The 72089-nt window shown below is 42.1% G+C and overlaps 1 protein-coding gene across 1 annotated transcript; it reads right to left on the bottom strand.

Annotated features, from left to right (window-relative positions):
• Window positions 1-3065: 3065 nt before the first annotated feature.
• LOC143036406 (CAAX prenyl protease 1 homolog) lies at window positions 3066-50226 on the bottom strand. Its single transcript, XM_076203736.1, has 8 exons — window positions 50026-50226; window positions 46518-46664; window positions 22064-22267; window positions 21831-21926; window positions 20248-20446; window positions 14026-14411; window positions 4689-4832; window positions 3066-4576 (listed from the first exon to the last, which is right to left on the bottom strand). The coding sequence occupies exons 1-8, from the start codon at window positions 50137-50139 to the stop codon at window positions 4349-4351; spliced, it is 1518 nt and encodes a 505-aa protein (XP_076059851.1). The 5' UTR covers window positions 50140-50226; the 3' UTR covers window positions 3066-4348.
• Between the last annotated feature and the right edge of the window lie 21863 nt (window positions 50227-72089).

Here is a 72089-nt window from a genome sequence, read left to right on the forward strand (position 1 = left end):
AGACTAAGAGGGGGCTTGACACTAGAATCAGGGAGCATAAGGCCGACCTCCGTTACCATAGACTCACCAACGCAATGGTGGTGCATGTTGACGAATCTGGGCACCTCCCACAATGGAACCGAGCCGAGATTCTACACGAAGGTATGGTTAAGAAGACCAGAAAATCTATAGAAGCTGCTTACATCACCACTCGTCCGAATATCAACAATAATGCTGGGAGCTTCACCTGGGCCAAATCCTCAGCGAGTATAGCGCTTCGTGATTGGCGGTCTCAGCGGGCCAATCAGAACACAGCGTTATACGCTTGCATACCCCCTTGAGCCATAAGGCGTGTATATAAACTCTGTATGTATCTAGTATGCTCATTCCTTTGAGAAAGTCGATAGACGAAACGTCAGGAATAAAAGCTTCACCTCCAGTCCATGTTTCCTTTACCGTGTCTATACAACTTGTTCACATGGATTTTCATGGGCAGAATATTTTAGGGAGTTGCTAAATGTGAAGGAGGATAGGGAGGGAAAGATAGCTGCAGTGGGAAGTGCCAAGAAAATGACCGTGATGAGTGAGGAAAATGGAGGAGAAATAAGGAAGGATGAAGTGAAGGCAGTTAAGATGATGAAAGCAGGTAAGGCACCTGGTCTGGATGGATGCCATGCAGAATGTCTAAAAAAAGGAGGTACAGTGATGTTGGACTGGCTGGTGAGGTTATTTAATGTTTGCTGGAGAGAGGGTAGTGCCGGAGGACTGCCTGTATAGTTCCACTTTACAAGGGAAAAGGGGACAAGAGTGAATGTAGTAGTTTCAGAGGGATTAGCTTGTTAAGTGTAGTTGGGAAGGCTTATGGGAGGATCTTGATTGAGAGGATTAGGAGAGGAACAGAGGGAGTAATTGGTGAGGAACAGTGTGGATTTAGGATGGGTAGAGGTTGTGTAGATCAGATTTCTGTGGTAAGACATATATAAGAAAGCTATAGGAAAGGGGAAGTGGTTTTTTTGGGCTTTTATGGATCTGGAAAAGGCTTACGATAGGGTAGACAGAAAGGCACTGTGGGGGGTTATGGATCTGGAAAAGGCTTACGATAGGGTAGACAGAAAGGCACTGTGGGAGGTTATGCAGATATATGGGATAGGAGGAAAGCTTCTGGGAGCTGTCAAGAGTTTTTATGATAGTAGAGCTTGTGTCAGGATTAGAAATGGAGAGAGTGAGTGGTTCAAGGTAAAGGTGGGACTTTGTCAAGGATGCGTTTTGTCACCCTGGCTGTTCAACTTATACATGGATGGGGTAGTGCGAAAGGTAAATGCAAGGGTGGTGGGTCAGGGATTGGAGATGGTTAAAGAAAATGGAGAAAAGTGGGAGGTGAGCCAGCTGTTGTTTGTGGACGACACAGCGCTTGTGGCAGGATCAGAGGAGGGATTGAGGAAGTTGGTGACCGAGTTTGGGAGAGTATGTGATAGAAGAAAGCTAAAGATAAATGTGGGTAAAAGTAAGGTGATGAGATGTACAAGGGGTGAAAGTGGCAGTAGACTGGAAGTGAGCATTAAGGGAGAGCGACTGGAGAAGTGGATAGTTTTAGATACTTGGGTGCAAATGTGGCAGGAAAAGGTGGAGTGAAGAGCAAGTAAATGCCTTGGATTAAAAAGTGTAATGAGGAATACACATTTGGGAATGGATGCGAAGAGGAGACTGTATGAAGGAGTGATTGTGCCAACAGCACTGTATGGGGCAGAAACATGGAACATAAGAGAGGAAGAGAGAAGGAGTTTGAATGTGTTTGAGATGAGGTGTCTGAGAAGTATGATGGGGGTTAGTAGGCTGGATAGAGTGAGAAATGAGGAGGTGAGGAGAACAGGGGTGGAAAGGGAGTTGGGAGATAGGGTTGATGAAAGAGTATTGGGATGGTTTGGACACATGGAAAGAATGAGTGAAGAAAGACTAGTAAAAGAGGTATGGAAGGCAGATGTGGAGGGAGTGAACATGAGGGGACGTCCTAGGATGAGGTGGATGGATGGGGTGAATGGGGCTTTGGGGAAGAGTGGAATGTCTGTTGAGTAAGGATGGGAGAGGACAGAAGACAGGGGTGAATATAGAATGGTTGTATATGGATGATGTTGTGATGCGTGAGGTGGAATGGGCGGTGAGGTAGTATGTGTGAGCAAAATTTGATGCAGCCCGAAGGGATTTCTCCCCGTCTTCTCCTTTTATGCATGGGGGGACGGAGAGGGGGGTCACTGGTTTAATAAAGCAGCCTTGCTGTGGATGTGCTGTGTCTTGCGACACTGCTTCTGACCCAGGGCAGTGGACAAGGTGCAGGGATAACCTGTCATCCAGGAGGTGCTAAGATAAGAGGGAAGAGGGAGGGTGGAGGGGTGTGGAGTTTATTCAGGGATGGAATGGGTGGGAATGATTTTATGCCTTTTCCTTTTTGGCTACCTCCCTTGTAAGGGGAAAAAAGCCTTGGTATATGTATGTTGTGTTCTAGTTAACAAAGTGTACCGAGTGGAAAATATTGGAGTGTGGATATGTTAATGCAACCCAAAGGGATTTAACCCCATCTTCTCTATTTTCCGTACAATGGGGTGAGAAAGAAGGGTCACTGTGTAAATGAAGCGACCATGCTGTGATTGTACTGTGCCTTGCTACAATACTTTTGACCCAGGCAATGGGCAGGACACAGGGATGACCCTTCATCCATGAAGAGCTAAGATGAGGAAAATAATAGGTAATGAATGGGAGTGGACTGGATGGGGGGTGTGCCTTGTTCAGCTTCCTGAAGTGTCTAGTAACTTATTTTCTAATTATAATCTATATTTGTTGCACACTCTTACAGTGGTATGACCCGTCATCCAGGAGGTGCTAAGATGGGAGGGAGGGTGGAGGGGAGTGGAGTGTATTTAGGGATGGAATGGGTGGGAATGATTTTTGGCTACCTCCCTTGTGAGGGGGAAAAAGCCTTGGTGTATGTATAACCTATATCATTTAATCCCTTCACTACAATAAGATCCTTTATTTAATCAATTCAAGTGAGCAAACAATTTTATTGAAAGGGTTAAGGTTGTTTCAATCCATTCATTGGAGTACTGTCCTTTACAGATTTCGCTCAGGCCAATACCAAATTTATTCATTGGGATAGCATACAAAATGAGAGTTCAAGAGTACAGTTTCCTGTGGGCCTGATGAAAGGTCCTTGCTTGTGGTAGACCTGCAAGACGGACAGCAGATCTGCCCATTTTCATTAACCCCTTCACCTCCATCAAGAGATGCAGACCTGATGGACTGACACTGTCTGTGGACAGGTCTCAAGATCACCCTCTATCAAATTAATTTTTTGAATCTTTTCACATATGCAGAGATGAAAATTGGCAACTGCTCCCCTCCTCCAACTACTTTCAGCTGGTGACAAAAACAATTCCATATTAATACAACACAGACAATCCAAAGTTTCTTCCAAAGAGTGATCTGTGGGAGGACCCAAGACTGTTGCCAGCTACTGTGAGGTTGCAGGTTCCCAGTCAGTGAAACTCAAGACAACAATTACAATTTCCTGTGTAAAGGAATAATCTCTTGATAATGATACTACAGTTAATTTCTTTGTGATAAATGATTTCAAAATTTACACATGATTCACATAGATATCACACAATCAACATTCTCAAAACAAGACAAATGTCTAGTTGTCCTATTCAATTAAACTAGAAATTGCTAATCCCAAAACTAGTTTCAAGCACTAACCTATCAGGAATGATCATCTAGTCAACTTGTGGCTACAAGATTGCCCTGAGAGAATCACATGCTCATTGTGCTAAATGAAGTGATGATTCACAAAAATCAAATTGTGTGAAGGATGGTTACACCTCAAAAAATTGTATGAAAAGTGAAATGTAAACACGCTTCTTGCGAAGATACCACTCACAATTTTATTCATTCTGAATCCATTCTCCCTCCTTATATGAAAAGTCCATTACACTATTCATGAAAGCAAGCCAATCATAATTACATGGCAAATTATTTGTAATAATGAAATCACATCTTACAACTCACACATATAAAAATACTATGAGAGTAGTTCTACAAAGAAAGTTATAGAAACCATGTGGATCTATTCAACTTTACATAGATGCACACTTAACCCTTTCCATACGAGGTGTCACTTGTCTTTATATTCTGACTGCTGGCAGGTAATTCAGCATCTCCATGGTAAACTTTCAGTAGCAAAGAAACTAAACATACTTTGGTTCATATCTATAATATCCTTTTATTTTTTGGCTGCTGCCACCAGATTATTTCCTTTAGCTCTATGGTACACCTTATGGCAAAGGGAATAAAGGATGCAAAGGCTTTCAAGTTCAACTTAGTCCTCCTTGACTTTCTCTTGCAAGGCCCTGATTCGCTCCAAGATGGGGGGATGGGAGTGATGCCAAGCCGAGAATAACCAATCATATACTGGGAATCCCAGATTATCATTGTTAAGTTTGACTAGAGCAGACTGCAGCTGTTCAGAGTATCCAAGTTTTCTTGCAAACTCGTCTGCTTGGAACTCGCTGTATCTGCTGAACATGGTTATAAGCACACCAAGCAGCTGCAAAACAATTATATAATGACAATAAAATTATATAATGACAATAAAAAAGAAAATAAGATACTATGTGCCAATTATCCACAATTAATATGAAATATATATGTAACATTACCTCATTGTAGGGAGCAAAAACATATTGTGTGACCAAAATTAATCCAATGAAAGCTGGCTTGCTGTTATGGAAACCAAATGCATGGTACAAAGGTGTGTAGCCATACAAAGAACCAAATACTGAAAATATCAGGAACAAGTTCACCTGTTCAAGAGAGAAAAAATATATATATAATAATTTTACAATAAAATACTATCTATCTACACAGCAAGGGCTTTTTTCCTTTATAAGGAAGGTAGCCTAGTCAAAAGGTATGTACACCCTCTCACCCATTTCACTCACATCCACCACCCTTTCCTCTGTCTCATCTTAGCTTCTTGGGGATTAAAGGGTCATCCCTGTCTTTTGTCCATTGCCCTGGGTCAGAAGCAATGCAGCATGACACAGTACATCCACAGCAAGGCTGCTTCACTTAGGTGACCTTCTCCATCTATGTCCTCTCATGCAGAAAACAGAGAAGACAGGGAGAAATCCCTTTGGGTTGCATCAAAATATTATTCACACATAACCACCCCCTACTCCCACCACTCCCTTCCTTCCAGTATCATCTATACACAGCCATTCTCCACTCACCTGTACCTCCTGCCTTCTCCCTTCCTTGCTCAACAGACATTCCTCTATTGCTCAAAGCCCTTTTCACCCCATCTATCCATATCCTCAGATGTTCCCTCAAGTTCACTCCATCCACCTCTGTCTTCCATATCTCTTTCATTAATCTTTCTTCACTCATTCCTTCCATGTGTCCAAACCATCCCTATACTCTTTCATCACCCCTATCTGCCATCTCCTTTCCCATCCCTGCTCTCCTCCTCTCTCTAAACTTTTAACCCCTACCATACTGCTGACATTTCATCTCAGACACATTTAAACTTTTCCTCCCTGCCTCTCTTAAATTCCAAGTCTCCACCCCATTCATTATCATCAGCATAATCACCCCTTCATATAATCTCCTCTGTGCATCCATTCTAAGGTGACTATTTCTCATGAAACTTACTAATACCTCAAGGCATTTACTTGCTTCTCTCAGTCTACAATTGAACTACTTACTTCCAACTCTCTGCCATCCCTTATACATCTCATCGCCTTACTTTTACCCACGTTTACCTTGAACCTTCTCTTATTGCATACCTTCCCAAACTCCATTACTAACTGCCTTAATCCCCATACTGACCCTGCCACAAGCACAATATCATTGGCAAACAACAACTGGCTCACCTCCTACTTTTCTCCATTTGCTTTAACCATCTTCAATCTCCTGCCCATTACCCTCGCATTTACCTTCCACACCAACCCATCCATGTGCATACTGAACAACCATGGTGACATGAAGCAACCCCGATGTAGCTCCACCTTTAACTCAAACCACTTGCCCTCTCCACTTCCAATTCTAACACAGGCTTTACTGCTCTTGTAAAAAATCTTGACTGCCCTTAACAGCTTTAGCCCAGTCCATATTTGCAATACCTCCTACAGTACCTTCCTATCTACCTTGTCATAAACATTTTCCAAATCCCTGTGGTGGGGGAAAAGAATGCTGCCACCAAGTATTTCCACTTGGATCATAAGAGGCGAGAAGAAAGGGATGGGGAGTGGGACTAGGCATCCTTCTCCTTGTAGCCCCACAGGGAACATTCCTAAATGAAAAAGTAAAGGCATAAGAGGGTCTGGGAGTTTTCCGACCAGCACCCTAAGGTTTGGGTCTTTTAATGTGCATGGATGTGGTACAGACGAGAGTAAAAGGGAAGAGATAGGTAGTATGTTTGTGAGAAGAAAGATGGATGTGTTGGCTTTGAGTGAAACTAAGTTGAAAGGGAAGGGTGAGTGTAAGTGGGAGGTTATCAGGAGTGAAAAGAGGGCGAGGGAGGGAAGGGGTGGCTATTCTAGTAAGTGAAGAGATAGGTAAATGGGTAGTGGAGTGGAAGGAGGTTTCCTCAAGGATAATGTGGATGAAGATGAGACTGGGAAAGGAGATGTGGGTCTTTGTAAGTGCATATGGGCCTGGCAGTGAGAAGAGTGCAGAAGAAAGGGAGGCCTTTTGGATAGATTTAAATGAGTGCATAGAGGATTTAGGGAGAAATGTCAATGTAATAGTACTGGGAGACCTTAATGCTAGGGTAGGAAATGGTCCAATTGATGGAGTGGTTGGGAAATGTGGAGTTCCAGGAAAGAATTGTAGTGGAGAGTTGATGGTGGAAATGTGTCTAGAGAGAGAGTTGATGATAGCAAATACAGTGTTTCGGAAGAAAGTCAAGCATATATACACATGGGAGAGGGTGGTGGAGGGAAGGGTGGTAGATAGAGCGTTAATGGATTATGTAGTGGTAAATAGGACTATAATAGGAAGAGTTAAGGATGTACATGTGCTAAGGGGAGAGGGTGGGGGAATATCAGATCATTTTTTGGTGGAAGGTAAGTTGAGAGTGGAGGATAGATGGAGAAAGAGGAAAGGGACAAAAGGTAGGGAGGTGCTTAGAGTGAACTCTTTAAATGAAAAGGAAAAGGAGAAGGAGCACAAGAAGCTGAAGGAGGAGTGGGAGGGAGTGAAGGATAGAGTAGAGCTAGGTGTGGAGGAGGAATGGGGATGGTTCAAGGAGAGAGTCACAAAGTGTGCAAGGATGGTGTGTGGAACAAGAAGGACAGGAGGAAATAGAAGGAAGGGTAGTGAATGGTGGGATGAAGAAACAAAGAAGGTTGTAGAAGAGAAGAAGCGAGCTTTCTCAGATTGGTTACAAAATAGGACGGGGGAGTCATATGATAGGTACAAAGAAAAAAGAGAAGTAAAGCAAAAGGTAAAGGAGGCAAGGAGGAGAGCAGATGTGAAGTGGGGTAAGAGTATGACAGAAAATTTTGGAAGTAATAAAAAGATGTTTTGGAAAGAAATTAAGAGAGGAAGAGGAGGCAAATCAAGTAGAGAAGAAAAGGTAAAAGGTGCAGATGGAGAGATGATAATGGAAGAGAAGGCAGTAAGGGGAAGATGGGCAGAATATTTTAGGGAGTTGCTAAAAGTGAAGGAGGATAGGGAGGGAAAGATAGCTGCAGTGGGAAGTGCTAAGAAAATGACCGTGATGAGTGAGGAAAATGGAGGAGAAATAAGGAAGGATGAAGTGAAGGCAGTTGTTAAGATGATGAAAGCAGGTAAGGCACCTGGTCTGGATGGATGCCATGCAGAATGTCTAAAGAAAGGAGGTACAGTGATGGTGGACTGGCTGGTGAGGTTATTTAATGTTTGCTGGAGAGAGGGTAGAGTGCCGAAGGACTGGAGGAGTGCCTGTATAGTTCCACTTTACAAGGGAGAAGGGGACAAGTGTGAATGTAGTAGTTTCAGAGGGATTAGCTTGTTAACCACTTCCATACGGTGACGCCTACGTAGGCGTCATGAGGAGCAAGTGGGTACGTGATGATGCCGATGTTGGCGTCTTGATTATATTTATTGTAGTCATACCTACGTAACCTCCATTCTCTCTAAACTGGCTTCATCATATTTTCTATGGTTATCAAAATTCACGGGTGAAAGAGAACGAACGATTGAGCACTGACTTTATTTCTTATAATGCGATTACTATGACGAAACATCGCACGTTGGGCAGCTAATGCTGCCAGACGTGCAATGTGCCCCGGCGTGAAGAGGTTAAGTGTAGTTGGGAAGGCTTATGGGAGGATCTTGATTGAGAGGATTAGGAGAGGAACAGTGTGGATTTGGGATGGGTAGAGGTTGTGTAGATCAGATCTTTGTGGTAAGACAAATATGTGAGAAAGCTATAGGAAAGGGGAAGGATGTTTTTTGGGCTTTTATGGATCTGGAAAAGGCTTATGATAGGGTAGACAGAAAGGCACTGTGGGAGGTTATGCAGATATATGGGATAGGAGGAAAGCTTCTAGGAGCTGTCAAGAGTTTTTATGAGAGTAGAGCTTGTGTCAGGATTGGAAATGGAGAGAGTGAGTGGTTCGAGGTAAAGGTGGGACTTCGTCAGGGATGCATTATGTCGCCCTGGCTGTTCAACTACATGGATGGGTTAGTGCGAGAGGTAAATGCAAGGGTAGTGGGTCAGGGATTGAAGATGGTTAAAGAAAATAGAGAAAAGTGGGAGGTGAGCCAGCTGTTGTTTGCTGAAGACACTGCACTTGTGGCAGGATTGGAGGAGGGATTGAGGAAGTTGGTGACCGAGTTTGGGAGAGTATGTGATAGAAGAAAGCTAAAGATAAATGTGGGTAAAAGTAAGTTGATGAGATGTACAAGGGGTGAAAGTGGCAGTAGACTGGAAGTGAGCATTAACCTCTTCAGTACAGGCCAAAATCTCATGGGCAGCATTAGCTGCCAGACGTACGAAGTGTCGTAATAATACTCACATCATAAAATATAGTCACCGCTTATATCGATCGTTCTCTCTTTCACCCGTGAATTTTGATAACCATAGAAAATGTGATAAAGACAGTTTAGAGAATATGTCATTACGCAGGGGCAACTAAAATAAATATAATCAAGACGCCGATATGGCAGCCTCGCGTATCCACTTGCTCCTCATGCCGCCTACGTATGCGGCACCGTATGGAAGGGGTTAAGGGAGAGCGACTGGAGGAAAGGGATAGTTTTAGATATTTGGGTGCAAATGTGGCAGGAAAAGGTGGAGTGAAGGTGGAGGTAGAATGTAGATTGAGAGAAGCGAGTAAATGCCTTGGTGGATTAAAGAGTGTAATGAGGAATAGACATTTGGGAATGGATGCGAAGAGGAGACTGTATGAAGGAGTGATTGTGCCAACAGCATTGTATGGGGCAGAAACATGGAACATAAGAGAGGAAGAGAGAAGGAGTTTGAATGTGTTTGAGATGAGGTGTCTGAGAAGTATGATGGGGGTTACTAGGCTAGATAGAGTGAGAAATGAGGAGGTGAGGAGAAGAACTGGGGTGGAAAGGGAGTTGGGAGATAGGGTTGATGAAAGAGTATTAGGATGGTTTGGACACATGGAAAGAATGAGTGAAGAAAGACTAGTAAAAGAGGTATGGAAGGCAGATGTGGAGGGAGTGAACATGAGGGGACGTCCTAGGATGAGGTGGATGGATGGGGTGAAGGGGGCTTTGGGGAAGAGGGGAATGTCTGTTGAGGAAGGACGGGAGAGGACAGAAGACACAGGGGTGAATGGAGAATGGTTGTATATGGATGATGTTGTGATGCATGAGGTGGAATGGGTGGGGGGATGGGGGGTGAGGTAGTGTGTGTGAGCAAAATTTGACGCAGCCCGAAGGGATTTCTCCCCGTCTTCTCCTTTTATGCATGGGGGGACGGAGAGGGGGGGTCGCCAATTTAATGAAGCGGCCTTGCTGTGGATGTGCTGTGTCTTGCGACACTGCTTCTGACCCAGGGCAGTGGACAAGGTGCAGGGATGACCCGTCATCCAGGAGGTGCTAAGATAAGAGGGAGGGTGGAGGGGTGTGGAGTGTATTCAGGGATGGAATGGGTGGGAATGATTCTATGACTTTTCCTTTTTGGCTACCTTCCTTGTAAGAGGGAAAAAGCCTTGGTATATGTATGAAAAAAAAAAAAATCTTTTGCTAGAACTTTCTCACAGATATGCCTAACCATAAAAATCTGAACCATACAACCCCTTTTTCTCACCCTCCTCCTATTACACCTGATAGGTCTGTCAGTTGCCACGTCTTGTTAGTTCTCTCCATTGTTGACGTTCCTCGTATTTTCTATCCCTCTCAACCTCCTCCAATGAAGTTCCCCTTTTGTGCAGGGCCTGCTGGATATTTGTTCTCCATCTCATTCTTGGGCGTCCCACAGGTCTTCTTCCTTCTGGTTTCCAGAAGTAGTACTTCTTTGGATATCTTTACTCTTCCATCTGCATAACATGTCCATACCATCTCAGCTGTCCTCTCCCCACATAGTCCAGTACATTCTCAACCCCTAATGCTTCTCTTATAACTTGATTCTTTATTCAGTCCACCCTTGTACATCTGTAGATAACCCTTAGTGCTCTCATTTCTGCGGCCTGTATTTTACTCATCCTACTGGTTAATTTCCAGGTCTCACATCCGTAACAGAGTACTGGTCTTAATATAGTTATATAGATAGTTTTCTTCACTTTCCTTGGTATCGCAGGATCCTCAAGAAGTGGGTATACAACCCCTACCTTAAGAAGTGGGTATACAACCCCTACCTTTCCTAAACCAACTCTGATTCTCCCCAATTACTCTGTTCCTCTCCTAATCCTCTCAGTTAAAAACCTCCCATAAGAGTTCCCAACTAAACACAACAAAGTGGTCCCTCTAAAACTACTATAATCATAATTGTCCCCTTTTCCCTTGTAAAGTGGAACTATACAGGCACTCTACCTTCCCTTGGACAAATATTAAACAACCTCACCAGCCAGTCCACTATTACTGTACCCTTCTTCTTCAGGCACTCCAAATGACACCCACCCAACCCAGATACCTCAGCTGTTCTCAATTTTCTAAACTACTTGTACCATCTTTTCTTATTTCTCATCCATTTTCCTCTCTCTCAACAGGAAGAAAATGGGTGTGGAAAGGGAGTTAGGAGATAGGGTTAATGAAAAAGCATTGGGATGGTTTGAACACATGGAAAGAATGCATGAAGAAAGATTAGTAAAAAGGGTATGGAAGGCAGAGGCAGAGGGAGTGAACATGAGAGGGCAACCAAGGATGAGATGGAGGTAAAAGGGGTATTGGGAAAGGGGAATGTCCATTGAGGAAGAAAGGGAGAAGACAGAGGATAGGGGTGAGTGGAGAATGGTTGTGTATGGATGCTGCTGCGATGCATAGAAGGGAGTGGGTGGGGGATGGGGGATGTGAGGGGTGTGAATATTTTGACTCGACCCAAAGGGATTTCTCCCCATCTCTTTTTCTGCAGAAGGGGATGGAGAGGGGGGGTTGTCAATTAAATGAAACAGCCTTGCTAGGGATGTACTGTGTCTTGCTGCACTGCTTCTGACCAAGGGCAGTGGGCAAGGTGCAGGAATGACCAGTTATCCAGGAGCCAAGAAAAGAGGTAGGGAGGGGTGGTGAATAGGAGTGGCGTGTGTTGGGATGAAATGGGTGGGAGTGGATTTATGCCTTTGACTTTGGTTAGCTCCCTTGTATGGGGGGAAAAAGCCCTTGGTATATGTATGTTCATATATATCAAAGTTTTTAATTCCTCTGACTGCTACCACCAATTCCTCCCTATCCTCCACTTTCATCAGCTCTAAAATACTCTGCCCATTTTCCTCTTGTTGCTTCCTCTTCTATCAACATCTGTCATTTGCCTTTTCATCTTTACTCAACTCACCTCCCCTTCCTCCCAAAACATCTTTTTATTACTTCTAAAATTTTGTCATACTCTTCCCCATTTTACATCTGCTCTCCTTTTCACCTCCTTTATCTTATGTTTTGCTTCTCTTCTTTTTTAGTGCCTCTCATATGTTTCTCTCGTCCTACTTTGCAACTAATCCTTGAATGCTCGCTTCCTCTTTTCTACTACCTTCTTCACTTTATCATCCCATCAGCCACCACACTTCCTTCTATTCCTTCCTATCCTCCTTGTTCCACATACCATCTTTGCACATCTTGTCACTCCCTCCTTGAAACAAACCCATTCCTCTTCCACTCCTACCTCTACTCTATCCTTCACCAACTTCCACACTTATTTTGGTTTTTACTTGTACTCCTGCTCCTTTTCCTTCTCATTTGAAGTTAATTCTAAGCACCTCACTACCTTCTACCCTCTTCCTCTTTCTTCACTTTACCTCCACTCTTAACTTTCCTTCCACCAAAATATTATCTGATATTCCCTCTCACCCTTAAGAACAGACATCCTGAACTCTTCCTACTCTTCTTTTGGATACCATTATGTAGTCCTACTCTTCTTTTGGATACCATTATGTAGTCCTACTCTTCTTTTGGATACCATTATGTAGTCCTACTCTTCTTTTGGATACCATTATGTAGTCTATTAATTAGATTGAGAAATGAGGAGGTGAGGAGGAGAACAGGGGTGGAAAGGGAGTTGTTGTTGTTGTTGTTGTTGTCGTTCCCTAGACTGTCTGTCCGAGCAGTCTCGTCTCCCCAAGGAATGCCACAGCCGAAACTGGGTTTTCCCACAAATCCTTTATAGAGTGTATGTTGTGTTGTTTGCGTGCATGATTGTGTATAATGCAGTCTTCCATTATGTGTTGTATGGTATGGGGTGAAGTGTTACATCATGGGCAGCTGTTCACAATGCGGTCATCCAGCCACTTCTAGTAGCTAAGAAGTGCTGGGTGGTGGCCGCACCGTAGTCTGGCCAGGTGGACTCTGTCCTTTCATGGGAGAGAGGATTCAGAAGGGTGGATATCAGGGGGTCTGGTCCTGGAGCCGCAGTGTCTAAGTCGTGGGACCACCCCCCAACCCCAAGAGTTGGGGGCCAAACAGCGGCAACCAGCCCTGGCCACCGGCTCTACGCAGGTGGAAAGGGAGTTGGGAGATACGGTTGATGAAAGAGTATTAGGATGGTTTGGACACATGGAAAGAATGAGTAAAGAAAGACTAGTAAAAGAGGTATGGAAGGCAGATGTGGAGGGAGTGAACATGAGGAGGCGACCTAGGATGAGATGGATGGATGGAGTGAATGGGGCTTTGCAGAAGAGGGGAATGTCTGTTGAGGAAGGACGGGAGAGGACAGAAGACTGGGGTGAATGGAGAATGGTTGTATATGGATGATGTTGTGATGCATGAGGTGGAATGGGTGGGGGGATGGGGGGTGAGGTAGTACGTGTGTGAGCAAAATTTGACACAGCCCGAAGGGATTTCTCCCTGTCTTCTCCTTTAATGCATCGGGGGATGGAGAGGGGGGGCCGCCGATTTAATGAAGCGGCCTTGCTGTGGATGTGCTGTGTCTTGCGACACTGCCTCTGACCCAGGGCAGTGGACAAGGTGCAGGGCCGACCCGTCATCCAGGAGGTGCTAAGATGGGAGGGAGGGTAGAGGGGAGTGGAGGGTATTTAGGGATGGAATGGGTGGGAATGATTTTATGCCTTTTTCTTTTTGGCTACCTCCCTTGAAAGGGGGAAAAAGCCTTGGTATATGTATGTAAGTATTAATGCCATCCTCCAACCTCTCCCATATGTACATATGCTGGACTTTATTTTTTAAACACTGTGTCAGCTATCATCAACTCTACTTCTAAACACATCTCTAACATCAGCTCTCCACTATGATTTTTGCCTGGCACTCCAACATTCCCAACCACTCCATCTATTGATTCATCCCCTACTGAGATTTCCAAATACCACTACATTTACAACAAAATACGAATATAGATATAATTTCTTACCCAGCAAATACAAAAAGGCTACTAACCTGAGAGATGACAATGTTCTTCAGCACATGATTCAGCTTCCAATGACCCAATTCATGTCCCAAGACTGCCAAGACCTCATTTGTTTTGCAGCCAGACTTTTTTCTTTTTCCATCCTCTGCATCATCTTTGTCTGTAGCCTCTTCTTCCTCCTCCTCTTTTGTATCTTTTTCTTCTGTATGGTCTTCTGCTGTATCATCTTTTGCATCTATTGCATTTTCCTTCTTTTCTTCTGAGCCTGCTTCCTTTTCCTTTTCTTCTTCTTTTGTGTCCTCTATAGTTTTGTTAATGGGAGTGTACTCTTCAAGAAGGGTATCATACAATACAATGCGTTTGTTCTTAAAGAAGCCATAGAAGTAAGCATTGCTATGAGCAGACCGCTTGGATCCTAAAACACAAAAAATAAAATAATAATAAAAATAACAAATAAATGATAAATAAATTAATAGTAATAACAATAACTGTTGCCTTGAGTTTCATTGATTGGAAACCCACAGCCTCACAGCAGATAGCAATGGTCCTTGAGCCCTCCCACAGAATTGTCAAGGAAGAAATTATGGATTAATGGCTACATTGTATGTGGGACCATTTCTACCTCACCAACTGCTTGTAGTAGGTACAGGAGCACTTGCCAATTGTCAGCTTTCATTATGTGAAAAGGGGGAGGAAATATGGCCAAAATTGAACGAGTGACCTTGGTAACAGTCCAAAAACTGAATGTTTGCCCCTCAAGACTGCATATCTAGATGAAGGCGAGAAGTTTGATGTGTTTTTGAAGATGGGCAGCATAGATACAATTCCAACATTCATCCTGCAGGACCACCTTGTGTAGGTACCCAATCTAAATCACTATTATGAGCTTCAATCAATTACATACATATACCAAGGGTCCCTTCCCTCTTACAAGGGAGGTAGGAAGAGTTAGAAGGCATAATTCCACTCCCACCCATTTCATCATCACCCATTCCACTCTCATTCACCACCCCTCCCTCTCATCTTGGCTCCTCCTGGATGACAGGTCATCCCTGCATCTCACCCATTGCCTTGGGTCAGAAGAAATGCAGCAAGACACAGTACATCCACAGAAAGGCTGCTTCATTTAATCAGTGACCCTCCCCACCCTCTGTCCCCTCATGCAGAAATACTGAAAACAGGGAGATATCCCTTCAGGCAGCATCAAAATATTATTCATGTTTTACCATGTATTATTCATGTATATCAGCATGTCCCAAATGAAGGCAGACTATGTTCTCAAGGCGATTCCCGAGGATGTGTTCCCACTTATCTCCCAATGGCTTGATCAACTCGACAGTATGACATTCTGAAACAGTATCTGCTTCAGGAATTCACGCCGCCAGCAGCCTCCAGAGCTGCAAAAATCCTCCAACTCTCCCAACAGCCACTGGGGAACATTAAACCAAGTACAGCATACCTCGAGATGATGTCAATTGCCTGCCTCCCACCCACAGCCAACGGAACCAACAGGAATGTCGATATGCTCTATCAATTGTGGCTCATGCACCTCCAAGCACCCATCCAATCTGCCCTTGGCAACACCGAGGAAATGACCATGCCGCCGCAGCAAGGAGTCAGGATGTCTGTGCTACTGACGGCGTCATGGATGAAATCTTCGCTACAGCAGCATCGCCAGCCAACAGGCACCAATAACACCAGGAAAGGCAGCGACACTGGATCACCGCCCCTCTGCACCTATGCTACTACCACACATGAAATGCCAACCAGGATGTACCTGGACAAAAAATGCCTAAAAGGACCACTGTCCATCACAGTGGCCTCTACATCAACAACAAGGCCTCTAAATGTCATTTCCTTGTTGACACTGGTGTTTGCAGGTCCATATTTCCTGCATCTGCTGCAGAACACCGGGTCCCCAAGGACATTGGTGTTAGGCTCATCACCACTAATGGCACTACCATAGCCACCTATGGGTGGAAACACCTGCACCTCACCTTTGGGAGTCGCCACTACTCCTAGAACTTCATCCTGGCAGACATCAAGACACCCCTCCTCGGTGCTGACTTCCTCGCTCATTACAAGTTACTGGTTGACATCGCCAACAGCCGCCTAGTCTGCGCAACCACATCTGCCTCAGTGCCCCTGCAAATTGCATCACAGCCAACCACGCTAGAATGCCCTACGCCCACCTGCTCATGGAATACCCCGACATCTTTAAGCCTGAACTGCAACAGACACCACAGACACCAGCTAAACACGTGCATCACAACATCAAGGCATCTGGGCCCCCTGTATTTGCCAAATACCATCACCTACAGCCCGAGAAACTCGCCATCACCAAAAAAACCTTCCTAGAGATGGAGAGACTAGGTCTCTGCCATCACCACCCCCTTTGGGATGAACACCTTTAATTACTCCTGTTTCGGCTTCCAAAACGCAGGTGCGACCTTCCAGCACCTAATGGACGACATCCACAGCATCCTTGGCGACCTCGACTTCTGCATTGCTACATTGATGATATTCTGGTCATCTCCAACTCACCTGACCAGCATCTCCAACACCTGCGGACCATCCTCAAACATCTCCAGGACAACGGCCTCATTGTCCGCTTTGACAAATGCACCTTCGGGAAAAAGTCTGTCCCATTTTTGGGACACCTCATCTCTCCTGACGGTGTTCGTCCCCTACAGGATAAAGTCGCCACAGTCGACAAATTTCCCAAACCTACTACCATCAAAGCCCTACAGGAATTTATTGGGATGGTCAACTTCTACCACCATTTCCTCCCTAACATTGCTCAAACACTGCACCAACTCTGTAACACCCTTCATGAAAAACCGAAGGACCTCCTGTGGAACCCCGCCATGGAAGCTGCCTTCGTCAACGCCAAAAAAGCCCTTACTCTTGTCACCACCCTCTCCTTCCCTGCACCAGGTGCCCAGCTACAACTGTCAATAGTTGCCAGCAATGTCGCCATAGGGGGTGTGCTCGAACAAATCCTTCATGGCAGACCTACAACCCTCGGTTTCTTCAGCAGGAAACACTCCAAGGCTGAACTCGACTACAGCCTTTCTCAGTGGATGGATCGCCAGATTTGGCCTCCCGGAACACATCACCTCTGGCCAAGGAACTTGCTTCACGTTGCAGCTGTGACACTCTCCCACTGAATTCCTGGGTACTGCAGTCCACCACACTACCTCCTACAACCCTACAGCCAATGGCATGGTTGAGCGAGCCCACCACTCACTCAAAGCATTTCTTATGGTACACTGCAACAACAGCTCCTGGCTACCCCAACTACCTTGGCCTTCAGACAGCCATCAAGGATGACCTCAATGTGTCTCCAGCAGAGATAGTCCTCAGCCAAACCCTCGTCGTGCCTGCAGAATTCTTCCCTCCACAGGATTCTCCTGAGAGCCTGCAGCAACTGCGACGCACTGTCAGCAAATTTGCCCCATGTGTGCCAACACATCACCAGGAGGTGAAGGAATACCTCCCAAAACACCTCCACACCTCAACATACGTTTTCCTGAGAATGGACGCTCACACCCCACCACTAACCCATCCCTACACTAGCCCCCATCTTGTCCTTGAGCGTAAGGACAAGACCTTCTGCATTTCCATCTCTGACAAGGCAGAATGGGTCTCCATAGACAGCCTAAAACTGGCACACCTCGACACTCCACCCACCAAATTCTCACGTGCAGGACGCCTTCTGAAGCCAAGGCAATTTTGAGAGCGGAATATTGTACACACCGTGATGATCACGTGGCATGGAACGCGCGTCATGTCACCCACGACCTGATGCTTCTCTGACAGTGTGACCCTGCTTGACCCGACCTAACCTAACCCAGTGCAATTATGTAATTACACACCACAGTTGACTACCCACACAGTATATATATATCAGCTCCCACCACATGTAAAATCAGTTCACTCATACCTTACAATAAAGGAGACAAAGGATTACAAAGGCGGAGCATGCCGACAGGAGACCTTTTGATCCATATCTAGGTCGGATGCGAAAAAAAAAATCATATTAACAATAAAATAATAAATAAAAACTATAATAATGTAAATAACAAATAAAATACATAAATAAATGCATTAGTTAAATAATAAACAAACAGGTAAATAGTAAATAATGATAAATTGACATATAACTAATAATAAATGAAAATCACCAAAACCCCTTTCTCTTCACCAAAGAAGCATTGCTACAAAACCAAACAATATTCCATACAAACTGGAAAAAAAAGTAGAAATAAATAATATTACTACCTTTGAGATGAGGTTCCTGAGAAGTATGGTAGGGGTTACAAGGCTGGATAATGAGAGGATTGAGGTGAGGAGGAGAATGGGGGTGAAAAGGGAGTTGGGAGATAGGGTTGGTGAAAGAGTATTGGGATGGTTTGGACACATGGAAAGAATATGTGAAGATTAGTAAAACAGTTGAGGAAGGCAGAGATAGAGGGAGTGAACATGAGGGGGACCAAGGATGATATGAATGGATGGGGTAAAAGGGGCATTGAGAATGAGGGGAATGTCTGTTGAGGAAGGACAGGAGAAGACAGAAGATAGGGGTGAATGGAGAATGGTTGTGTATGGATGATGCTGTGACACATGAAAGGAAGTGGGTGGGGAATGAAGGTGAGAGAGTATGCATGAAAAATAAATTGATGCAGCCTGAAGGGATTTCTCCCCATCTTCTCCATTTCTGCAAGATGGGACAGAAAGGTTGTTTTTTTTTTTTTTTTTTTTTTTTTTTGCTGATTTAATGATGGGGCCTTGCTGTGGATGTGCTGTGTATTACAACACTGCTTCTGACTTCTGACCCAGGGGTGCAGTGGGTAAGATACAGGGATGACCCATCATCCAGGAGGAGCCAAGATAAGAGGGAGAGAGTGGGGTGGATGGAAGTGGAGTACGTAAGGATGGAATGGGTGGGAGTGGATTTTATGCCTTTGTTTTCTGGCTATTTCCTTTGTATGGGGGAAAATGCCTTTCATATTATGTACAGTATGTATATACTTTTACCCCATTTTACATCCACTCTCATTTTGCCTTCTTTACCTTGTGCTTTACTTATCTTCTCTTCTCTTCGTACCTCTCATATGACTCCCTCGTCCTATTCTGTAACCAATCTGTGCATGCTCCTTTCTTCTCTTCTGCAACCTTCTTTGTTTCATCATCCCACCACTAACTACCCTTCCTTCTATCTCCTCCCATCCTCCTTGTTCCACACACCAACTTTGCACACCTGATTCCCTCCTTGAACCATCCCCATTCCTCCTCCACTCCTAGTTCTAATTTATCCTTCACTCCCTCTCACTCCTTTCTCAGCTTTTTCTTGTACTCCTTCTTTTCTTTCTCATTTAAGCAGTTTACTCTAAGCACCTCCCTACCTTATGTCCTCTTTTTCCATCTATCCTCCAATTTCATCTTAACTTCCACCAAAAAACTCTTCCTACACTTCTGGTTATGACTATTGTGTCCATTAAAGCATGCGGCTGATACTTTAGGGATTATACGAGGAGGATGTTTGAATAATATTCTGATGTAGCCCGAGGGATCTCTCAGTCTTCTCTTTTTCTGCATGAGAGGATGGAGACGAGGGGTCACTGATTAAATAAAGTGGCCTTGATATGGATGTGCTGTGTCTTTCTACAATGGTTCTGACCTAGGGCAGTGGGCGAGATGCAGGGATGACCCATCATCCAGAAGGAGCCAAGATGAGTGGGAGGGAGGAGGGTGAATGGGAGGAGTATGTGGGGATGGAATGGGTGGGAGTGGATTTTATGCCTTTGATTTTTGGTTACCTCCCTTGTAAAGGGGAAAAAGCTGCTGGTATATGTATGTACATTCCTTCACCGAATTCTCACGTTTTTTATCTATCTATATACCATGAGCTTTTCCCCCTTATAAGGGAGGTAGCCAAGTCAAAGGCACATACATACTCTCACCGATTCCACTTCCCTCCACCACCATATCCTCCTCTCATCTTAGCTCCTCATGGATGATGGGTCATCCCGATATCCCACTCACTGCCCTGGATTAGAAGCAATGTAGCAAGACACAGTACATCCACAGCAAGGCCACTTCACTTAATCAGCAACATCCCCCCTGTCCCCTCATGCAGAAAAAGAGAAGACAGGGAAAAATCTTTTTGGGCTGTGTCAAAATATCATTCACATGTAGGCACCCCTACATATCCCCTACTAAACAAAATTATACATTACAATACCAACCTTCAACAACATAAAGCTTTGTCAAGGGGAAGGAAATCCGAGCTGCAAGTTCTTCAATCTTGGTCCTCAGCTCCCCATCCGGTAGAGGTTCATATTTGTCAAAGAGTGGTGCTATGTAGTCTGGGTAGATGGTCATAAGAAGAAAACCAGTGATGGTGGTGAAACCCCAAAGGTACCAGAAGAAATAGTCTCCACCAGCCTGAATTGAAAATAAAAAAAAAATCACAAATAAGTAATTACATACATATAGGTACAGATAGACATATCTACACACAAAAAGGCTTCTGCCTCCTTATAAGGGATATGCCCATCCCAAACCCATTTGTTTTTCCTTTTATCTTAGCTCCTTGAAGATGAAAAGCCATCCCTTTCCCCTGCCCACTGCCAGGATCATGTGCTGTGTGTGCTGGTGCATTGTCCTGCAAAAAGAGGACACCACAGCTCAGCTTTCCATGGTGTTTCTGCTTCAAAGCTTCATGCAATTCATCCAACATAGATATGTAGTATTCTGCATTGATGGTGTGACCCTTTGGCAGGTATTTTATGAGGAGCACTCTTTGTCCCAGAACACTGAAGCCAGTACCTTTCCAGCGACTTCTGGGTCCAAAACTTCTTGCTGCTTGGTCAGGGGATCATAGTGATGAAGCCAAGTTTCATCCACATGACTAAACGAGCCATAAAATCGGCCATCCCCACTGCAAACCAGTCCAAAAACGCCTTTGATGTTGTCACTCTGATGCGTTTCTGATCTGCGTTCAGGAATTTCGGCACCCATTTTGTGGAAAGATTTCTCATGTCCAGAATGTTGTGGATGATGTGGCCAACTCTTTTGCAGGAAATCCCAAGTTTCAGCTAAGACTTTGGCTGAAATCCAGTGGTCCTCGAGAATCATGACATGCACAGCATCAGCTTTCTCCTCTGTGGTTGTGGAATTGGCCGTCCTGACCAGGGTTCATCTGTAACCTCGAAATGACCGATCCAAAACCTTGACACCCACATTTTCGTGCTTTTTTTGCCCATCTTCTCCAATATAGTTGTCCTACCTCCCCTGTAAAAGTAACAGCTCTACCCTTTCACAATACCCTTAAAGCCAGGAACTTTTCAGCACCCCCTAGTACAGCAGAGATGCAATCATCACATGGAAAATACAGAACACCTTATGCTTTACACTGACAATAATATCTGGGAGTCATAGGTCCCCTATGAAAGATCTAGAGTAACAGATTAATGAAATGACCACTAGTAGTACAAACTCATCATCCTTCTATAAGTATCAAGTATCAAAGACAATATTTTGGAATTCTTTCTTCCATGCACATCATTCAATGGCCTCAAAGTGAAGGCAAATAAAAACTGAACACACTTAGAACAGCAGCAGGAACAGGATTTGGAGAGAGGACATAAGAATGACAGGATTCTTGAATGATTTAGAAGAAATAATTGGAGTGAAAAGGATGAGGATGTTCTTTCATGTTTGACTATCATATTTTGAAAGTAATGGCTGGCTGGATTGGTGGGGGCATATATATATATTTTTTTGGGGGGAGGGGTTACTTTTCTCAAACAAGTCATAGGAAACCAACCTTAATGATGTAAACAACACCAGCTACAAGTGGAGCTGAAATCACTTGGGATACAACAATCTTTTTAATCTTGTCCTTTATATAAAATCCTGGAGTCTGGAAGAAAAATATAAATTGAATAACAGGTCAACATGCACTATATTCAATGTATTACAATAACAATTCAGATTCTATGAGCAACTTAATAGAAATGTACACTTACTGTAAGAAAATTTGAATGATTAAGTAGATACCTGTTTATTGAATCCATGTTTCTGTTCAATTTTGAATGTAAAATAAACTGACCAGGGTAGATTAATAATTCTACTGATTATTGACCCAACAGATACAAAGACTATTGAGTGTGCAATTTCATTAGAAGCAGAAAACCCAAGCCACTGCGACAGACTGCCCGAGACGTTCCAAAGAGCTGGAAGGCCCCCATACAGCATAATACCCTGGAAAAAAAGTCAATTATGATTACATGAACAATCAGTAATGATCCAGTGTCCAAGCAATTTATTTTTCTCTCAAGTGCAGCTAACAGGTAGTTTGGTGAAATTAAGGCCTGAGTAATGCATTACCTGGTTTTTGAAAATGGGAAAAGGGAGGAAAGGAGGGGTAAAAAAGGGGAGGAAATGAGGGGGGGAAGGGAGGAAATGAGGGGGGGAAGGGAGGAAAAAGGGAGGAAAGGAGGAAAGGTGGGGGGAAGACTAGAATGTGAATGAGAAATACAAAGTGAAAGGGAATTAGAGGGAGAGAGAGATAGGGAGAGGGAGAGAGAGAGAGAGAGAGAGAGAGAGAGAGAGAGAGAGAGAGAGAGAGAGAGAGAGAGAGAGAGAGAGAGAGAGAGAGAGAGGGGGAGAGGGAGAGAGGGAGGGAGAGAGGGGGGAAGGAGGGAGGGAGGGGGAGGGAGAGAGAGAGGGGGGGAGGGAGGGGGAGGGAGAGGGGAGAGAGAGAGAGAGCAGAGGGAGGGAGGGAGGGAGTGAGAGAGAGAGGGGAGGGAGTGAGAGAGAAGGGAGGGAGGGAGGGAGAGAGAAGGGAGGGAGAGAGAGAGAGAGGGGAGGGAGGGAGAGAGAGAGAGAGGGGAAGGAGGGAGAGAGAAGGGAGGGAGGGAGAGAAGGGAGGGAGGGAGAGAGAAGGGAGGGAGGGAGAGAGAAGGGAGGGAGGGAGAGAGAAGGGAGGGAGGGAGAGAGAGGGGAGGGAGGGAGAGAGAGGGAGGGAGGGAGAGAGAGGGGAGGGAGGGAGAGAGAGGGGAGGGAGGGAGAGAGAAGGAAGGGAGGGATAGAGAGGGAAGGGAGGGAGAGAGAGGGGAGGGAGGGAGAGAGAGGGGAGGGAGGGAGAGAGAGGGGAGGGAGGGAGAGAGAGGGGAGGGAGGGAGAGAGAAGGGAGGGAGGGAGAGAGAGGGGAGGGATGGAGAGTGAGAGAGAGGGAGAGAGAGAGAGAGAGAGAGAGAGGGGAAGGAAGGAGAGAGAGAGAGGGGAAGGAAGGAGAGAGAGAGAGGGGAAGGAAGGAGAGAGAGGGGAAGGAAGGAGAAAGAGAGAGAGAGGGGAAGGAAGGAGAGAGAGAGAGGGGTCCAGGTCATATGGCCCCCCCTCACTGGGTAAATATTTATAAACGAGATCAAGACATACATCTCGCACTTGACATCACTCACACCAATGCTCTCCAAGAACACAACTGGTTTGTAAATACTGCCATAAACCAGGACACCTCACAAACATGTGTTACCACAGAAACCCTTCACAATCAAACTGACACTGCAATTATCAAGGTACATGTTTCCACATGAGTGATCATTGCCATGTGCTATTAGCATGGAGGCAACGCAGACCAAAATCCCCAGATCACTCTCCTGCAAGGTATTCACATAACACATTTCCTGCAAGGCATTCACATAACATCTTTATGACTACAGAATACCAAGACTCAGGGCACACCAAGGACAATTACTCCACACCCAGAAATTCACTCAACTCTACCTGTAAATACCCTGAATATCCCAGACTTGTCTTCACATTCCTTAACATTCAATGCTATGTCTAGCAACACCAAAGTGACAATCTTTCATGACACAGGTTCCCCAGTTAACCCCTTCCATACGGTGCCGCACACGTAGGCGTCATGGGGAGCGAGTGTATTCGCGAGGCTGCCATATCGGCGTCTTGATTATATTTATTGTAGTCGCCCCTCCATAATGACATTCTTTCTAATTCTTTTGTAATCGCATTTTCTATGGTTATCAAAATTCACGGGTGAAGAGAGAACGATCGATATAAGCGGTGACTATATTTTATGATGCGAGTATTATTACGACACGTCGTACGGCTGGCATTGGCTGCTGCCACCGAGATCCAAGTCCATGATGCCTACGTGTGCGGCACCGTATGGAAGGGGTTAACATAATATCAACAGTTTCCATAAATTCCACACAGCAACAAAATGTGTCACCATTCTGGAACCCTCCCAACATCAACCTTTGCAATGTAGATGGTGTACCATTCCTGATCATTGGTAAATTCTCTCTAGACATTAGCTTCAAAGATGAGTGCCCATTCATTCCAGTTAACACCTACATAGCTGATATTCACTTTCCTGCTGATATCCTCATAAGTTTAATATTGATGAAGCAACATGACCGTCATTTACCCTGCTCAAAATGGTATCATATATGCAAATAATTTCCTCCCTGCATTGCCATCAGCAACTTCTCACAAAGTAAACAACATTCACATGACCTAGCAAGCAGAACAAGACTTTGCATCAGCTGACTCTACTCCCTTCATTCAAATTCACTCCACTTCATATGTGGATGCACCAGCTGCTAGCACAAATTGCTCCACCACCTTCATACAAAAGTTCCCAGTATTCAACCACCCACACCCCTCCCCAGGACTAACTCTTCTACTTAAAGCATTTTTTAGAATTTTCTTAATTAGAAGAAAATTGCAAAAAATGCTTCGTGTTACCAGGTCCAGGTGATGTAACATCATGTGACCAAATGTCCTTAAAAATAAACACTTCTCAACCTGGTTATGAAGCATCTTGTGTGTCCTTCCCATGTTTCCTAGCTTGTCTACTACTTTATGTATATATATATCCACCTATGTCTCTGTAACTGTGTATTCCTTGATGTCTTAAATAGACAAAAAGGTTAGGACTAAGTTTCTTATTTCCCAGTCATCCCTCGTTATTCGCGGGGGATACATTCTCAAAACCCCTGTGAATGGTTAAAACCGGGAATACTCTTTTTGAGAAAAATATTGAAAATCTACAGAATATCACCGCCAAAAATTGCACTCTCGTGCTTCATTCTAGCCACACTTCTCTACTAGCAGTTGAAACATGCTTTAAATGTCTTCCACTTAAAATAAATTCACTTCTCATATATCAGCAGTTAACAAGTATAATTTAATAACACTTAATAAACTAAGAATAATTCAATATGGCCCATAATAGGGCCATTCACTCACCGACTTCATATCTTGTATTTCTTACCCTCCTTCATTGCTAAAATCCAACTTTTAACCCCTTCCATACGGTGCTGCATACGTAGGAGGCATGAGGAGCAAGTGGATATGTGAGGCTGCCATATCGGCGTCTTGATTATATTTATTGCAGTTGCCCCTGTGTAATGACATACTCTCTAAACTGTCTTCATCACATTTTCTATAGTTATCAAAATTCACGGGTGAAAGAGAGAACGACCGATATAAGCAGTGACTATACTTTATGATGCAAGTATTATTACGACACATCTGCTGCCCGCGAGATTTTGGCCCGTACTGGCATGGCATAAAAGGAAATACTTCAAAAGCAAATATCAACAACTGAGTGGCGGGTCATGCTGCCCGTGGCCCATGCGGGCAGCATGAGCCACGGGATGCATTAGTGGCTTTCCAATAGGTCAAAATTTATTTTTTCTTTCATTTTTTTTTTCAATTGAAATCTGTGAATAGTCAAAACCACAGATAAAAAACCTGCAAATAATGAGGGATGACTGTGATTCCGACAGTTGTCCCCGGACTCGAACCCAGGACTTATACGTTAGATAGTCTATGCTTCTACCAACCACACTATTGAGGCTATAAAATTCTTCAACCTTGGGGTTAATCTACACCCACAGGATTCGAGTCAACTGCTAACTGCTGTCCTAATCTCAATTCTACAAAGAACCAAGCCCACCTATAGGTAGTGGTGAAGCAGGCCGGTATGCATCCTTGATGGACTTTCGTTGTTGTAATACCTGAATAGAATCGCCAATGACAACGATGTCAATCACATAATTCTGGCAGTTGTCCCCGGATGTTAAGATGATGAGATCAGGTAAGGCACCTGGTCTGGATGGATGCCATGCAGAATGTCTGAAGAAAGGAGGTGCGGTTATGGTGGACTGGTTGGTGAGGTTATTTAATGTTTGTTTAAGAGAGGGTAGAGTGTTAAAGTACTGGAGGAGTGCCTGTATAGTTTCGCTTCACAAGGGAAAGGGGGACAAGTGTGAGTAGTATTTTCAGAGGGATCAGCTTGTTGAATGTAGTTGGGAAGGCTTATGGGAGGGTCTTGATTGAGAGGATTAGGAGAGGAACAGAGGGAGTAATTGGTGAGGGACAGTGTGGGTTTAGGACAGGTAGGGGTTGTGTAGATGATTTTTGTGGTAAGACAGATATGTGAGAAAGCAATAGGAAAAGGTAAGGATGTTTTTTGGGCTTTTCTGGATCTGGAAAAGGCTTATGACAAGGTAGACAGGAAGGCACTGTGGGAGGTACTACAGATATATGGGATAGGGGGAAAGCTGTTAACCCCTTCCATATGGTGCCGCCTACGTAGGCGTCATGAGGAGCAAGTGGATTCGCGACGCTGCCATATCGGCGTCTTGATTATATTTATTGTAGTCGCCCCTGTGTTTTTACATTCTCCCAAATGTGCCCTGAATCCCATTCTCTGTGGTTTTCAAAATTAGCGGGTGAAAGAGAGAACGATCGATATAAGCGGTGACTATATTTTATGATGCGAGTATTATTACGACACGTCGTACGGCTGGCATTGGCTGCTGCCCGCGAGATTTAAGTCCGGAGTGAAGTGGTTAAGAGGAGTCAAGAGTTTTTACAAGAGTAGAAGAGCTTGTGTTAGGATTAGAAATGGAGAGAGTGAATGGTTTGAGGTTAAGGTGGGACTTCATCAGGGATGTGGTATGTCACCCTGATTGTTCAATCTTTACATGGATGGGGTGGTGCGAGAGGTGAATGCAAGGGTAGTGGGTCATGGGTTGAAGATGATTAAAGAAAATGGAGAAAAGTGGGAGGTGAGTCAGTTGTTGTTTGCCAGATATATGGGATAGGGGGAAAGCTGTTAAGAGGAGTCAAGAGTTTTTACGAGAGTAGTAGAGCTTGTGTTTAGGATTAGAAATGGATAGAGTGAATGGTTTGAGGTAAAGGTGGGAGTTCGTCAGGGATGTGGTATGTCGCCCTGGCTGTTCAATCTTAACATGGATGGGATGGTGCGAAAGGTGAATGCAAGGGTGTGGGTCACGGGTTGGAGATAATTAAAGAAAATGGAGAAAAGTGGGAGGTGAGCCAGTTGTTGTTTGCTGACGACACTGCACTTGTGGCAGGATCAGAGGAGGGATTGAGGAAGTTAGTTTGAGAAGTGTGAAAGAAGGAAGCTGAAGATAAATGTGGGCAAAAGTAAGGTGATGAGATGAACAAGGGGAGAGAGTGACAGCAGCCTGGAAGTGAGCATTAAGGGGGTTAACTCTCATTTCGGTGAAAAATACTTGATTTTGTCAAACTTCGTGTGTGGACTGGTGCGGTGTCCCTGAACACCGCGGGACTGGTTTCCAGACGTATAACGCCACCCTTCTCAGGTAATGGCGGGTTTAAAGGGCCAGAGATTTAAAGGTCCACCCGTCAGCCATGCCCCTTTCTTTGCTATAGTTTGTTTTCCTTGTATTTTTTTTTTTTTTTTTTTTTTGAGAATTTTATACTCTGATATTGTTGTATGATAGGTTAGGCAGCAGTCACCACACTCAGTGCAATTGAAAAAGGGTTCAGCGTATGCGTGCGTAATTTCTCCACCTGCTATCCTGTTTTATACATTTCTTGTTTATAAATTCACTACTCCATAACTAAATATGTCAGATGTGATAGTTGCCGAAGTATTTTGCTCCATTCTGAACCTGAGAAGTGCAAGAATACTCACCTTAGCAAAGGGATTGTAATGCATGTGTACCATTTATTATGTGAAGGATATGGAAGGTTAGGATTGTCATGATTCTCAGCTGGCATGAGTACAAAAGAAATGTAATGAACATCTGCTGCTTACTTCCCAGAAATGGTCGAAGGATTATGTAAGTAGATATGTGCATTTGATACTCTTTGGAGGGACTTTCATGGAGTAGTGAATATATAAACATAAAAATGCTATTTTCTCAAAACTAGTTTTTTCGCACAAAAGTAATTATAACTTTGTGTGTAAATAAGCAATTTTGATCATTCTTGTTGGAAAATGATTGTGATACTTATATCTAACAATATTAGTAAATTCATTCTTAACCTACTTGATATATATTTTTGACAATTTTTTAAAGTTTATTTTTTATTTTTTTTTTTTTTGCTGTAAGGCTGACTTTCTTTTTCACTTATAATTATGAGTATACTAGTTTAGGTACATCTGGATGTCTACTAACTGTACACCAAAGGAAATCTTTATTCTCCTCATACTTTTGGAAAAATAAACGTTATTTCAAAAATAACTCAAAATTGCAAGTAAATCATCTGTCGTGTAAAAATTTCTTAATGGATTTCAATGGAATTTCTGTCACAGATGCATCCCATTTCCCTGCACATTGTGTTAAATTTCCATTGTCTTACATAAAAAGATAAGGTTGGGAGGACCAGAAATGCATAATCCGATCGAGCGAATCACCGAAATGAGAGTCAACCCCCTTAAGGGTGAAAGACTGGAGGAAGTGGATAGTTTCAGATATTTGGGTGCAAATGTGGCAGGAAAGGGAGGAGTGGGGGTGGAGGTATAATGTAGATTGAGAGTACCGAGTAAATGCCTTGGTAGATTAAAAAGTGTAATGAGAAATAGACATCTGGGAATGGATGCTAAGAGGAGGTTATATGAAGGAGTGATTGTGCCAACAGCATTGTACGGGGAAGAAACATGGAACATGAGAGAGGAGGAGAGAAGGAGTTTGAGATGAAATGTCTGAGAAGTATGATAGGAGTTACTAGGCTGGATAGAGTAAGAAATGAGGTGGTGAGGAGGAGAACAGGGGTGGAAAGGGAACTGGGAGATAGGGTTGATGAAAGAGTATACGGATGGTTTGGACACATGGAAAGAATGAGTGAGGAAAGATTAGTAAAAGAAGTGTGGAAGGCAGAGGTGAAAGGAGTGAATATGAGGGGGTGTCCTAGGATGAGATGGATGGATGGGGTGAAAGGGGCATTACAAAAGAGAGGAATGTCTGTGGAGGAAGGACGGGAAAGGACAGAAGATAGGGATGAATGGAGAGGGGTTGTGTATAGATGGTGCTGTGATGCATGAGGGGGAGTGGGTGGGGGATGGGGGGTGAGAATGTATGAGAAAAATTTGACACAGCCCAAAGGGATTTCTCCCCATCTCCTTTTCTGCATGAGGGGACGGAGAGGGGGGGTTGTCAAATTTATGAAGCGGCCTTGCTGTGGATGTGCTGTGTCTTGCAACACTGCTTCTGACCCAGGGCAGTGGACAGGATGCATGGATGATCTGTCATCACGAGAGGGGCCAAGATAAGAGGGAGGGAGGAGGGTGGAGGGGAGTGGAATATATAGGAAATGGAATGGGTGGGAGTGGTTTCTATACCTTTATCTTTTTGGCTACCCCCCATATAGGGGGGAAAAAGCCTTTGGTATATGCAAGTATGTCCCCGGACTCGAACCCAGGACTTGTGCGTTAGCAAGTCTATGCTTCTACCAACCATGCTATTGAGGCTATAAAATTCTTCAACCTCGGGGTTAATCTACACCCACAGGATTTGAGTCAACTGCTAACTGCCGTCCTAATCTAAATTTTATGATTGATTGATTGATTGATTAAAGGTTATCTGGCGTTGTAACTGCAGCGGTCATAGACGCCGAATTGTTATATTCTAAGATTCAATTTTGGGTATAGATAATAATAGTGATTTACTATGTATAGATGAAGGTAAATACTAATAAATCTAAATTCAGTATCAGGTATTAGTTATCAAATAGTGTAATGGTTATATATATATATATATATGGTGTTAAATTATGTTAAGATCTGAATAGAGTTAAAAGTTATTTGGTTTTATCATTGTTATTACAAATTTTAGGACCAACCAGTCCAAAGAGTCTAACTAGGCCCTTAGTGTTGGTCTGGAAAAATCTGAGAAGATTGAGTAAATATATACCATATATACTCGTCTATAGGTCGATCTCGTGTAAAGGTCGACCCCCCATTTTTGACCAAAAAATCTGGAATTTTCCATATACCTCATGTATAGGTCGAGTGGCTTGTTTTTGTTTTGGTGCTGTGAGCATTCCACTGTCTTAATGATTTGAAGTGGCATGGCTTGCCTGGTATAGCAATTGATTATTATGGTTTTTTTTTCACTTCATTAATTCTGATGTATTTTAGTTTGTTTTTTTCAAGTTCACTGATTTTAATATTTAATAAGTTTCACTGAAATTGCCATTTCAGCAGAGTGAAAAACTTGAACAGATTACCAAGTAATGTACAGTATACGGAATAAACTGGCTATGCGCGTTTCATTAGAAACAATTTTAACCAACAGTGTCTCAGAGTAGTCTTGTAATCTCAACTGTGCGGATGATCAGGCTAATGATAATGTGGAGTAGGAAGATGATGTTGATGTTCCTATGGCTGATGAAGTTGATCCGTATGACGATACTCTACACAGAAATGAGTGAGAGGAGCTGTTTGGTGGTGAAGATGATGACAGCAAGGAAAACAATTTTGGTGGATTTTAGTTAAAATATTTAGGATTATACCATGTGTCACTGTAACAGTAACAAGTTGGCAATACTGAACAGTTTGTTTTCGTGATGGTGAGATCCATGCATTGTTTTGGTAATGGTAACAATAATATATACCATATGGAAAGCTAAATTTGGGTAAATTTTTAGTTTCGACCATGGGCACAATATAGCAATAAAAAATTGATAATAATTTTGTAAATTATAATGTATCAACGTAATATGCAATTTTGTGAGCGGAAATAAAAAACAAAAAAGGTGCTAAAACAGACTTCGTAAGTAACGAAATCGTGTCGGACGAACGGTAAGCCATGTTTGTTATGATAGATGCCGACGTCGAAGAAATGAAAGGATGATAAATTCGTCTAACCCAAACTAACCTAACCTGTGTTTAATAAATCATTACCTGCAAATTAAATGTCATCCGGTTCGTCCTCGTTGTCGTCGTCGTGAGAGACGTTGGCGGGCTTTTCAACCACTCAGCTTGCTGGGTGTACAAAGTTCTTGCAGCTTGAAGGAATGCATGTATCTCCACTCCATAACATTTCTTCAAGAAAATGTACCTGGCGAGGTACTGTCGGAAGTACCGAGGCCGTCAATTGACAGACAAGATGGCGTCCCGATCCTATGCTACCGACTTCATTCATTAGCATATTTGCTTGTAGCAAGGTATTTTTTATTTTCACTTCCGCCCACAAAATTGCATATTATGTTGATACATTTTAATTTACAAAATTAATGATTTTCTATTGCTATATTGCGCCCATGGTCAAAACTGCAAAAATACCTAAATTTGAGAATATCACAGCATTTTATTATTTTTCAAACAACTATGGGTACTATAATAGTATATATGATATAATAAGCTTGCCTGTGCTAAGAATTTTAACAAACAGGTAAAACCACAGTATGGGGTTACCGTATCTAGAAGGAATTTCATATGTTTTGGTACGTATTTGTATTTTATGTCCCCATTGTTTACTGGTAGTAACTAGTATGTAGATATTTTGATTTCTGAACCTAAAGAAAAGGTAAGAGTTCTTCCTAGCCTTTCTTGTCATGTCTGGATTTCAACCTAACAAGATTATTACTTGTGTATAGGTCGACCCCTAGGTTTTGGCCTAAAAAAAAAATTCCTTAAGATTTCGACCTATAGACGAGTATATATATATGTAGGAGTATATCTAATGAAATGAGAGTGGTAAGATTATATTTCAATATTAATTTGTATGTTACTAAATTTGTTCAAGTAGGTTAACTTCTTTTAAGAATTTAATGACTCCCTCATAATCATACTGCAGTTCTTTTCCCAATATCTTGTCCAAATTATAGTTACCATCTCTCTTTTTCTTATTTGGGAAGGGACGCTCTCTCAGTTCTCTGTGATTAGGTCATTCAACCAGCAAATGTTAAATAGTCATGGGGATTAAGCAATCTTCACAGTAAGGTTGATTTTTACCACTCATGAGATACTCATGGGTCAGCCTTGAATGTCCTATGCGGAGACGACATATAATTACTTCCCATTTCCTTGGCATAATTTCATATTTTCAGGGGTGTATATTTGTGGTGATCCCTTTCATTTTGTTAAGTCCCACTTCACCCCACTGTTGTTTCCACGACTTATGGATATTTGTGATGCTAGGAAGGATGTCTATGTGGTATTGCGCACTGTTTAGGGATCAGACTGGTTGCTGCTGACTTTGCTAGTGTAACCTTTACTAACCATCACCTACCATGCACATGATCCACGTGCTTGCAATATTGCAAGACTCCCCTCTTGCTTACCTTGCATTTCCCAGAACATACATCTAACGCAGCAGAATTCAGACAAAACAGGATATCACCACGAACATGCCAAATGCCATCAGACTAACCCATGAAAAGCACCTTATTATAACTGCCCTATAATATTACCCATAAGCTAACATATATTTAATATACCTAACAACACCCACCAACTATACGACTAACCCTAAAATGTATACCACAATGTATAGAATAGCGAGACTAACGCCGTTACTTACAACAACCCACTAACCCCCTATATTAACCTACGACACCTATGTCACAAATGCCAGAGATGGGTAGGTCAAGAGCCTACCCGCCAGAGCTGGGCAGGTCAAGAGCCTACTGGCCAGAGCTGGGTAGGTCAAGAGCCTACTGGCCAGAGCTGGGCAGGTCAAGAGCCTACCAGCCAGAGCTAGGCAGGCCGAGATTTGATTTGATTTGATTTATGAAATTTTTGGCTTGAAGGCCAAGCGCTGGAGCCGGTAGGCCATTCAGCGCATATCTTATATAAATAGATAAAAATTCAAGTAAAACAGTAAAAACAATAAGCACTCACAAAAACACATCAGAATAAGATACACTCACAAGCATTCATATACACAATTTTAAATTTCATAAAATAAATTTGTCTTTTAAAAACTTTACAACATTCTTCACATAAGCTTCCTCCCCTAAAATTTCTTTAAAAGACAAATTTGTTAAAAAGTTTGCCCTGCGCTAATTAGAGAATGCAGGGCACTGAATTAAAATGTGTTTTATTGTAAAAACAACTTGGCAAGTGGGACATTGGGGGGGCCAGCCTTTTTGCTCCACTTGCCATAAAAATTTATGGGTAATGTAGGAATGGCCAATTCTCAATCTTGTTAAAACAATACTTGCCCTTCTGTCCAAAGGACACTTCCAAGGGTTCACCAAGGGGTGAATCTCTTTTAACTTGTAACTACCGTCCAGCCTTGTCCATTGTTCTTGCCACTTCTCCATTGCATAACAATGAATTACTTGTTTGAAGTCTGTATGTGGGATTTTGTCTGTTATATGAACTCCTGCAGGAACTTGTTCTAACAAACTATTAATGGCTATGATGAAGAGTGTAGGACTCAGAACACTTCCTTGGGGAATCCCTTACTCTTGAAGATATGCAGAATATAAAGAAGAGCCCACTCTGACTTTTAGATAACAGTCAGACAAGAAATCCTTTAAATAATTTAACATATTACCCCTGATGCCCCACTCTGCAAGTTGCTTCAGAATGCCTCCCCGCCAGGTAATATCGTAGGCATTTTTCAAGTCAAAAAACACAGCAATGCTAGAGTTCTGAATTGCAAAGGCATTCTGAATCTCATGAGTGATAAAAAGTAAGGGGTCCAGAGTGCACTTATTTCTTCTAAATCCAAACTGTCGGTTAGATAGGAGATTTTTAGATTCCAAAAACCAAACTAAACGCATATTAACCATTCTTTCATAAATCTTACAAATGCAGCTAGTGAGAGCAATAGGTTTGTAACTTTGTGGGTGATGAGAGTCTTTTTCTGCCTTTAAGATTGTTATGATATTTGAAGTCTTCCAAGATTTAGGAGAAGATCCAGAAGACCAAAATTTATTCAGCCCATTTAAAAGGAATTTCTTCGAGGATATGGATAAATGAGCAACCATGGAATAAAGAATGTCATCCTCTCCAGGAGAGGTTGGGGAGGATAAAGATAAAGCATGATCCATTTCATCCAAGGTGAACAGAAGATTATATGCCTCCGAGTTTGTATTGGTGGGAGGAATAATCGTGGTCTTGTCTCTAATTCTTCTGAAATCATGTGAATAATGTAGTGGACTTGAAATATCAGCATAATGTGTTCCAAAAGTCTCTGCTACTTCTCTTGTATCTGATATAAAAGAGTTATTTATCTTGAGAATGGGCAAAGGAGATGGAGTAAACTTTCCTTGTAATTTTTTAATCCTATTCCATACTAAGGTAGGGGAAGAGTCATATTTCAATTTGCTAATATATCTAATGAAGGATTCCCTCCTTGCTTTCTTGAAGATTTTCTTCTGCTTTGCTTGAGCTCTTCTGTACATTAGCTTATTGACTAAACAAGGATATCTCTGATATCTCTTACAGCAAGTTCTTGTAATCTTTCTGCTTAAAGCACATTCATTGTTCCACCAGGGGACTACTGGGCAAAGAGGTTTACCAGCTGTCCTAGGAATGGATGAGAAAGCACCAGAAAGTATGATGCCTACCAGATAATCATATGCATCAGAGTTACTAGAAAAATCACTAGTCTTATAATTAATATCTGTGGATCTTCTAAATAATTACCAATTAGCCTCTCCTGTCTTCCATTTAGGTAAGCAAGAGGAGGGAGTGTTCTTTAAATATTTGATATGGATAGGCCAGTGGTCACTACCATGTAGATCTTCATCTATTGACCAACTGTAGTCTAATCTTAAGGATGATGAACAAATAGGTCTATAGCAGAACTTGAGTTGTGAAAGACATCAAACCTAGTTTTGGAACAGTCATTCATCAAAATGACATCGTTATTATCAATAAATTCTTCAATTATATTGCCCCAGGGGTCACACCTTGATTCACCCCATAGAGGATGCTTGGCGTTAAAGTCACCCATTAAAATAAAAGGCTGAGGGAGCTGGTCGACCAAAGATTGTAGGTCATTTAACTCAAACTGACGGGAGTGGTTATATATGTCTAGGTTCCAAATACAAAGAACATAAAGTGATCCATTTAGTGGTAAAGATTTGCACTGCACAAGCCTGCAAGCCTGCAACACCAAATGTAGGTGGACACTTCTGTGGTTTATAGATCTGTTAACAATGATACCAGTACCTCCATGGGCATGGCCCCCAATCATAGGAGGAGATCTGTAAAATTTATAATTAAGTCCAACATTAGGGGATAAATCGTCAAGCATAGTTTCTTGGAGACAAATAGCAGACACATCATGTTCTCTAAAGAGAATACGAACCTGCTCTCGATGAGATTTAAAACCTTGAATATTCCATTGAATTATAGACATTATACTGTTTTCCTTTTCTTTTTTGGGTCTACTGGTCTGGGAAGTGAAGTCTGGGAGAGAGAGGGTCTACAAGATGGGTTCTTTTCTAATTTCTTTGCTTTCGCGGGTGGCATACTCCTCTCTGACAATGGTCCGACAGACGATGTAGAGTCTGGGTTATTAGTTCCTTTCTTAGATTGCATATCACGATTTGGGGAAGAAGATGGAGATGAAGGTGGACTGTGGAGTCTTTTACTGCACACAGCTTCAAATTCCATAGCTTTGCTTCTGTGCACCTCAACCAAGTGAGGCACATCAGTCCGTGATCCCTTTATTGGGGAGCCCCCCCAAGTTTGGAAGGTTGATTAATTGAGAGGAGGCTTTATTGAAGGAACCCTGTGAGGTTTCAGCTATGGGGACTTTAGGTGCCCCTCCAGATGGGGCAGGAGACAGTCCCTCAACTGGGGATGAGAGAACCTCCGCAGAAGAAGGTTGAGGAGTACTAGAATTTCCAAATTGTGGAGAAGAAAGATTAGGTCTAGTAGTGACTCTTTCACGCTGAAGCTTGGGTTCAGCATTAACAGAAGAATTCGTATTAGTATTTGTTTTTCTATGAGATTCTAGAGTTGGTTGATCCTCATTGCTTCTGTGCACCTCTACTGAGTGAGGCACACTAGTCAGCACTCCCCCTACTGGGGAGTCCCCCAAGTCTGGAAGAGAGATTGCATGAGAGGAGGCTTCATTGGAAGAAGCCTGTGAGGTTTCAACAATAGGAACCTTAGGTGCCCCTCCAGATAGGGCAGGGGGCACCCCTTCAACAAGGGGTGAGGAAACCTTGCAGAGGAGGGTTGAGAAGTATTAGAAATTCCTAGTTGAGAAGAAGAAAGATGATTAGATTTGATAGTAACACTTTTACACTGAGGCTGGGGTTCAGTGTTAACAGAAGAATTCATATTGGCATTTTTATTTCTATTGGCTTCTACAATTGGCTGATCCACTTTACTATTTGTTTTAACAACATCACTGTATCTTTTGGAATTAGTAGTCTTTTAGCATGTCCTACACTTATATGTTCTGCATGAGCTTTCAGTAGTATTTCCTGTTCCTTCTTATAAATTACACAGTTCTTATCTCTGGCATCATGCTCTTCTTTACAATCTATACAAACTGTTGGGTGGGAACAATCCCCATGTTCAGGCTGAGCACATATCAAACACAGTTTGTCCCTTGCACATCTGCGGGAAGGATGGCCAAAACCATAGCAGTTAAAGCGCTGAAGGGGACGGGGCTTAAACTGCTTCACATAAACAATCTCTTTTTCTATCTCTACATAATGAGGTAGATCTTCACCAGAAAAAGTTACGATAATCATAGAAGAACGAGGGATTTTAGCAACCTTCCAAACATTAGTTGGGCACATTTCTACAATTTCTTCTTCCTCAGTCATAGAGATCTCTATTAAAAATTACCCCTTTGGCATAACTAAAGGTATAGTGGGGTTTAACTTCCTTAATGTCTGATTTCTGTCTCAAGTTAAGCACCATGGCAGCTTGTTCATAAGATTTTACATGAATTAAGAAGGAATTTCTTCCAAATCGTGATACCTGCAAGTTAGTCAAATTACCAGAGCCAAGGTGACTCTTCAAGAATCTTCTAAACTTGAACAAGTTAGCACGTTCCTTTGCAAGTGATAATAAGCCACTTAGCTGGACTGGAAGGCCTCTGCACACTTTCCTTCCTTTCCTCTACCGGGTTTTCTGGATAAAAGATATCCAGGTTGGGTGGTGATCTAGCAACAAGTTAGGCTGAAGATTCATTTTCTTTGGAATTATTATAATCCAAGCAGGCAGCAGCTGCATCCTGATTAGAAAGAAATGAGATCCAGACTAGCCAAGCTAGTTGTCAGTTAGTTTAACCCTGATCTCTTTAACTGGTCCAAATTTACAGAACTTTTCATGTAAGTCTGTATAACTTATCAAGAGAGACATATTTAAAATGTAAGACTATGACTATTAGGGGCAATATTTGAGCTATTTATTGGTTTCTGAGTACCTAAAGATGTTTTTGTTACTTCAGAATTCATTTCAATTGCAAGTTTCTGGGCTACAGAATTATCTGTCAATGAAGTCTTAGTATTGTTACCGAAGTCCTTTTTCAAGCCGGAGTCATCAACTGGGGGTTTTACTTTTACCGAGTCAATATCAACATTAGGATTGGCAATATTAGGAGAGGGATCGGGGGGGCTTTAGGAGGAGGATCAGGTACTGGTGGAGGTTTAGAATGTACGGTTTGAACAGCCGCCATGATTGTGTATATTTATGAGGCCACACCATATATCAGGAGAGAAAGATTAATACATAGAAGAAGATAATGCAGTAGCCTGATGCCTCAAGCAATAAAAGAAAAGTCTCTGAAGAGTCAGGAAGTTCCAGAAACAACTATTTACACATGCAGGGCCTCTGTGAGTTAGAGACTTTCTCAACCCGGGGTTTGTCCTCTTTTGTTTTCATTTAGGATGGGTCCGGCGTAGTCACTCTGCATGTGTACTGGATAGGGAGAAAGGAAGTCGGCAGCCTAGTACCTACCACGCAAACATGCATTCCCCAGTCGGTGAGCTTTCGGCCCTCGCAGGGAGTAGTGACCTCGAGGTATACATCCCCACTTGACTGGGTTCAGACATGTAGCTTGGGAGGCACTAAGATACCAGAACCTTCCTTAACAAGTATTTGAGAAAGATGGTGAAAAAGGAGAGTAGAGTAGCAAATATGAAGGATAGGGATAGGGGAATTTACAAAGGAAAAGGGTGAGGGACCTCCTATCTATTCACTACCCCCAAAAACCTCATCCTAAAACAACTGTCATGGGGCGAGGGCGGCAAATCCTATGAGCATTCCAGTCCATGGTCAAAGACAAGCTAGGGTCGTCAACAAAAATATTTTGGCTCAGTTTTCGTCTGGTAGCTTAGGGCTGACCTCTCCAGTATGGTTGAACCTGGCTGGCACAGCTCAGCCCGTCCTTGCTATACGCAAGCCCCCCCACTACATCAAAGTACTGGGCCTCGGGGGGGTAGGCAGTCCGAGAGGCTGCCAGCCAGTTGTGCCCTAAGGGCAAGGCCTGGCACTTATTATATATTGCCCATATATATATCTGTTGTTAATAACTCCAGATTGTGTTTTTATAAATAAAAAGAAGAAACTCCAGTTTTGGAGTTTATCTTGCCTGCATTAAGTCCTCCTTATGTAGCCTACACCAAACCAAAAGGTTACACTAGTTGGTCAGCTTTTTCATTTCCATATACATGTACATGTGCTGGAACCCAGCAAAAAGATATAGTTATTCCTCTACATTGTAGTAGAAACACCCACTGTGAGATTTACATTGTTAGAGGATTATCGCCATCAAAGATTTCCATTGCCTGTAATGCACATTTTGAATCACAAAAGATTGTGAAGTTGGATGTCTGTCAAGTTATAATGTGTTCTAAAGCGGTTAAAATTCCATATAGCTCTGCTGTAAAATTTGATGCTGCAATTGGTAGTGCTCCTCTGCAGCTAAAATTATCGCTAAAAACTCCATATCTGATGCCAGCATCTGTTTTTGAGCCATCCGTGAAAATGAATGTGGAATCCAAATGTTCAGTAATGTTCTAAAAGCTGTCCTTTAATTTCTGCATCTGATTTTCTTTTTTTAAACATTTAAAATATCTACAAAATTTAATTATGGGTAACTTCCATGTTGGGGTAACTGGTAGTTTAATAATAATTTTTTTTTTTTTTTTTTTTTCACAAAGAACCAAGCCCACCTATAGGTTGTGGTGAAGCAGGTATGTATCCTTGATGGACTTTCATCTTTGTAATACCTGAATAAAATCGCTAATGACGACAATGTCAATCACAAAATTCTGACAGTTGTCCCCGGACTTGAACCCAGGACTTGTGTGTTAGCAAGTCTATGCTTCTACCAACCAAGCTATTGAGGGTATAAAATTCTTCAACCTCGGGGTTAATCTACACCTGCAGGATTTGAGTCAACTGCTAACTGCCATCCTAATCTCAATTTTACGAAGAACCAAGCCCACCTATAGGTAGTGGTGAAGCAGGTATGTATCCTTGATGGACTTTCATCATTGTAATACCTGAATAGAATCGCCAATGACAACGATGTCAATCACATAATTACAACGGTTGTCCCCAGACTCGAACCCAGGACCTGTGTGTTAACAAGTCTATGCTCCTACCAACCATGCTATTAGGCTATAAAATTCTTCAACCTTGGCGTTAATCTACACCTGCAGGATTTGAGTCAACTGCTAACTACCATCCTAATCTCAATTTTACGAAGAACCAAGCCCACCTATAGGTAGTGGTGAAGCAGGTACATGTCCTTGATGGACTTTCGTCTTTGTAATACCTGAATAGAATCGCCAATGACGACAATATCAATCACATAATTCCGACAGCTGTCCCCAGACTCGAACCCAGGACTTGTGCATTAGCAAGTCTATGCTTCTACCAACCACGCTACTGAAGCTATAAAATTCTTCAACCTCGGGGTTAATCTACACCTGCAGGATTTGAGTCAACTGCTAACTGCCGTCATAATCTCAATTTTACGAAGAACCAAGCCCACCTATAAGTAGTGCTGAAGCAGGTACATATCCTTGATGGACTTTTGTCATTGTAATACCTGAATAGAATCACCAATGACAACGATGTCAATCACATAATTCCGACAGTTGTCCCCAGACTCAAACCCATGGTTATCAAATCGCTTCTTTCTCTTCTTTGCTCCAGAGTTAACAAGTTTAGTTTGTCCAATCTTTGTTCATATGTCAAAATCCTGAGTGTTGGTGCCATCTTTGTTAGTGCTCTTTGAATTCTTTCTATTATTATCATTATTGTTTTTTTGTTTTTTTGTACTGGGTGTCCAAAGTGATGCTGCATATTCTAATTTTGGTCTTATCAGTGTAACTAGTATTTTCTTCACCATTTCCTCATCCATGTAGTCAAAGGCCACTTTCATTGATCTTATCAAGTTGTAGGTTTCTCCAACTATTTTGTTTACATGTTTGTCTGGTGTCATGTCATTTTAAATGATTACTCCTAGGTCTCTTTCTGAGTTTACTTTTGTAACTTCTTTTGTTCCAATTTTGTACACACATATACCAAAGGCTTTTTCCAACTACAAGGGGGTAGCCAAACAGAAAAAGGCATAGAAACCACTCCCACCCATTCAATTTCCTATATATTCCACTCCCCTCCATCCTCCTCCCTCCCTCTTATCTTGGCATCTCCTGGATGACAGGTCATCCCCGCATCCTGTCCACTGCCCTGGGTCAGGAGCAGTGACGCAAGACACAGCAAGGCCGCTTCATAAATTCGGCGACCCCTCCTCTCCGTCCCCTCATGCAGAAAAGGAGAAGATGGGGGAGAAATCCCTTCGGGCTGCATCAATTTTTTTTCTCATACATACCTCCTCACCCCCCATCCCCACCCACTCCCCCTCATGCATCACAGCATCATCTATACACAACCCCTCTCCATTCACCCCTATCTTCTGTCCTCTCCTGTCCTTCTTCCACAGACATTCCTCTCTTTTGTAATGCCCCTTTCATCCCATCCATGCATCTCATCCTAGGATGCCCCCTCATATTCACCCCTTCCACACTTCTTTTACTAATCTTTCTTCACTCATTCTTTCCATGTGTCCAAACCATCCTAATACTCTTTCATCAACCCTATCTCCCAGTTCCCTTTCCACCCCTGTTCTCCTCCTCACCTCATTTCTCACTCTATCCAGCCTAGTAACCCCTATCATACTTCTCAGACATTTCATCTCAAACACATTCAAACTCCTTCTCTCTTCCTCTCTATGTTCCATGTTTCTTCCCTGTACAATGCTGTTGGCACAATCACTCCTTCATATAACCTCCTCTTAGCATCCATTCCCAGATGTCTATTTCTCATTACACTTTTCAATCCACCAAGGCATTTACTCACTTCTCTCAATCTACATTATACCTCCACCCCCACTCCTCCCTTTTCTCTCACATTTGCACCCAAGTATCTAAAACTATCCACTTCCTCCAGTCTTTCACCCTTAATGCTCACTTCCAGCCTGCTGTCACTCTCTCCCCTTGTGCATCTCATCACCTTACTTTTACCCACATTTATCTTCAGCTTCCTTTCGCACAACTTCTCAAACTGTCACTAACTTCCTAAATCCCTCCTCTGATCCTGCTACAAGTGCAGTGTCGTCAGCAAACAACAACTGGCTCACCTCCCACCCACTTTTCTCCATTTTCTTTAATCATCTCCAACCCCTGACCCACTACCCTTGCATTCACCTCTCGCACCACCCCATCCATGTAAAGATTGAACAGCCAGGGCGACATAACACATCCCTGACGAAGTCCCACCTTTACCACGAACCATTCACTCTCTCCATTTCTAATCCTAACACAAGCTCTACTACTCTCGTAAAAACTCTTGACTGCTCTTAATTTTGTATTGTCCGGATATTCTATTTTAGCTTTTTCCAAATTCCATTATACTACATTTTTTAATGTTGAAATTCACTTTGTTCTTTTTTATCCAATTCCAGACTTTGTCCAGATCTCCCTCAAAAGATTTGCAATCTTCTTTATTACTCACTCAGATGTGGAGGGAGTGAACATGAGGGGACGTCCTAGGATGAGGTGGATGGATGGGGTGAAGGGGGCTTTGGGGAAGAGGGGAATGTCTGTTGAGGAAGGACAGGAGAGGACAGAAGACGGGTGAATGGAGAATGGTTGTATATGGATGATGATGTGATTGCATGAGGTGGAATGGGCGGGTGGATGGGGGGGTGAGGTAGTATGTGTGAGCAAAAGTTGACGCAGCCCGAAGGGATTTCTCCTCGTCCTCTCATTTTATGCAATGGAGGGACAGAGAGGGGGGGTCGCCGATTTAATGAAGCGGCCTTGCTGTGGATGTGCTGTGTCTTGCGACACTGCTTCTGACCCAGGGCAGTGGACAAGGTGCAGGGATGACACGTCATTCAGGAGGTGCTAAGATAAGAGGTAGGGTGGAGGGGTGTGGAGTGTATTCAGGGATGGAATGGGTGGGAGTGATTTTGTGCCTTTTTCTTTTTGGCTACCCCCCTTGTAAGGGGGAGAAAGTCTTGGTATATGTATGTATCCTCAATATTTTGCATCATCTGCAAAGAAGTTTATATAGCATTCAATTCCTTCATCCATGTCGTTTATATAAATAGAAAACGTTATTGGAGCCAACACAGAGCCTTGGGGTACCACTTATCATGTTTACCCATTTTGAGTTCTCTAAGTATCACTCATTTTTTTCCTTCCAAGAAGTTTTTCATCCATTCTAATAATTTTCCTTGTATTCTACCTATTATTTCAATTTTTCTTAGTAGTTTTTTGTGTGGTACTTTGTCAAAAGCCTTTTGTAGGTCCAGGAAGGCACAATCTGCCCAGCCATCTCTTTCTTGTATTATGTGTAGCAACCTTGAGTAAAAGCATATTAAGTTTGTAGTACATGATCTTCCACTTCTAAATACAAATTGGTTGGCGTTTAATTTATTTTTTATAACTCTTTCGTATATTTTTGCAATTGTGCTTTTAAGGGATACCAGTCTAAATTGTTGGTTTCCTCCATTATATACTGGTACAATATTAACATTTTTTCAGTCTTGTGGTACTTTTCCTTCTTTGAGTGAGAAGTCAATTATCTTGTGTATTTTATCTGTGAGTTCTTCTATGCATTCTTTTAATATCCAGTTCGCTATTCCGTCTGGCCCATGTGACTTTCTGACATTGAGTTTCCTTATTTGGTCCCTTATTTCTTTCTGTGTCACCATTAATTCTTTCATTTTAGGGGGTCCTTCCTGGTGACTATCATCCCACAATTGTGAGCTTTCAACTGTAAATACTGTCTGGTCATTACTTCAGCCATTTCTACATCTTCTGTGTACTCTTGATTTCCTTCAAGCAGTTTTACTATTTCACGTTTGTCTTTTAGTTTGTCGTTTACATACCTATAAATAGTTTAAGCTGATCTTTGCATGTCACTATATCTTTTTCATAGTTTCTTTTTTCTCTCTTCGTATGTCTACATATTCATTTCTCAGTTTGATGTATGTTTGCCATTTAGACTCTTTTTTGTCCTTTTCCTTCTTTTCCAAGCTTTATCTCTTTTATCTTTAGCATCACTACACTTTTTATTATACCAGCACTTTATATACTCCCTTTTCTGTTTCTGCTTCAGCACATATTTGCCTGTTCCCTCTTTATACATTTCTTTGAAAATTTTCTATTTCTCTTCCGTCTTTGTTTCATCATTTGCAAGTTTTTCCCAACAGGCATTTTGAATTTTTTTTCTCTAAGTTTTACAAAATCAGTTTTGTTGTACATTAATCTTCCTTCTCTATATTTCTTGTTCCTTCTTACCACATTTTGTTCCTTAAGTTCGATCTCTATTAGTATGTGGTCACTCTTTCCAATTGGTGCTTTATAGTTTATTTCTTCCACTATTTCAGGTTCAGAGGTGAATATCAAATCTAGCCTCGATGGTTCTTTGTTTTGTCTACATCTAGTATTTTCTTTAACCTACTGCGTCAATGTGTAATCGGTGGTCATATCTAGTAGGATATTGACCCAGAATTCCTCTCCACCTCCCATTGTCAATTCTTTCCAATTTATTTCCTTTGCATTAAAGTCACCCATAATCACTATAGTTTCTCCATATTTCAGTGTCTCTGTTAATTCATTGTGTCTTCTAGTATTCACTGTCAGTCCAAGTCTTAGTTTTAGGTGGCACATATACAACTATAAACCTTCTACTTTTCATACTGCTGTTTTTTTACTTTGTGATTAATTCCACATTACCTTTTCCTTCTGTTGCCTTTATTACATTTAGGTCCTTTCTAGTCAATAGCATGACTCCTCACCCCTGTTTGATATCCTATTTTTAGACTAAAGGTTATAAACCTTGTCCCACCATACTTGATTGTATAGGACCTTTCAGTTTTGTCCCCACAATTCCCATTATGTTGGGTTTCTCTATTGACAAATAGTTATTCAATTCATTTAATCCTGAAATCATACCATCCATATTTGTATATGCCACTTTTAATTTTTTTATCTCTTCTCTTTTTTGTTTTAAGTTTCCATTTTTCTGATGTACCATTTTCTGTCTCAGATCCAGCACTTAAAAAAAAAAAATCAGTCTCCATTCTTTTCTCGTTTTTTCCTTGGCTTAACTTCTTAGTTCCTATCTTCCTCTAATTCCATTACATTTACTTCCTTTTTTATCCATACATTTTTTTTTTTCATTGTTTGCTAGTTTTGTCATTTTTTATAGTATTTCTTCTGCTATCATTTGTGTTCTTAGTTTGATTTTCATTGGTCTGTTTTTTTGAGTATGTACCAATCTTGTGTATGTCATCAATTTCTTTATCTAGATTCTGTCCTTCATTTTGAACTGCTTTTAGAATCTCCTTTGCAATTTCTTTCTCTTCCTTTTCTCTTTGGTATTTGTGTACATTGTGTTTTTCATTTACACCATAAACCACAATGCATTTCTTCTTGTCCACTGTGTCTCTCACCCAATTTTCCTTTTCTTTGATCACCTTGTTCACTGTTTCCTTTGCATTCTCTTCTACCTGCTATTGTACAATTTCTTTGAATGAGAGTTCGCATTCCTTTTTCCACTGATTTTTTATTTCATTCAGATCAGTGTCTTTGATTGATTCTTCCTTTTTTTCAGTTACTGCTTTCAATTGTTCTTTTACCTTTCTTCAGTTCATCATTTGTATTTCTTACCTCGTTTTCCTTTCTTTCATTTTCTCTTTTTATTACACTTAGTTCACTTTTTAGTTCATTTAATTTTCTTAGTATCACCGCGTTAGTTGTACATAGGTTGGATACCTCTAGTTGCACAGGTTTATAGTCTAATTTTAAATCAATCACTTCATCTGCTAAGTTGTAAATTTCTCTATTTCATTTTGCTCGGCTAATCCTAAAATCTCTGTGTCCAAGGTTTTCTCCATCGTTTCCCCTTGCCTCCTAAACCCTGAGAAATACTCATCACTTACGTACCTGCTGGTCATCTTCGGAGTATCGTTTAGACACTTTTTTTTTTTGCGTATTACTCCCCACGGGGACTCAATCCTGGATTCATCCAGTCCTCTGTTGGTTCGTTGATTCTTACTTCTTTATTACTTTATTTACTTCTTTATTGCTAAACTATTTACCCAAGAACTGGACTGGATACAAACCCTGCCAGTCCCACGAAAACATATGTATATTACAGGCTTACACCATGTTTTTGTATTGGCACTTAAGGCACAGCTAGTTTAGTAATTTAGATTGCAGGGTCAGCTGAATATGAATGAGTTCACCTGTAAACATGTACATTTCCATTTGCATCATACCAACTGCAATTCATAAAAAACATGCATAACAAATGGCTGAAAATTCATCATGAATTACGATGCGATACCAGGAAAATTATTCCATAAATATATATATATTATATACATACAGGTATATATATAAAAAATAGCTAGAAAAGGTCATCTAATGACATTACTCCTTAACCTCTTCAATACAAGTCAAATTTTCATGGGCAGCCTGATGTACAATGATGTATCACAATACTAGCATTATTGAATATAAAGTTACAGCTGTATTACTTATTCTCTTTCACATTGAATATCAATAACCACAGAAAATATGATCAGTTCACAGAATATGGGGGGGGGTCACTCAGCTACAACTACAGTACAAAATAAACACAATGCCGATGCCGGAATCCTCATATACCTATTTGTGCCTCATGACACCCTTAGGCATCATCATATGAAAAAGGTTAATAAACTTATAAATACTATATACATACTGTATTAAGGACTTGATTGAAGGCTCTTTCAAGAAGACCATATGAACTCTTGTCTAGATTGTATGCCCTTGCTTTATCATACGTTTCCCTCTCTATAATAGCCTTCAATTCTTCTGGAGGGATCACATTTTTCTTGTAGATTTGTCTCTGTAAAAATGCAATGTGGATTTGATTTTAAATCTACATGTTACAAATATTCCTGTACTTAAGACTATACTAAAGGTAATATCAAGCACTACACCTTACACCCTCACATCACAAAGGACAAAATACCCTGCTGCAAAAACTAGATATAATAGAGAATGAGATGCATGGGCCCACATGCAAGACTCCTTTCTTGGCCACTCCTGGAAGACGATGGTCTAATTTACATATATTTTGTAACTAACATCATTATCACTAAAAAGTTTTTGCAGATGATTTCAAGTTGTACTAGTGTTGATGTCACTTTTATTGATGGCAAGTTAAATGTGATTAGTAGCTGTCAAAGTGAACACTTTTTTTTTACAGGCTTCAGGATTTCCAGAAACAGAAGTAATCACAACAAATTAGAGCTTTAGACTTATCATATTAACAATGTGATTATCTTTTTCAAGATTGAACTCCAGATATAGGCATTCTTGTGAATCACAAGATGAAGTTTCATCAGCACATGTCTAATATGCATAAAGCTATAAGGGTAGTTCACAATTACTTAAATGCACAAGAAATATGAATGTTTCATGAAGGCTTTCGATAAAGTTGCACATAGAAGACTATTAAGTAAAATAAGTAGTTATGGAATTGGAAAGAAGTACCTAGAATGGATTGCAGCATTCCTAATGCAAAGATGACAAAGAGTGGTGATAATGGGGGAAATGTCAAGATGGAACCCAGTGACAAGTGGAGTTTTGCAGAGGTCTGTTCTCGGACCACTGTTGTTTATGTTTATTAATGACCTCCCCGATAGTATAGTAAATGACAGTAAAGTATACCTGTATGTAGACAGTACAAAGATATTTAGATGCATAAAAGATCAAGAAGATTGTCAGAAATTACAGCAGGATGTGCATGGAGTGAAAAATGGTTGTTGAGTTTTCATCTGCATAAGGGTAGTTATATGAGAATAGGAAGAACAACTATTGAAGATCAAGGCTACCAAATGGAGAAGCAGCTAAAAAAGATTACTTTTGAGAAGAATGTGGGAATAATAATCAATGATAAATTAAGTTGTGTGGATCACCTGGCAGAGAAAGTAAACAAAGCCAACAAAATAGTGGGAATAATTATAAGGTCCTTTGTTACGTTGGATGCAGCAATATTTAAAGCACTGTTTGTAGCACTGGTATGACCAAATTTGGAGTATGCTAACCAGGTATTGAGTCCTCACCTGGTTAAAGACATTGAGATGGTGGAGAATGTGCAGTGAAGGGCTACAAGGACGGGGCCAGAACTCAAAGGACTTAAATATGAGGAGAGACTAAGGAAGCTGAACCTACCAACATTGGCACACAGAACAGCATGGGGAGACTTATTAGAGACGTAGAGGAAAATATGATGAAGAATGTAGTCATGGCATATTGAAAACTTCAAGAAGAAAGCATCAGTAGGGGGAATTCACTGAAGCTTTTTAAGACAAGGTCACGGTTGGATATAATGAAGTATGCTTTCCCGTGTAGGGTGATAAATAACTGAAATCAGTTGTCTGAGTGAGTGATCACAGCAACATCAGTCAGTCAGTTTGAGGTCAGACTTAATAAATTCTGGTTTAATCAAGAATTGAAGTATGATTATAAAGCAAAGATAATCCACCACACATTGCCACAAGTTGAGTTGATAATGTAGATCTGGAGTCACAGGCGTAAGCCTCTTCCAGGAAGTTATCCATGTAAGATTATATATGTTACTGTATGACCAACTTAGGCATACTGTTACTTAGTTTCCAATTTTGGACGCGTAGTGGGGAGGGGCCTTAAGCAGTTGGATTTTGAGCAAAGGTGGCCTAGGAGAATTAATGGTTGAGTGGATACAGATTATTCTCATAGGTTAACGATCCTCAACTTGCACTCAATCAATGGTTGACCAATAAGACAATAATATTAATGAAAGATTTTCCATGGCAGTTCAATCTCATGGGATAAACTATTATCCAAACACATTTTTCACTTCTTTCGATTTTGTATTTCAATTATCTATTTCTTCTATGAAATGGTTACATTAATTAGATTTGGTGAGGTTATATTAAGTAAGGTGCCATTGGGCATGGTAAATTTCACGTTAAATATCTGTGTTTGTGATTCTGGAATTTTACCAAGCTATTTACTTCACCAATAGCAAGTGCCACAAGAGGCCATGACTAATACAGCTCACGGCCAATTTGGACTTGATGTTATAAGCTGCTTCTCTAGCCTAAAACATGTTAACTTATGGAAGTCTTCACCAGCCAATGTCAATGTGGTGTCTTGTGATACTATTGGTTCTTTCAAGCATGCTCTTGCACACCACTCATCCACTTGAGGGTGCTTATTGTAGGAATAGTCCAGTTAATATGGTGTAGGTAATCATTTGCACCCTCCAGTCAATCCTAAATCATTTTACTGTTACATTTACTATCACAATTACAGGATAGCATATCCACCTGGTCAACCAGGCTAGTCTTACAGGTGGGAAGCCCATCAGGTCAGAATCTGGAAAGTGGAAACCCTGTCCCTTCCTGGCACTAAACTTGGCAAAATAAATGCCAATCTATTTTACCACCATATGTTCAAATAACCTTAGTTTTAAACAAGGGATTGTTGGTAATTTATTTTGTTATGTCTCTCATGGCCATGGGAGAGGTGGTGAACTAAATTGTTTCTAGATGGCACCACTATATTCCAGGTGAGGGTTCTATTCAAGTACCATAAACACATTATCAACTTTTAAGCATTTGAAAGTTCTATTTTTTCTTCTATGGAATAGTAACATATGATTAGGTTATGTTAAGTTAGGTTAGGAGCTATTGGATAACACAAGTTTCATGTTAAATATCCATGCTTGCATGATTCTGTAAGTTTACCAGGTGAGTTGTACACTTAGTATTCATGATACTGGAATAGAGCCCTCACCTCAGTAGTTTATTATTATTCATCCAATGACAATGATAGTGTAACACTATCATTGTCATTGGATGAATTAACTAATGATCTATCAAAAGTCTTCTATATGTCACTTAAAAAGTATCCATGAAATTATACTTATTTCTTACTGGATAGTATATATATAAATACATACTAACATTTACCAAACACAAGGAAAAGTATATTTTCTTTCCAATATAAAAATATTGAAAATATATCTTTTTATATTAATTAACAGTACTTCAATATCTAAACGTTTGAGCCTCATCAAAAATACTCCTAAAATATAACGTTGAAAGGCAATTATGTTTAAAAAATCATAAAATGCTCCCGCAAACTGGTTTATTTCGGCATAAGCCATAACTTCAAGCAATTCAAGAATACTAATAAAAATCATTGATCTGACTTACTTGTCTGTAGGAAAGGTATTCCTCCCATAGATATGTTGCCCATGAAAAGCCAACAATTCCTATGAACATTTTTCCTTCCCACGATTGCCATTCTGGTATGGCTAAGGTTAACATCTTTTCCTGTGATCTACTAGGCTATTCGTTCCTTATTGTACTCACTTCTCTACGTACCACTAATGACGTCATGAATGTTGTTTTGAAACAGTCAGCGTGCTAGCTCATTGTACGTCATGGTTTTCTAATGTAAAGTTATTTAATAAAATTCCTAAATTTAGTGACACCACTAACTTTTTCATTTATAAAAAAATGAAATTTCATTGTTTCGTGAAACATTCTCCGTATTTGTTTGGTCAAAGTAGAAAACGTCAAACGCCATTGATAGAACACCTGTAAACGATTATTCAGATGCTTGCGTTGTATCAGGCCGGTAAAAATGTAAGATTTTAGGTAAAAGGCATGACGGACTGTTTCCAAATAACTACCATAGTCTATACTTGTCAAATGATGGCCATATATGTATATAGTCAAATTCTGCTCAAACAACATGAAAAAGCTGGTTAGCACTTCGCAGGCGCAGTTCACTTGGTGTAGGATGTATATTGTATACCTGTCAGATGGCTCCAGGACAGTTTCCCCCGGAGGACAATTTTCCCCCGTTGTCAATTGCCCCCTGGGACAATTACCCCTTGATGTCAATTTCCCCCGTTCACAATAGAAGAAATACAAATACAAAGTTTATTTTGATCAAAACTTTGCTTATAAAGTCAGAGTAAAATACACTTAGTTGCAAAGAATAGAAATAAGCTAAATTTTTTTTTAACTTAGATTATACGCAATTCCTCTTACGTAATCAAAAATCTCTCTGCTGTTGTAATCGTTCACCAAACTGACTATTCCCTGGGAGTAATATTTGTACATATCCCGTGATCCTTCATTTGCAATGCCGACTGTACTCTGATACGAAACTCTTGAAGTGACTGCTCTTTCTGGAGTTTTGAAATAAAAATCCAAATATTGGGATGGCAGCAACCAGTCCTGACAAAAAAAGAAAAGAAAAAAAACTATGCCATCCCTCGACTGAATTGTTTGTTCTTGGAAGATCTTCCTTCAGTCTGTCGTATATGCCCCAGAGAGCCATGTACATTGGTTCTCGTCGCCCTCTCCTTCTATGGGGCGTATTTTAAATGTTCCGTCTATAAACCAATGAAGAGAAGAAGATAGCATTTCTACATTTCTATACGTGCCGAAAATAAAATTTCTTGGCCTACGCTCACCAACACATTTGTCCAAATCATAAAGAAGAAATTTTTGTTCATCGATTTTTTTCTTTTTTTTATACTGTCCTTCCAAAACTAGTTCTTGTACATTTAATGTCAAAAGTAGTGCAACATTAGCTCTTTGTTTTTGGCGTCTAATATTACGGCGCAAGTTTTGAAGAGAGGGCATTTTAGTTGGTACTTCTTCACTTAAACCTATGACTGCAGGAGAGGTTAATTGATGAGAAGTTTCTTGCGAACTTTCAGTATGCACTTTGATTTGCGCAGCAGTAGCAGCAACTTCATACTTTGCAGACTCGAGCCCATGCGTAACGAGTGTAAAGTCTTCCAAGAACTTCATTTTCAAGTATTTTCACTTTTGCTTTGCATGCTGACTTTCTGCATTGTTCCCACTCTTAAGATACAACACTATGCGCTAAATCCTTTTGTTTGACATTCATATAACATTCAAACACTAATTTGTCACACCCCTTTTCACTCTTAATGAACTACATGCTAATAGGTTGTGGACAAAGACATACATACATACATACATATACCAAGGATTTTTCCCCCTTACAAGGGAGGTAGCCAAAAAGGAAAAGGCATAAAATCATTTCCACCCATTCCATCCCTGAATACACTCCACACCCCTCCACCCTCCCTCTTATCTCAGCACCTCCTGGATGACGGGTCATCCCTGCACCTTGCCCACCGCCCTGGGTCAGAAGCAGTGTCGCAAGACACAGCACATCTACAGCAAGGCCGCTTCATTAAATCGGCGACCCCCCCTCTCCGTCCCCCCATTGCATATAAGGAGAGGACGGGGAGAAATCCCTTCGGGCTGCGTCAACTTTTGCTCACACATACTACCTCACCCCCCAACCCCCCCGCCCTTACCACCTCATGCAATCACAACATCATCCATATACAACCATTCTCCATTCACCCCTGTCTTCTGCCCTCTCCCGTCCTTCCTCAACAGACATTCCCCTCTTCCCCAAAGCCCCCTTCACCCCATCCATCCACCTCATCCTAGGACGTCCCCTCATGTTCATTCCCTCCACATCTGCCTTCCATACCTCTTTTACTAGTCTTTCTTCACTCATTCTTTCCATGTGTCCAAACCATCCTAATATTCTTTCATCAACCCTATCTCCCAGCTCCTTTTCCACCCCTGTTCTCCTCCTCACCTCCTCATTTCTCACTCTGTCTAGCCTAGTAACCCCCATCATACTTCTCAGACACTTCATCTCAAACACATTCAAACTCCTTCTCTCTTCTTCTCTTATGCTCCATGTTTCTGCCCCATACAGTGCTGTTGGCACAATCACTCCTTCATACAGTCTCCTCTTAGCATCCATTCCCAAATGTCTATTCCTCATTACACTCTTTAATCCACCAAGGCATTTTCTCGCTTCTCTCAATCTACATTCTACCTCCACCTTCACTCCACCTTTTCCTGCCACATTTGCACCCAAGTATCTAAAACTATCCACTTCCTCCAGTCGCTCTCCCTTAATGTTCATTTCCAGTCTACTCCCACTTTCACCCCTTGTACATCTCATCACCTTACTTTTACCCACATTTATCTTTAGCTTTCTTCTATCACATACTCTCCCAAACTCTGCCACCAGCTTCCTCAATCCCTCCTCCGATCCTGCCACAAGCGCAGTGTCATCCGCAAACAACAGCTGGCTCACCTCCCACTTTTCTCCATTTTCTTTAACCATCTCCAATCCCTGACCCACTACCCTTGCATTTACCTCTCGCACCACCCCATCCATGTATAAGTTGAACAGCCAGGGCGACATAACGCATCCTTGACGAAGTCCCACCTTTACCTCGAACCACTCACTCTCTCCATTTCTAATCCTGACACAAGCTCTACTACTCTCATAAAAACTCTTGACAGCTTCCAGAAGCTTTCCTCCTATCCCATATATCTGCAGTACCTCCCACAGTGCCTTTCTGTCTACCCTATCATAAGCCTTTTCCAGATCCATAAAAGCCCAAAAACCATCCTTCCCCTTTCCTATAGCTTTCTCACATATCTGTCTTACCACAAAAATCTGATCCATACAACCTCTACCCGTCCTAAATCCACACTGTTCCTCACCAATTACTCCCTCTGTTCCTCTCCTAATCCTCTCAATCAAGATCCTCCCATAAGCCTTCCCAACTACACTTAACAAGCTAATCCCTCTGAAACTACTACATTCACACTTGTCCCTTTTTCCTTTGTAAAGAGAAACTATACAGGCACTCCTCCAGTCCTCCGGTACTCTACCCTCTCTCCAGCAAACATTAAATAACCTCACCAGCCAGTCCACCATCACTGTACCTCCCTTTTTCAGACATTCTGCATGGCATCCATCCAGACCAGGTGCCTTACCTGCTCTCATCAACTTAACAACTGCCTTCACCTCATCCTTCCTTATTTCTCCTCCATTCTCCTCACTCATCACTCTCATTTTCTTCGCATTTCCCACTGCAGCTATCTTTCCTTCCCTATCCTCCTTCACATTTAGCAACTCCCTAAAATATTCTGCCCATCTTCCCCTTACTGCCTTCTCTTCCATTATCATCTCTCCATCTGCACCTTTTACCTTTTCTTCTCTACTTGATTCGCCTCCTCTTCCTCTCTTAATTTCTTTCCAAAACATCTTTTTATTACTTTCAAATTTTTCTGTCAAACTCTTACCCCATTTCACATCTGCTCTCCTCTTTGCAACCTTTACCTTTTGCTTTACTTCTCTTTTCTTTTCTTTGTACCTCTCATATGACTCCCTCGTCCTATTTTGTAACCAAAGTGTGAAAGCTCGCTTCTTCTCTTCTACAACCTTCTTTGTTTCCTCATCCCACCATTCACTACCCTTTCTTCTATTTCCCCCTGTCCTTCTCGTTCCACACACCATCCTTGCACACTTTATGACTCCCTCCTTGAACCATCCCCATTCCTCCTCCACACCCATCACTCTCCATCCTTTACTCCCTCCCACGCCTCCTTCAGATTCTTTTGGTACTCCTTCTCCTTTTCATTCAAATAGTTCACTCTAAGAACCTCCCTACCTTTTGCCCCTTTCCTCTTTCTCCATCTATCCTCCACTCTCAACTTACCTTCCACCAAAAAATGATCTGATATTCCCCCGCCCTCTCCACTTAGCACATGTACATCCTTAACTCTTCCTATCATAGTCCTATTTACCACTACATAATCCATTAACGCTCTATCTACCACCCTTCCATCCACCACCCTCTCCCATGTGTACTTATGCTTGACTTTCTTCCGAAATACTGTATTTGCTATCATCAACTCTCTTTCTAGACACATTTCCACCATCAACTCTCCACTACGATTCTTTCCTGGAACTCCACATTTCCCAACCACTTCATCGATTGGACCATTTCCTACCCTAGCATTAAGGTCTCCCAGTACTATTACATTGACATTTCTTCCTAAATCCTCTATGCACTCATTTAAATCTATCCAAAAGGCCTCCCTTTCTTCTACACTCTTCTCACTGCCAGGCCCATATGCACTTACAAAGACCCACATCTCTTTTCCCAGTTTCACCTTCATCCACATTATCCAAAGACAAAATAAATTAATAAAAAATAGATAAATAGAATAAAATAAAACATTCCTAAATTCACCAGGAGTAAACCACTTCACAATGTAATGAGTCTAAGAGATTGAATCCGTGACGCGATGAAGCATAAGCTTAAATAATGTTCAGTAGGAAAGGGTAAGCTCTTCTAAACTTTAAAATCTATAAAAGCTTTGGCAGAAGGTTTAATACAGATCCGCTTATCGTCTTAAAGGTTTAGATTTTGCTGATACAAATAGTATATATATGATATAACGACACAGAGACTTTAGATGATTAAATTACGAAAAAAAAAAAATTGACGGAAGTTTGATACAGATCCATTTATTGTCTTAATTGCTTAGATTTTGCCGATACAAATAGTATACATATCAATTATTATATAAAAACACTGAGACTTTATATTATTAAATCACGAACAATAGAATATAGTGTATATTATTCAAATGTCAACGGGGGAAATTTACATCAAGGGGTAATTGTTCTAGGGGGCAATTGATAACGGGGGTAATTGTCCTAGGGGAAAATTGTCCCGGGGGGCAATTGTCCTGACACGCCTGTCAGATTGCTCGTTGAATCGATCAACTGGTTTCTTATCATGATGTTATCTCCAACTTTAACAACACATTCACTATCAAAAGGATAGTGTGGGTAAAATATAATGCATAATAACAACCTTCATGATCAAATTTTAACCTTTGAGAAGTGTGAGACAAGACACCATAACCTAATTTTAGTGTATGGGAAAGGAGCTATAAAATAGGGTAATGTCTCTTCTTGTTCATTAATCACTTGTAGCGAGTTTATTCATATTTAGAGTTTGGCTATTCCAGAAGGTCATGCATCTGTATGGAAAAATTCCTGATGTCCTTGTCGTGCTATGGTTCGGACAAGTCAGGGAAATGAAACTCACAATAATACTAAGGCACTCGGGTTTTTAATGAACACTAAGCCCGAGAGGGAAGGTCGAAGTCTGAGAGCGGAGGGGAACTTGAAGCTTGGTGAGGACTGCTGCTTGGAGAGAAGTGCTGCTTGGAGAGGAGTGTTCTGGAGTGAACTAGCGGACTAGCTAGTGAAGACCAGTCGCTCGCGCGGGATCGGTATTTGTGGGAGGGGAAGAATGTCTGCAAGAAAATGAAAAGATAGTTGTGTATAAAAGAGGGCTTCTGTCACCGGGCGATTAGGGATATTTATTTCGTGGTGTCGTGGCTTTGGAGGTATGGGCAGGAGACTCGGGGTTGGAGACTGGGATTGATATGTGAAACCGTTAGGTTACGTAGGAATATTTATTCTTCTTATCCTCATCCAACAAAGTTAGGAAACGAGAAGAGGTTTAGTCTTCGGGAAAGATAGAGAAATTGGAAATAAATATAGTGGTAGGATACTGAAATTATTTCAGGCCTGAGCGGCATTCGAACTCGGACCGCTGTAATAGTGGTTGCGAATGCTACCACCACGCCGTCGAGTCGTGTGTAAAGGAATATTTACCAAATTGTATTATACGGGTAGGGAGTTATGCTCGTAGTGACCCGTCTCTGTATCTTTCAACATCAAGTTTGTTCTTAAATTCTTGTGTATTTTTTGCACACACTGTTGCCTCATTTAATTTGTTCCAAATACCCACTACTCTGTGTGGATTTTTTTTTCAGATCTCTTCTATAACTATCCTTGTTGAGTTTCTTTTCATGTCCTCTTGTTTTTCTCTTATTCCACTTTAATAAATCATCTCTGTCGAGGACTTCCATCCCTTTCATAATTCTGTAAGTAGTCAGTAGATCTCCTCTTTCTCTTCTTTGTTCCAGGGTTGGTAGTACCAGTTATGGACAATCTTTGTTCGTATGTCAATTTAGAGAGAATTGGTGCCATTTTTGTCCTTACTCTTTCAATTATTTCTAATTTATTTTTATTCTTTTTAGTATTAGGTGTCCATAGAGTCGCAGCGTGCTCCAATCTTGATTTTATCAGTGTGACTAATATTTTCTCTACCATTTTATCATCGTCGTAGTCAAAGGCCACTTCTATTGATCTCAGTAAATTGAAGGTTTATGTATTTTGTTGATATGCTTGTCCGGTGACATGTCTTTGCTGATAATTACTCCTAGGTCCCTTTCAGAGCTATTTTTTTAATTTCCTTTGTGCCAATTTTATATTGCCCTGATATTCTATTTTCACTTTTTCCAAACTCCATTATACTGCATTTCTTGATGAAGTCTACTTCCCACCTTTGACTCAATTCCCAGGCTTTAACCAGGACTTTTTGTAGTGATTCAGTCTTTCTCCCCCCTTTTTTCAGAAGTTTAGTTCAGCATAACAATGATTGATGTTTTGCCAGTCATAATATGGCATATGTCTCAGGTAGGTTCCGAGAACAGTTATGATCTGACCTTTTTCCTCATTCTCCTTGTTGTTTTACTCATTCGAGTACTGGTCCCCTGTACCCTACCTCTGGTGCTTCAGATTATAATGTACTACTCATAGTAATTGCCCACTCCGTCCTGAGATTCAGGTAAAATGTTAGATTTAATTTATAGGTGACCCTAGCTGCAGTGTAGGATTCGCTATAACTACATGTTGTTACAGATGTAGAATATTGTAGTATATCATTAATGGTCCTACTCTGATATAGTACTCACTCATACATGTTGATACAGATGTAGAAAAATGCAGTATATTATTAATGGTACTACTCCGATATAGTACTCACTCATACTGTTTTGTTACAGTTTAACATTATTTTGTTGTTCCTTTGCTTAATGCAATGTTCCTTTTGGATGGTGCTCAAATATTTGGACTAAATGTTCCTATGTGTACAAACATTTCAGTAATATTAGCAAAACTATAACAATGTTTATGTGTCATATGTGTACTGACTGGTATTACTCACGAGTGTCTCTGGTCCCCTCAACCCCCTATGTATGTTTGTCCGTGTGACTTAATTAATGTAGAAAAATAACCTGATGAGGACCACAATGGAAATAAGCGTTCATGCTTTTTGTATTATCCTTGGCAATTTACATTTATTATTTCGAACTATGTATTCTTGTCATTATTTGCACTTCATGTACATTGATTTATTGCCAAATAAAGTCTATCTATCTATCTATCTATCTACTGTCTACCCTAGATTGGAAGACGTCGGGCAAGATGGCGATTTCGGTGGGTATGTATCCAAATGGATACACGGAAGAAAAAATTAAAATAAAATACATACATGTGTTTTTTTGTCAATCTAAAGGTACTGTAATATAAATATAGGGTTCGTAGAGTCCTGCTAATACAAAATTAACGTAATTCCAATATAAAAAATGACAACTATGAACAATTGAAAAAAACTTTGACAGAAAATCAAAGTATGATTATGTGTTCCTGAGCCTAATATAAGAGGAGCTTGGTAAAAAAAAAAAAAAAAAAACATTATGAAAATGACCTACATATGTCAATTCATTTCACACCAAACCTATAAAACCTCAATTGTAAAAAAAAAAAAAAAAAACATTGTCCTGACTGAATAAAAATGGGTGATTTTGGAAATGCATTTTTATGTATAATGTGTAAAAATGATGCATGTAATTATTTTTCTGTTATGAAATTGTGTTTCTATGTGAAAAATATATTCTTTGTATGAAATTATGTAGTTGCACTTACATAGAGACGGAAGTGGAGTGTGAGAGGGAGAGGAGGAGGCAGGGTGCGTAGACCTATGCACTGAGGGAGAGTGGGTAACCGGATGTGGAGTGTGAGAGGGAGAGAGGAAGGCAGGATGTAATGGCAGCACTCAGATCCCCATGAGGACCTTCTGAGCATTCAATAAATGTCTCTGGCGACGCCAAAACCATAGATAGGTGGTGATGCGAGCACTGTGCCACCTTGGCACTCTCTCCTAGAACCCTCATCCACAGTCGCGATGGTTAGATTACTTTCATCTATTGTCTCCACCGTATCATCACAACCACGTTGAAACTCATCAGAGTTTACAAGCTGTACTAACTCATCTTCGGTGTAGTATATAGTACGTTTCATTTTTAGTTACGACAACCTAAAATGAAATTGAAAAAAATACATAATGGCAATTCCTTCTCTATCATAGAGTCGTGTATACAATCATAGTTTTTTTATACCTAAACAATACACAACTTTTGTTTCTAAACTACCATGTGCAGAAATATAATGATGTCACTTTCCCTATCCGATGTCAACAATCGCAACGTAAAAGGAAGAGGTGTGCCAATTGGATACACACCAACTTAGCGGGGCTGTATGATATATGCAGATGGGGTAAAAACATCATTAAAAGAAAAAATATAACCAGTACTGATAACTCAAACAATAAAAGTTACCACTTAGGCATTACTATGGACACCAAAGCCCGCGAAAATTTAAATGCGAAGAGTGTGTATCCTATTGGCACACCTCTACCAATCTAATAATTTTGCATTATCTGCAAAGAAATTCATATAACATTCCACACCTTCATCCATGACATTCATATATATGGCAAACATTATCGGAGCCAATACAGAATCTTGTGGGACTCCACTTATCATTTCTTCCCAGGTCGAATTTTTGTCTCTAAGTACCACCCTCATTTTTTGTTCCGTTCAAGAACTTTGCTTGTATACCACAAATTATTTCAATTTTTCTTAGTAGCTTTTTCTGTGGTACTTTATCAAATACTTTTTGTAGATCTAGGAAAGCACAATCAGCCCATCCGTCCCTTTCTTGCATTATTTTTTATTAGTGGCACATGATCTTCCTTGTCTAAATCCAAATTGTTTTGGATTCAGTATATTATTTTCTTCCAGATGTTTAATCCATCTACTTTTGATAACTTTTTCATGTATTTTTGCTATTGTGCTTGTAAGGGAGACCGGTCTATGGTTAGTTGGATTTTCCTTGTCCCCTCCTTTATATATTGGTACAATATTTGCATTTTCCAATCTTGTGGTACCTTTCCAATCTTGTGCTACCTTTTCCAATCTTGTGGTACCTTTCCTTTTGATAACCTTTACATGTATTTTTGCTATTATGCTTGTAAGGGAGACCGGTCTATGGTTAGTTGGATTTTCAATGTCCCCTCCTTTATATATTGGTGCAATATTTGCATTTTTTCAATCTTGTGGTACCTTTCCTTTTTTGAGTGAGTAATCAATTATCTTATATATTTTGTCCGTTACATTCCAATTCCATCCGGACACTGTGATTTTCTGTGTATGTGTGTGTATTTACCTAATTGTATTATACAGGAAAGGAACAACGCATGTGTATGATATGCAAAGATCGTCAAATATGCATTTTAGAGAGATCGCGAGTGGTTCAAGGTTGTTTGGGTTAAAATATTTGAGAAAGTGGCATGAACATTGGCTCTGCCATTGAGATTCTTCATTCTGGATAGAGGGTGGGTCATGCTGTAGCTTCTTTGACGTGATTGGTGGGACTTTCTCTACAAGTTAAGGCTGGACTTACGTGTAACCATTTATTATAGTACGAACAAATGCAAAAATTGGACTGCAAGTATATTGTCGACTACTGTAACCCCACCTTTAAAGGGTAATCACCATCCCCAGGTACAACTTTTTTTTTTCTTTCATAATGTTGTATATTTTCACGATAACCATTTTTAAAACAAATATCTTATCTCAAAATTAGTTTTTGAGTGGTTTTTTGTCGAAAATGTTTGTCGTCTGCTAGTTTGCCTTTTAAAATACAGCATACAGCGCCATATTTTGGTGTGACGTTGTTGTGGTTAGGTTCAGACAAGCCAGGGAAATGAGACTCACAATAACACCAACACTAAGACTTAATGATTACTAGGTTCGGAGGTCACGGATGAGGGCTCGTAGAGGGAAGGTCCGGAGTGAGGGCCTCATCAAGTGTCGTGGGCTGGTGCGAAGGGCCGCTTGAAGCTTGGAGACGTTACTTGCTGGAGAGGATTGCTGCATGGAGAGAACTGGTCCCGGGGCGACTTGCTGGAGAGAACTGCTGCTTGGAGAGAACTGGTCCCGAGGCGACTTGCTGGAGAGAACTGCTGCTTGGGGATGTGTCCGGGAGAGAGCTGGTTGTCTCGGCAAGACGCCGTCCTTTTAAAAGAGGCTGGCAACTCAGCGACGGTTCCCGGAGAGCTTTCCCGAGTTTCTGATTGGCTGCTGGCTGGGCTGACCGAGACCTCTTGCTAACTACGCTTGCTAACTACAGCGAGTAGTCGTGCTTTCGTAGAAAAGAGAAAGAACACAAAACATTTAGCTGTGTCTGCATCTAGGTCACAGTTAACACAAAAGACACTAGCAACAAGTTTCTGACTTGATTAAGTCAATACACAACTACACTGCCCGCCTTCTGTATCCTCTTCTCTAAGCGCCTAACGAAAATTCGTGACTAGACCGTATTCTCCGAAGGTGCTTCTGCTCTCTATCTTTTTTTCCTTCTCTGACGTGTCTGATTCTCGTATACGGGTTACCGTCAAGCGCCCTCACCATGAGAACTAATTTCCAAGTGGTTTTTTGTGAGAGGCAACTCACGCCCGGATGGCATCTCACTCGTTGACGATGCCAACCGATTGAGCGGTGTGATAGGCAATGCTCCTGTGCGCTTCGCCCAGACGGAAGGGGCAAATGTCCTCTTCCACTTGATGGATCAAGAAAGTCTCGATGCCTGCTTCGAGAAGAAGACTGTCACTAGGCTGGAGAAGCTGGGGTTCTCTCCCCGTAGGTTCACACCCACTTATGCTCATGTTAGAGCGTCCATGTATGTGGGTAGAATGGTCCTTGACTCGCTCGGAGATAAGGACGCCATTCTGCGTGATCTAAGGGAGAGGAACACGGATGTTGTCTTTGTCGACGTCTTCCGGCCTCCGGCCTCTGACATCGTCAGAATATCTATGAAATCTAGGTCCGACCTTGAGAAGATTCTTAAGGTAGGACTCAATATTAGTTTCATGTATCTGCCCCCTTCATCAATCAGAGAGGTAAAAAACCTCAAGGTACGGCAATGCCTGATATGTTACTCCCTAAAACATGATTCCCGATCCTGCCCCCAACCCAAGCTGACTAGGTGTGCTACCGATGGACATCGGTATAGGGAATGCGAAGCTGTGAGACTCAAGTTTCTCCTATGTGGTGGAACCCACAGCGCCATCTCCAACTCCTGCCCGGAAAGGAGAAAGGCAGCCGACACAATGCAGCCCGAACAACCGATGGCTAGGTCAGCTCCCAACACCCGCCCCCTGCCTGCGCAACCTTCTAATCCTCTACCTTCAATCCAAAACAAAGACCTCCTCCACCCCTCCTCCTCCACCCCCTCCTCCTCCATCCCCTCCTCCCCATCCCAAGGCAAAATCCCTCAACCCCCCACCCCCAAACCCAGAACCCACCCAGGTGTAAAGAGGAGGGCTAGCTCCCCTGCTGCGGCCCCAGACCAGGAGCTTTCTTGCGCCCCCAAGGAGCAGCGGACTCAGAGAACGAAGTCCAAGCGTTCTCGACAAGATGCGAGTAAGCCCTCTTCCTGTACCGGAATCCCTAACACAGTCGCATCAATTATAAGCAGCACCTTGGAAGGGGAAGCAGCTGGTAATCTCCAGTGCCCGTCTGGAGACGAAAGATGCAACCAAGCGAGGGATGCTCACGTGCTTGCTCTGAGTATTGTCTATTCGGCAATGCTTATGTCCAAGAGCAAGGAGCAGGTGCAGGAGATGCTGTCAACAGCACTCACTCACCTCGGCTTACCTGCCTTCCCCATTCCACCTCACGTCCTTTGGTCCCAACAACCCATCCTATCCCTACCCAGCCCCTACCCTTCCCACCACCGCTCCCTCTGTTTCTCCTTCCGTTTCCACCCCCTCTCCCTCCACACCCCCTCCCTCTGATTCCTCCACCTCCTCCTCCACCTGCCCCAAGAAGGCTGCGCAAGAACCTAACCCAAGGTAATCACGCCCCAAGTCCAGGGCATCCAGACGTGAATCCTACCAACGTAGCAACCGCTCACGCTCCCCAATCCTTAGCCCTCGCTCCTCCTCGTCAGGGGCAAACAAATCCTCCTCCGGGCTCTCGCGCCGCGTGGCCATACCACGTGCCAGCTCGACTGGGAGGCCTAAGTTGAACCTGACTAAGCTAACAAAGGAGACGATGCGGGACATAATCCCCTTCACCAGCACTACTCCAGACACTGTCCAGTCTAACGATAGTGCATCCTCCTCCTCCGACAGCGAAGTGCTAACCCTCCAAGCCCCTAAGGCTAACTAAGCTTCCTCTCAAAACTCCCTCCAGTTAGTGGGACTCACTGAAGCCAATCATTCCTATGGATAGATTGGATTTACGTGTGTTCTACCAGAACGTCCGTCACTGGACCCCACAAAGGACCAGCATCTTGTTAGAGATTGCCAGACACGGTCCTGATGTCATTTGATTGACTTCGATGGGTGATCCAGCCCCCGACTCTCTTCCCAAGATTCAAGGCTTCAACACTTGGAGTCGGGGTCTTGCTTTGCACTCGGGCGTCTGCATTTTAGCCAGGAAGTCCCTTCAGGCAACTATACTTGATCAATTTCACTATGAGCAGATGCTCGCGATCAAGTTAAGCACCATTCGCGGTCCCCTCCTCCTCTGCACCCTCTACCGCCCTCCCCGTATCCCCTTCCTCCCCTTTGTTGACATTACCAAGGTGATGTCATACAAAGTCCCAACCTTCTTCATTGGCGACTTTAACTGCAGGCATGCTCCTTGGAGCCCTGGAACGCACAACAGCTCTCAGTGAGTCGGCAACTGCACTCTCTTACTATACTTCATCGGCTGAAGTTCCTGGGTCCGGACTTTCCCACATTCATAGGTCATGGATTGCCGGGTAAGCCCGACCTGGTGTTCTCCAACAGCCGTGCTTTCTTCCTCAACTCTACTATCTCACCCGGTGCCCCCACCCTCTCAGACCACATACCCTTAATCCTTCGCATCTCCACCTCACCGATCCTTATCCCCAGTGAGCCTCGTATACGTTACAGTCAGGCCGACTGGGAAGGCTTCAAAAACACTCTCACGACATACACCAACACAAACATGACAACGCTCCACATGCGGCGATAGAGCAGGAATGGCGCTCACTTACAAAGTTTGTCAAAAACGCTGTAAAAAAGCACATTCCTAGAACAAAGCACCGAAAGGTTGCCACGTTCACCGCTTCTATGCGCACTAACAGACTACGCATTGCACTACAGAACAGATTTACATATCTATTACACGCACCCCTAGAGGCCCGTGTCGCCATCCCACGAGACATGCACTGGCTACAGAGTAGCCCGAGGAAGTCCCTCTACATCGATTCACATCGTGAGGAGGAGCAACTGATGGCCTCGCTCTCCGGCGCCTGTGAGACGGACCCTTCCAAGTTCTGGAGGACCCTCAAGCGTCAGCTGGAGGAGTGCTCTGTGCCTCCACCCAAGGTCATCAACCATCTTAACCACTCTGCACACTCCCCCCAACACCAAGCTGACCTTCTGGCGTCAGCATGGAGTGAGGTCTTTAAACTCCATCCTGTGCAAGGACCACATTGCTTTAGCACCTTGCACAGTGTTAACTCCTTCATGAACAGTTGTAGTGACCTCACTCCCGACGAGACTGTTGATCTCTCTCAGTTAGATGAAGATGATCCCCTTATCTGCCCCATCGTTTTGGAGGAGGCTTTAAAACTAAAATCCCCTGGCCCCTCAGGTATCGATGCACACATACTCAAACGTATGCCAGACAACATAATCTCACACATGACGACACTATACAATAGCTCACTAGCCTCTGGGTACTTCCCACAACTATTCAAGGCCTCCCACACCATCCTCATTCCTAAACCCCAGAAACCCGCCTCCGACCCCCTTTCATACCGGCCGATCTCCCTTCTGGAGTACTTTGGTAAGGTGTTTGAGCACGTCCTATGCCGCCGCCTGACCGCGTACCTAGAGACGGAGAATGTGCTGAGGGATTGCCAATTTGGCCCTGGCCCTGGGGGCCTGGTAAGGCCATTTTGGTTTGTAAGGATGTGGAGAAGGCATTCGATACTGTCTGGCATGAAGGCCTTAAGTACAAATTGTACCACAATCTCGACTTTGCCCTGCCGTTCACAAGGTTGCTCTGCAACTACCTGGACGACAGGACAATAAGAATAAAGTGGCGGGGCTGTCTGTCCCAACCTTTTGTGCCGAAGGCTGGAGTACCGCAAGGGTCAGTCCTTGCCCCCATTCTGTACAATCTATATACGAATGACCTACCAGAGCCAGCTTATCCACGCAACCAGGCTCTAACTCTTTCGTATGCGGACGACACTAACTACATCAGCAGACACAAAACGCTGCAGAGAGCGTTACATGTAATGCAAAACATCCTTGACGGGGCACACGCGTGGGAGCAACAGTGGCACATTAAGACCAACGCGTCGAAATGCAATGCTGTATACTTCTGCTGCAAGCGAACCAACAGAACAATCACAAACACTCCTCTTAAAATAAACAACACAAACATCCCAGTGAAGGACCATACCTGTGTCCTGGGTAGCACACTTGATAGTGGCCTTACCTGGACCCCACACTTCCGCAAGCAGGGAGCGAAGGCTAGGGCTGTGCTGGGAAAGCTGAGACGCTTCAAAACTGCAACACTGACCACCAAACGTCGATTGTACCTAGCCCTCGTCAGACCGATTCTGTGCCAGTCCCAGGGACTAAGCAAGCGGACATGTCCCACTAATAACTACGAGCATCAGAAGGTTCAGAATGCCGCTGTCAAGTTCATCACGGGTTCGCGATGGAGCGACTTCAGAACCACTGAGTCTCTACACCGAATTTCCAACATCCGTCCACTCAACCAACGCAAACACAAACTTCACTCAAGACACCTAGAAAAACTGCACGACAGACACAAACACCTGATACAACACATTACACCTAGACCACACCGTACAGACTATCTGTCAGCTGCGCCCGTCCCACGTGCAGTGTACACGATAAGACGTGTATAACCGTACCTATTAATAATACACCCATTCACCAGCTTTGACTGGTGATAGCAATAATGATGAAGTAATAATAGTAATAATAATATTGCATGTAGCCCAATAATTGACAAGCTACAAGCATAACACAACTCGAACCCAACCTGGAGAAAAGCAGGAGAGCTCATGCCTTACCTGGGGCTATTCAGGAACGCGCTCTACACGCGGGAAGTGAACTCCACTCACTTCCCGTAAGATACACACACACACCTCTCACGAACATAGCCACGCCACACGCACAAACATCTACACTTACTTTTTCTTCGACTAAAATTCGCTTCGTTTCTAACTTTCTCTTCTACTACATCTTCTCATTTCAGTTTACCTCCCACTAAAGATTTTTCCGTTTTTCCACCTTTCTCTGCTACTACGCCTCCTACCATTTTCTAAACTTTCGTTGGTGATCCTAATCCTAATCCTGGCGTCGGCGCTCCCCGTCCAAGCTCCCGGTCCATTTCTCCCGAGCCACGACCACAAACTGCCCCAAATCGCTCGCTAATTCGCTCGGTGGCAATAGCCCTCTTTTATACGCTACTATCTTTTCATTTTCTTACAGACATTCTTCCCCTCCCACAGAAACCGATCCCGCGCAAGCGGGTGGTCTTTCCTAGGAATTCAGAATTCAGAATTCAGTATATAGGCCTAGGTCGAGTTGTGTGACGGCCAGGCATCAGAAGCTACACAGCTTATGGAATTCGAGCAGCAGACACCACCGTGAACGGACGTGCTTACAAGAACCTCCGATATCACCGCAGTAAACAGTGACTCGAAGCAAGCTAAAATAAACCGTTACCCGTGACAAGGCAATTCTCCGTCACTCGCTCTGACGGTGTATGCCCTCTTAACCCCCCTTTCGACCGAACATTGCCCCTGTGGTCTGAAAACTTGTTCGGTCGACTGGTGGGGGAGGGAAACCCCCTCCCGGTCTCCCGCTTCTTCAGTGGACCCGGCATAGGTCTCGACAACATCGGCGACCGAGCCATTCCGTACACTGCGAGTGGACACTCGGGCACCAGCTGACTCAGCCGCTTCCCCTTAACCGCCGTCAGCCAATTCGATAAATACGCGAACACAGACTGTAACCCGCGACCCCCCCCTCCCCTATACTAATTTATTTTTCCTTTTTCTTTCTTTTCTCAACTCTGACTTACATTAACAAACAAACACACACACACACACACACACACACACACACACACACACACACACACACACACACACACTTAAAAGCCCAACGCGCTTCGGCGCAATGGGCAGAATTAATATCAGAGAAAACCGGCCCACAGCCGGCCAGCCCAAACGCTCCACCATGTGGAAACTGCTGTCCAAACTAGAAATACCCATCCAAAAGTTACACACCAACAGAACTCAACATACCGCCATCACCGATGACAAGAGTATAGAAGAACTAGCAAAGAAAACCACCAAGAATACCTTCGCCAGAGAAGGATTGGACATAGTTGACCCCTCAGAACTAAACGCCAAAAGGACCTTGATCATTAAACAAGTTGACGGACATAAACTCGAGGAAGATATCGAAACCATCAAGAACGAACTAGAACGGCTCAACGAATACGTGAAGCTCACAAGCATTATCAAACTGCCAAACACCAAAACAATTATAAAGGCCAAAATGGAAACTTCGACTATGGTAAAGAGCCTGGAAACCGGTATCCTTATGTTCAGCCAGTCTCCCCCCCCCACACACACACTCAGTCAAGAAACATACATACACCTATCCCAATGCACAAGATATTACTCATATGTCCACACACTCAAACAATGCACACAACCATCCACATACACAATTTGCTCAGGATGTAGCTCTAAAGATCACAGAATCAACAACTGCCATAATGCAATCAAGAAGTGCATAGCATGTGGCCAAATCCATCCGACCTACGCCGCCAGATGCCAAGTGAGGAAAGACTTAATCAAGAAGCTACAAGAGAACAGAGAGCAACATACACACATACACTCCAACAATACATACGCGAACATAGCCACAGGCAACACTGCTTAGTCGTCCCCCATACCGACATCCAACACCACGACCCTCAAACACCTAACAATGATAAACACAGCCATCATACACGCTAACATCATGGAAGCAGCCACACCAGGGACATATCAACAGACACTTAACGAAATATGTAAAGCAAACGGACTCCCCACAGTTACAATCCCACCCTCAGTCATCAACCCCACAGCCATACAGAGCATGCTAAATAACACAACACACTCCCAACCACAGCCAGAAGCTATGGAAATAGAAGAACAAAGAAACAAAAGGCCACACAACACAGAACAAACAACAGAAACTGAACAGCCCACAAAGACAAAGAAAACAGACCATAACGCAGAAGCAATACAAATAATAACACCTAACACAATAGACATGACAGACAAAGAAATTCACCAAAACGCACGCACACTACTACAAAACAAAACAAAAATCAAATACATATACACAAAAGAAATGCCTGAAGAGGTAGACACCATGATCGAAGGACTAATTGACCTGACCAAAGCCCCAATACAAAGACTGACAGAAAAAAAAACACACAACAAGGATACTACGACATACGCAAACACAAACCAACAGATACACCTCACTGGATAGTCAACTGCCAATAAACCAAACACACATGAACACAATACGCATACTACAACACAACGTAAGATCCTGAAACATACCCAGACGTCATCAATTAAGCAACCACTACACAACACACACCAGACATCATATTACTCAACTCTACAGGAAAAAAAAAGTTAAACTATTCAACTACAACAAACACACGAAAAACATATACAATGAAGACAACGCAGGAATAGCCATAGCCATAAAACAAAATATTAAATACAAACTACTAGACAACTTTGATGAAGACGTGTTAGCCATAGAAATACACACAAAGGACCCATAATCATAGCCACATTATACCTTCCACCACGTAGACTATACCTACCAACACAAGACATATAAAAAACCACACAAAAACCACAACCAACATACATCATAGGAGACTTTAACGCTAAACACAAAACACTAAAACACACCTATAACAACCAAGTAGGGAAAAGCATACACCAACTAATAATACAAAACCACCTCACCTTCCTCGGCTCAGACTTCCCAACGAGCATTACAAACACCGGAACAAGCAACCCAGACATGATATCCACCAACCGATACCACCATCTCACATACAGAATACACTCAGGCGACATAACTTCATCAGACCACGTACCACTCCACACTTTCCACCACAGCGATCATAATCCCCACACAAACTAGATTACTATACAAAGAAGCAGACTTGAAGAAATTCAAAACAACACTGGAAACAACAACAAAAGAATACAACACAGAAACTCAAACAAGCACAAACATACAAATAAAAGACACAAAGTACATAGACGACAAAATAGACAACTGGTACAAATTAATAAACAACGCAATCACACAAAGTATACCGACAATACACCACAAACAACTACCCACACCAAAAACATCTAAAACATTAAAACAACTAATATGGAAAGCAAACACCATAAAAAACAAGGCCATGACAGAAAACAACTCGACTCCATACACAATACAAACAATTAAACAATTACAAACAAATACTAGAAGAGCACAAAAGAAACTACGAAGACACATGGAACAACCCCCAAAAAACACAAGACTTTTGGAACACAATAAAGAGACTACAAGGATCCAACAAGGATCCAAGGATCCACTTCACCCTACATAACACACAACAACGACAAACTACACGACGACAAAGACAAAGAAAACGCATTCAGACAAGTATGGCAAAACATTTTTCAGATCATACCAGAAGAAAACACACAATTTGACACAAACCACGAAACAAAAATACTCACACACCTAACACAACACCTCCAACACACACAACCATACGCAAACATAGACTTAAATAGACTAGACACCGATAACTACATTGAACGACCCATACAAATAGAAGACGTCAAGAACATAATAAAACACACCAAAAACAAAGCACCAGGACAATCAGGCATCACGAAACAAATACTCGCACTTACCAAAAATAACAATACAACTACTCACAGACATATACAACGAAACACTCAGCCTAGGATACTTTCCACAAAAATGAAAAAACTCAATCATCACATTCATACCAAAACAAAATAAAGACACCACACAAATACAAAACTACAGACCCATATCACTACTAGAAACACCTGGAAAAATATACGAAAGACTAATCACAAACAGACTAATGGCACACTTATACGACCACATGTTAAATCAAACCAACACGGATTCACACCTGGCAAAGGAACACACACAGCACTCGCCATTTTGTACGAAACAATCGCAGACTCCCAAAGACACAAACATGCATGTAACATAATATCACGTGACATATCCAAGGCCTTCGACAAAGTGTGGCACGAAGGCCTTAAATACAAAATACTACAAACACACCTTCCAGACACCATCACGAAAACACTATGTAGCAACAGAACAGCAAAAATAAAAATAAATCACTACATAGGACCAGCCTTCCCTCTCCAAAACGGAGTTCCACAGGGAAGCGTACTATCACCAACACTATTTAACTTATACACATCAGACATACCACCACCATCACACGGAAGCGACACCATACAATATGCAGACGACGTCACACAAATAACTCCCACATACCCTAACACTACAGGAAAACACATGCTTGCCAGAAAGACAGAACACGAAATCAACAAAATTAACACATACGAAAAACAATGGAAACTATCCACAAACGCAAACAAATTCCAACTACTATCCATATCAACACGCCAACCACCACCAATAAAAATAAACAACATAATACCATACAACAAACAAGCACACATCCTAGGCCTCACCATCAACACACAAGGAATGAAACAACACAACAAAAACAGAATACAAATAACAAAAAACACACTCAACAGACTAAGACGCTATAGAGGAGTAACCACAAAAACACAAATAAAGCTTTACCAAACACTAGCACGACCACAACTAGAATACCCCCCAATAATAACAGTCACAAGCACACCCACAAACATAAAAAACATGCAGACATTACAAAACAAAACAATAAGGAAAATACTAAAACACAAACCACCTTACCTAGAAACAACAGAACAAGTCCACAAAACAACAAATCTAGAAACAATACACACAAGACTAATAAGACTGAGCAGTAAAGCATGGAACAATATACTCATAAACAACAAAATAACTCCACCTCCACAACACTCAGAACATGCACATGACCATAAAAGCTGGCCAAGACTAAAAACAGTACTTGGATGAACCCCAGTCCCTCCACCATAGCCACACCCACTTGCTAAAAAAAGAAAAGAAAATAATAATAAATAGATAATAATAAATAAATAGATAAATAAAAATAGATAAATAAATAAATAAATAAATAACCAAAAAGGGAAAGGCATTAAAACACTCCCACCCATTTCATCCCTAAATACACTCCACACCCCTCCCACCCTCCCTCTCATCTGAGCACCTCCTGGATGACGGGTCATCCCTGCACCTTGCCCACCGCCCTGGGTCAGAAGCAGTGTCGCAAGACACAGCACATCCACAGCAAGGCCGCTTCATTCAATCGGCGACCCCCCTCTCCGTCCCCCCTTGCATATAAGGAGAGGACGGGGAGAAATCCCTTCGGGCTGCGTCAAAATTTGCTCACACATACTACCTCACCCCCCACCCCCCTGCCCATTCCTCCTCATGCAATCACAATATCATCCATATACAACCATTCTCCACTCACCTCTATCTTCCGTCCTCTCCCTTCCTTCCTCAACAGACATTCCCCTCTTCTCCAAAGCCCCCTTCACCCCATCCATCCACCTCATCCTAGGACGTCCCATCATGTTCACTCCCTCCACATCTGCCTTCCATACCTCTCTCACTAGTCTTTCTTCACTCATTCTTTCCATGTGTCCAAACCATCCTAATATTCTTTCATCAACCCTATCTCCCAGCTCCTTTTTCACCCCTGTTCTCCTCCTCACCTCCTCATTTCTCACTCTATCTAGCCTAGTAACCCCCGCCATACTTCTCAGACACCTCATCTCAAACACATTCAAACTCCTTCTCTCTTCTTCTCTTATGTTCCATGTTTCTGCC

This window comes from Oratosquilla oratoria, chromosome 20 (assembly GCF_046742065.1).
Source record: "Oratosquilla oratoria isolate Oo_2021 chromosome 20, ASM4674206v1, whole genome shotgun sequence".
NCBI classification, from domain to species: domain Eukaryota; kingdom Metazoa; phylum Arthropoda; class Malacostraca; order Stomatopoda; family Squillidae; genus Oratosquilla; species Oratosquilla oratoria.

Excerpts from the sequence above, each read along its gene's own strand:
- LOC143036406 (XM_076203736.1), bottom strand. The coding sequence starts at position 50,139 with ATGTTAACCTTAGCCATACCAGAATGGCAATCGTGGGAAGGAAAAATG. Across the intron at positions 21,927-22,063 it reads AACATGGATTCAATAAACAG|ACTCCAGGATTTTATATAAA; the intron begins GTATCTACTTAA and ends TTTTTCTTCCAG. Across the intron at positions 20,447-21,830 it reads GTGTTGTTTACATCATTAAG|GCTGGTGGAGACTATTTCTT; the intron begins GTTGGTTTCCTA and ends TTTTCAATTCAG.